The sequence below is a fragment of the Solanum dulcamara genome, chromosome 9 (genome assembly GCF_947179165.1).
Source record: "Solanum dulcamara chromosome 9, daSolDulc1.2, whole genome shotgun sequence".
Lineage (NCBI taxonomy): Eukaryota > Viridiplantae > Streptophyta > Magnoliopsida > Solanales > Solanaceae > Solanum > Solanum dulcamara.
Window position 1 is genome coordinate 73,365,636 of NC_077245.1, and position 53,324 is coordinate 73,418,959.

Consider the following 53,324-nt stretch of genomic DNA (forward strand, 5'->3'; position numbering starts at 1 on the left):
ACATCAATGGGGTCTAGGGAGATTAGGATGTATGAAGACCTTACCTTTATCTTTACGGAATAGAGACGTTGTTCCTGATAGACCCTTAGCTCAAAAGAAATGTAAGGGGCACGATGACAAGGATCGTATTTGTCTCTTTATTATCAAAAATAAGTTATATTTGCGGGATAAAAAAATTGTTTCTCATAGAACTTCAACTCAAAAGAAACGTAACAAGAAAAACTCTTCTTCAAAATTCACTCTATGTATGCTACTATTATGAACATTGATTTCAATATTTCGTTAAAATACTTTGTTTTCTTGATTAGTAGGGGGGCTTCAGATAGAAAGAAAGAATGCAGATCTCAAAGACAATGAAAAAGCAACATGTCAATATTTCTATACCCAAAGAAGTTGTTGTTGAGATATTACGAAGAGTACCTTGCCAAGATTTGTGTGAAACATTAAAGAAAGTATGTATGCAGTGGTGTTCGATTATCTATAGTGGGAGTTTTGCCTACTCACACGTTGAACGCGGAATATTAAAATCATCATCATCATTCTCACAATTGGAAGCAGTACTTATTGACAAGACAGATGATACACGTTCCGTCACAGTTTCTGCCTTGGAATGGCACAGGAGTTTTCCAAACTATCCTCACCGAGAACATGAAGAAGAATGGGAGATTACATACATGTATACATTAGATTATGAATTGTACTACATAACACATATGATGACGGTGAATTCTGTGAATGGTTTCGTCTGTTTCTGGAGTTCCAATGCTCGTGTTTATGTCTGCAATCCTATGACTGAAGAGTATTTCGCGACTCCACCATATACATATGAAACTAGTTATCTTCCACACCGTCTTGCTGCAGTTGGCTTCGGGTTTTGCCAGCTTTCATATGAATACAAGGTGATTGTTTTTCGTGATGATAGTGCAAGATTAATGGAATATGGTGAGATGAAACCATTAGTTTTTACTGTTGGAATTGACCGTTCGTGGAGGTCTCTGAATAAAATTCCTGATAGAAAATTTCTTTCTAGAATTGAGAAGGGTACACATGTGAAGGGGGTATTATATTGGTACACTCTTCAAGATAGTAAGAGATTTAAAAGCCTCTTATGTTTTGATGTGTCTAAAGAAGAAGTTTTTACGACTATGGTTCCAGCTGAACTTAATAGCCTAGAAGAAGGAGGACGGTCTATAACTAGGATAGCAGAAAAAGGAGGAAACCTTTGCTTGATAAACATAAGTTATGGTCCCATTTACTCCCTCTTGATCAAGGTATATATTGCGCATACTAGTACTGATTTGAGTAGCTTAAATTCATGGAAGAAAGAGTTCAATGTGACTGTTCCTAATATGGCTTACCAAATAAATATGACGTGGTGGTTCATCTCAATTTTTACTGATGACATGTTGGTGATTGATATTAAAGGTGAGAGTGAAATCGTTATTGATGTAGCAACGGGAATGTTGTTGAGTGAACTTTCTCTCCGTGGCTCTGGAATTGTTATCCATTATGTACCAAGTTTGGTTTCTCTTTCCCATCGCCCACCAATTTTGAACTCAAATTTTAGGTAGTAGGGTACATTGAAATTCATGTCTTTCTCTTTTCTTTTCTTTTTTTGATATCATTGTTATGTGACACATTTTTCCAATTAAATCTACTAACTCATATTGACTCTTTTAATCCGTTCGTCGGACACAAACAATAAAATTAGAAGTTTCATTGCTCATTCATAGTGATACTATTTCACCACTCAAATCTCATCCAAATTAAAACTCAACTTATATTATTGTGTCAGGCCAATAGGATAATCGTTGTTCCAACAAGAAATCATGCAAGCATACCTTTTACAAAAAGTTCATGTATAACGTTCTTTGTCTCAAGGGTTTAGAAATATACAAACAACAACACAACATACTTGATATAGATTTAAAATCTGAATAATTTTTCGATAAATTCGACTAATAAAATCAAAGATAGGATTTTTACCTCATGATTCATGATTTTTAAATTCTCTCTTCTTCCTATTATTGATTCTTGATTTTATTATTGAAATTATGATACTTTATAATGTTGATGATATATCATTGTTGTTTATGCTTAATGTACCACATGAACCCTTTTTAATTAAGAGCTATTGAAAGCTTTGTCATATTGATTTCTTATGCATTGTTTTCACGAGTAAAGTAAATTATAAGTCTTAAAGCAATATTTCAGAAAGAGTTTCAAGAGAGCATGAGTTGCTTCAAGTGCATTATTTTCAAACAGAAAAGCATAGTTAGCTTTAAAGAAAACGTATTTTAGTTTTGAGAAAGTACAATCAGTTTTAATAAAAGCATAGTCTTTTAAAACAAGTTCAGTACAGTTTAAGAAAAACATTTTTTAGTATTAACAAATGACAGAGATTATCAGTTTTTCCCTAAAGTGAGACCTTTTATCTAAACGGGTCATTATACAGTCATAGAGCATTGTTGCATTGTTTTGGAAGTAGTATTGAGCGCCAAGTTGGGTAAGGGTTCAGATAATCCATACCTCATAACTCTGCCGCCAACGTAGGATAAGATCGTGCCGTTGATTCGAGCGACTCCTCAGAAAGCCCTTGGTAAGGACTTAGATATTGGATCCATTAGTTATGTTCGTCTTACCCTGGTAAGAAATAGAATGGCCATGACAACGTGGGAAATACGGTGTATCATCATGAGCTCACGTGATGGTTGTCGATTAGCGAAACTCCCTAAGGAAAGTAAATTATATTATTTTCAGCATTTGCTACAATTACATACATTTTCAATTGTAAAGCTTGGTTGTTAAGGTACATGTGCTTGCTTTACTTTTTAGTTAGCGTTTAGCAAGTTGTTTCATTCAGCTATTTTACATGCCGTATATTTCATGTAATAACGTCATATAGCGCTGCGTATTTAAATAATCCAGATTTAGGTGTTTAGGATCAGCAACAGACGCTTCACTAGAATTTTTTTTCCATCAGCATTTGATGAGACCTCCTTACTTTCGAATGGCTCTAGTACTTTATTTATCTTATTCAATACTTAGTAGACATTTCTAGTAGAGTATCTAGGTAGCAGTGAGTCTTTTCCCGACACCTATCTTCAGTTCAGTAAAGACTTCAAAGACGAGTCAGTCAAGTTATTATTTCCAGATATTTTCAAACACTTATATTATTATTTAGACCTCCTTTTAGACTTTTACATAAAGTTGTTAGAGATAATTTATTTTGCTTAAATATTATGATGCTCATCTTTTATAAAGCTTTCGCATAAGTTGTTTAGTCTTCCACTTTAGCTGAAAGCTCTTCAAGTTTTCGAGCAAATTAAAATTGAAATCACCTAATTTTTTAACCTCCAGTTGATATTTCTAAAGAATTTTCCTTAATTGATTTTCTATGGTAATTTCCCCTCAATCTCTTGCATGCATTTTCAATTACTTTCCTTTAGGGCATGTTTGAAAATGAAAGGAAATTGAAATTGGGTGTGATTGGATATAATTATACAATTTAATATGTTTATTTGATCAAGTAAATTATCTATTATAAAACCAACTAACTTAAATTTATAAAATAAATTAACATAGCAAATTAACAAGAAAGTAAGAGAGAAATAGAAAGAGAGATAATTGTTTGTGTAGAGAGAATTGTATATTTTCCTTAACATTTGCATTGTCTTTTATGGACACAAATAAGGATAACATATTATGGACAACCACTTGGCTAATATTATTTATAACAGTCCTCCTTGGATTTCCATATATGCGAACACATCTAATAATACGCATTGAGAGCTGCCTCATTAATTTTTTTTTTTACTTTTTTGATTATTTTTTTAATTTTACATTATTTATCTTCCACGTCCTTTCCTCTCACAAATAATCATTGGCCTATGCATTTATTGAATCAAAAAGAGTAACATACACTATTTGAAAATAACGTAAAAATATTATAAGTCACAATAATTAAAAAAATTATAATATTTGAAAAAACATATTAAAAAAATTATCTAATAAAAAGATTTCCCGGTGCACTAAAGCTCCCGCTATGCGCGGGGTCCGGGGCCTGACCACAAGGGTCTATAGTACGCAGACTTACCAGTTACTCCAAGGCTCCCTTCAAAAATTATCTAATACTTAAAAAAAGGGCAGCCCGGTGCACTTAAGCTCCCGCTATGCGCAGGGTCCGGGGAAAGGCCCGACCACAAGGGTCTGTTGTACGCAGCCTTACTATAAATTAAAAAGAAAAAGTAACATATATTTTAATCCTAGCCGTCCATTGAATTTCTTTCATCAACGGCCACTATTATTTCTTGTACTTGGTATATAAAAGTTTGGTCTTGACATTTTATCAATAAAAAAAAATGTTGACACATTTTTTCTCTCGGATTGTCCGCCGTCTGTGGTGGCTGGGGTTGGCGACGTCTCCGGCGAGTTCACCAAATCTGTTATAACCGGTCTCCTAGCCCTCTCTGCTACTTTGTTTGACATCCGACCGGTGCTTGTCAAACGAAGTAGCAGAGAAGATGAGGAGCACAGTTTACCAGACTAAGTCTTTCCGGCGAGGCAGAGGCAGGTATGATATTAGTTAGTTAATAAATATTCTGATGTTTGCAATTGGGATTTATATTTGTTTTAGACTACATTTATTTGATTAAAATAAATAAATAGCTATAGCAGTAAGTTAGTGATGTGAGAATGGACGAATTCTGCTCTGACAGTACAGTACAATGCTGTTATTAACGTACAATGCCTAATCTGGTGATTAACATTTCTATTGGTCCTTGTACTGATAATACATATATACAATGCTGTGATTAAGTACAATGCCTAATCCGGTGATTAACATTTCTATTGGTCCTTGTACTGATAATACATATATACAATGCTGTGATTAAGTACAATTCCTAATCCGGTGATTAACATTTCTATTGGTCCTTGTACTGATAATACATATATACAATGCTGTGATTAAGTACAATGCCTAATCCGGTGATTAACATTTCTATTGGTCCTTGTACTGATAGTACATATATATAATGCTGTGAAAAATCTGATTGGAGGTGAAAACCCTATTACCCCCTATAAATAGACAGCATTTGTCACTCAAAACAAAGCATATTGTTGCTGTTTGAACCTCAGGTATTTCTCCTTTCCTCTTCATTTCTTCTTTTAATGACCTAGCTAGAATGGAGACAATTGGAGGTTAACAACCTACTATAGACAGTAGTTCTCACTCAAAAAAAAAAAAGATTTTGATTTATTGTTGTTTGAACATCAGGCCTTTTTCTTATATATGACCTAGCTTGAAGGGTGGTTGCATTCCATATTAGCTTACTTTGTTAATGTCTGAATTCCTTGAGTTCATTGGTTTGGCCCCTGTTGATTTTTGTTCAACCCTTTGTTTTTATTCCAACAACATTCTTGCAATTTATACTACTTTTACCTATATCATTAAATCTAACAACATTCTTGCCGTAAGTTTCTGGGAAGTTGTTTGTGATAGCTATTAATCACAACCCAAAAGAAAGCTGGTTCATAATCAGTATCTTGGCATATTCTTCCGAAATAAAATCTGCACAGTTTTAATTGGGTGCTTTTACCTCCTTTGAGGTGATTATGGTGGCTCAGGTGTTGTAATCCCCCTACCCCATGTGATAAAAATGTTTACAAGATCAACTAAGAAATTCAGCTTACCACACAACCTTAGTCAATTAGGATGTTGCTTGCTTTATGTTTCCGTAGCTTGGGCAAGAGTCAACAAATGTTCTTTCACATTCTGTGTTGAGCATGGGTTTTGAAATGGTTGTGTGCAAGTATGTCATTGCAATCAATGTTGTGTTTTCAATGAAAACCTATGTTAAATGTACCAGCATTTGTTTTATGTTGTTACTTTGTCTGCTAATATCCTGAAAAAGAAAAAAAAAATCAATTCCAGTCTCAGTTGTATGTGGACAGATGGAACCTGTCTTAGTGTCATCATTGTGTGTCCATATTGTTGGGGAATTTAGTTAGCAAGTTTTATTCGATGAAGTGGTATATAGAGCCTATTGAAGAACTAAGGGAGCTTTCAAATGCATATGATGCCTCCGGTCATTCATAAAAAGTTGGTGAAGTTTTCTTTTAATTTTTTTTTAAAAAATTCTTTAAACTTTGTGCTATGAGCAGAGTTGCACAGTTTGCATAATTTCAGTGGTTGCTCAGAAATTGGTGTTCTAGTTGTTTGTCCTTTCGGCTTATGTAGATACAACTGCTGTATTGAGACTTGAATTTTTTTGATGAAATCTTATTTTTAGCTTATCGTCTATAATTAGCCGTAAGTTTCTGGGAAGTTGTTTGTGATGACAATTAATCACAACCCAAAAGAAAGCTGGTTCATAATCAGTATCTTGGCATATTCTTCCGAGAGAAAATCTAGATATTGATTGTTAGCCAGCAGTTTTGGCTTTGACTTTTTGTAGCATTAACTGAAACATCTGCATATATCTGGTAATACTTTACCTCGACATGTTTAGCAGGAAAGGTGCGGAACTTTCCCTCATTGTGCTATTCTTTCAATTGTCTACTTATAACCAGACCTGTCAGATAGGTTAATTTCAGAGTAAAAGGCCAACAGCTCATGTAATTAGATTAACTTGTTAAAGTGAGGTGATGATACATTATAGGTTTAGCACAGAGCGTTGACAATTATTTACAAGTAATTGTCAGATAGTTTTTCGCTTGTGGCTGAAGCATACTTGTCAATTCTATTGGTTTTTAAGAATACAGTGTGGTTGTTGCCTTGTTGGTATTCTAACCTAAAGACAATTTGTACCTATGAAAGGGGTATTGGATTAATTGTTATTGGGACACCCAGAACTTCTTCATCAACATTAGACCTAAGTGTGTCAAAAATATGTAATCTGGAAAGTGATTCCGTAGCTCCATGCTGGTCAAGTTAGCCTCACTATTTATAAATACTGGTATTTTCTCTAAAGTACCAACAAAACAAATAGATATCTTTATGCATGTTATGTTACTTAGTAGTTTGCAATACTCCTATTCATCCAGATTAGCCAAAGAAGCAGGGTTGTTGTCCAAGTTGTCTATATTTCTTTGCTGATATTCATAGGTTTGAACTCTTGATGCCTTGACGGCACTCATGATTGCCTCAGTCACCCTGTTCAACATCCCTACGCCATTTTGAAAAGCGACAATGCAACGATCCAAATTGGCAAAACGAACTTGCAATGATATACTTAGTTAATTAGAAACTATGTTAATGTATCACAAGTGACTTTTATAAATAAAAATGTTTAAAAGAAGTGTTTTAGAAGATCATAGCTAATAAAGGCTCTTTCATTCCCCATATAGTAACAGTTCATATAAAATGCGATAGATGGAGTATTTACTATAGTGCTTTGTTCTCTTGTTCATTCTACACCATCATTTTATTACACGGATAAATTTGTGTAGCATTGGTTGTTTCTTTTGTATACGCTTTTATCTATATCTTCAATATTTGTGTGTAGTGTGAGGTTCATATAAATGACTTTAGGTACTACAGGTACCTTGCATACTGAAGGTATTGATGATATGCCAGAAACCACTAAAAATAATTTGTTTTATTTCTTTTTCAACAGAATTTTGCAACACTCTGATCCAGCATTCTGTAACTCAAAAGGTGTGTTATCACAACTACTCAAACAACCTGTCTGTCATCTGTACTTGTATTAAAGAATCATGTTATTTAATTAGTGATGAATAGTTGTGTAATTAGTGCTTAAGTGGCGTCTTCTGGTTGCTGCATTCCGCTGTAGCTTTACTTTGTTAAATTTTGAATTCCTCGAGTTCATTGTTTGCTACCTTATTTATACTGGTTGAATTTTGTTCAAAGCTTGGTTGGGGTATGTTTGAATTCTCTAAACTTGTTTCCTTTATATCCTGACGGTAGAAATTTCCCCCCAGTGTGCTTTTATGCATCTTATTTATCGCATGTTTTCGCTTTCCTCTGTGTTTTTTCTACGGTATTGTTGTAGTGATCATTTTTTATTTATTCCAGTCTAGAAAGATGTATGTATTAGGTTGTGCGGTTGGGACATGTTATCAGGTTGCTAACTTGCATATTCGATCAAGGGAATGATCATTTCTTCACAGGATGTTTCCTATTTATTATTTGAAATGTGTTGTGCTTTAGGATCCTCTGTTGTTGTTATGATGCATCTTTTTCATAGATTAGAGTTTGAAACGAAGGAAGATGGTTGTAATGAATGGGGTTCTCCCAAAGCAACAGCCTTAGAATTCATTGATGGTATTTTAAACTTGTATCTTGGATGAATTTGGAAACCATTATGGGATTCTGTAGATTGATTATGTAAAAGTCCCTCTACCCCATGTGATAAAAATGTTTACACACTTTACTAGATCAACTAAATAAATTCAGTTTACCACACAACCTTAGTCAATTAGGATGTTGCTTGCTTTAGGTTTCCATAGCTTGGGCTTGGGTCAACAAATGTTCTTTCACATTCTGACGTTCAGTTTATCACCCACTTTACATGATTTATCTTTTTTCCTTTCCTAGATTATCGATGGAGCAATTGAAGGTTCGGATTGATCAAATGGTAAATCAGCTGAAACAAAGGAGTCTTGGTCAATCTAATGTGGATCTGTTTGAAATGATTGGGAAATTGGAGCAAGCAAAGTCTTATTTGCTTGCTGAAGGTAAAAGATAGTTTTAAGTGTTTTAATTTGTCAAAACTAGTCTTTATTAATATTTTTTTATTGTTTTAACAGCTATGCGTACTTTTGATCCTCTTCCTTCGGGGTTTTTCGATGGCCTTCCTACTGATTTTCAACAAGCAGGCCCAGTAAATGCTCCTCAGTTTCAACAACCAGCCCCAAGGCTTCCCCAACCAACCCCAATGTATGCTCCTCGGCTTCAACAACCAACCCCAATGTATGATCCTCGCTTTCAACAACCAGCCCCAACATATGCTCCTCCGCTTCTACAAGCAGCGCCAAGACTTCAACAAGCAGCCCATGTAGCTGATGGTCAGCAGGTGTCAGTGTTTCCACAAGCAGCCCAGGTGGGTGATGATTACAGATGGATGTATTTATGGGACCCATCTGATGAGCACCGTTTTGTTCCGGTGACCCATCTTCCCATCCCTTGGTTTACCACAATGCTGACTAAATCTGCAAAAGATCACGGGCTAGAAATTAATGATGGAGATACTTCCACCTTAATGCAAAATAGTCCTCCTAAGAGCTTTTTAAACTCACCAAAGTTCTGTAGTGTAGGCATGCCAGTGACTTTGACGAGTTCAAAGTTGCTTGGACTTGGTAATATGACTACTTGCCCAGGTTTGTTGATTGGCGCTCGGCAAGGAATGGGATTATTCCTATATTGGCCAACATTGGGGCACAAATTTCCGACTAATGCAATTATTCGCCTATCTTTTCAATGGAAAGTGTTTGGCTCAAAGTACAAGCTTTTTATTACCATCAATGAGGAAGGTATGTATATATTTCTTTTTAGTTTATGAATGAACGTATTTTAATTTCATAATTTCACTCTAATTATTTTTTATCATTTTCTTGCAGTGTCTGAACCAGTGGGAACTTCTAATCGATCCGTTGGGAGAAAGAGGCGCTACTATACAGGTTCAGTATGAGAGGTGGAGAAGGATTAATTTCAATCGAAATCCGGACTACTCCACTCTTTTAAATGTGCTCCTTATATCCAACTAGCTAGCTTTTCCCCCCCCCTTTTATGTAAGTCTAAGATGCTTTATTTTGCTTGAAGGTACCGTAGAATGCATTTTTGCAAAGAAATAAAATGAACTTTGTTTGGTTCCTCCATGAATTTAGAAAGAATATTTATAGACTCAGTAATGTCAGGCCTTGTGTGTGCGAGATTGGAGATTTTGAGTATTAGGAAGATGGAAAATTTTAAAAACGCTTTGTTGTGTTAAATGAGTAATCATGAAGGCCCATGGTCTAGGTTGGTGACTTCTATTGTACTTTAGAGGGCTGTCTGCCTAAGGTTTGGTTGAATTTGGACGAGTTGAAAATGGATTGAATATATATTACTAGTACTGTTTTTATTGTTCTTTTATTCTTTCGAGTTTTCAGATACAGTTGAAATAAGACTTTGAGGCATGTAAATGCAGGTTGATGGAGCATGGTCTGTTATCCCCCGAGAGATCAAAGAAGGCATTCGAGAAAAAGCAGAGAAAGCAGAAGCAAATTCGCATGGGGACTCCTATTAAATCTCCTCCTCCGCGACCATTCATAAGCAAAGCCGAGAGCTCAAAAAAGCAACAGCAAGTATCAAAGAACGGCGATATAAAGGCGAAGAAACGACTAAAAAGTGATAGTAGTGATGACGATGATGATGATTTCATTCTGAGCCCAAAGAGAAGAAAAGGGTAAAACAAAAGCTCTGCATTTGCAAGAATGATAGACTGGAGGAGCCATTCTTGATTTTCTGTTATTATTGAAAATGAAAAAATAAAATAAATATTTATAGTTTACCAATTGTACAATGGAAGTACAGTTGTTATAGAAACACAGTTTTCTGTATAATGTAATACTCTTTGCTTAGTTTTTTCTCTTTCAAGGATTAGAAGATGAATACAAAAATTCTGTGTTTTTTCAAAGCCTTTTTGGTCGTTTTGATTAGTAAGGATGACTTAGACACAACTAATATTGTATTGGACACTTTTTTTGGGGGGGTTTTCCATTCGGTCTCTGGTACCCTTATTAGATATCGACTAAATTCAGATTTCGCGCAGGAAAGTCCCACATTTGAGGGTAAAGCGCTCCCTAACAAAGGCGATTCCGTATCCTGGGAATTCGAACTCGAGACTTCTGATTAAGGATGAAATTGCTACAACGTTTGAATATGTATTTTTGCTTGAAGCATTTGGTATTCGAAATTTATCAGTCTGATTAATTCAAATTCGTATCAAGTAGATTCACTAAGAACGGCAGGTAATTCAATATGGTATTTTAAATTTCCTTGAGAAAGAAATTAAATGCTAAATTATGTGCTAGTATGTATGGAGTTTAAAAGTAATCACTATTAATCATTTTAGTCCTATACACACATTTACAAGTGATAACAACTTTTTTTCATAGTTTATATTAAGGGATATTTCGATTACGTGATGTATATGATCGATTAAAATAGCATAATAGAAAAAAATGAAATGAACTAGTCAATTGGAAAAAAGAAAAATAAGCAAAGACTTAGTATAACAGGGTCTGTTAGCTTCATTTTCTCAACTGAGATCTCACTCACCTGCCTTTTAACTTCCATCAGATTGGTTTCTTCGATTACATAAAACTTGGATTAGAATTGCAGCATCGATGATTATGATTCTGGTGAGTTGATTCGTTTATTAGTATCCGTTGTTTCCTTTGCTTCAGTTAGCATATTAATTTGTTGTTGCTCCCTTTTTGTGCTGGTGTATCTTATCGTTTGACATGATAACATCAATGGGGTCTGGGGATAGTAGGATATATGCAGACCTTATCTGTATTTTTACGGGATAGAGAAGTTGTTTCTGATAGACCCTCAACTCAAAAGAAACTTAAGGGCACGATGACAAGGATTGTATTTGTCTATTTATTATCAAAAAAAGTTTAAGTTTTCAGCATGGCTTCTTGCTTTTGTATTTTCTTTACATGCCATCTTGATATTTTTATATGTTTATTTGAGCCTATGGTCTATTTGGAAACAATCTCTCTACCTTCTTAAGGTAGGGGTAAGGCTGATACGTACACACCACCATCTCCAGATCTCACTTGTGGGATTACACTATGTATGTTGTTGCCTTTTTACTTTGATACATGTTTTGAACATAGCATATCTTCAATTACAAAGAAAGATCAAAATGGCAGAACTATCCCTTTTTTACCAAAATTTATCTGATGGGGTGGTGTCTATAATGTCCTTTAATTTGTGGCTATCTAATCGTTTGGCATGATAATACACTACAACATCAATGTGGTTTGGGGAGATTAGGATGTATGAAGACCTTACCTCTATCTTCACGGGATAGAGACGTTGTTCCTGATAGACCCTCGGCTCAAAAGAAACGTAAAGGGCACGATGACAATGATCGTATTTGTCTCTTTATTATCAAAAATAAGTTATATTTGCGGGATAAAGAAATTGTTTCTCATGGACCTTCAACTCAAAAGAAACGTAACAAGAAAACTCTTCTTCAAAATTCACTCTATGTATGCTACTATTATGAACATTGATTTCAATATCTCGTTAAAATACTTTGTTTTCTTGATTAGTAGGGGAACTTTAGATAGAAAGAAAGAATGCAGATCTCAAAGACAATGAAAAAGCAACATGTCAATATTTCTATACCCAAAGAAGTTGTTGTTGAGATATTACGAAGAGTACCTTGCCAAGATTTGTGTGAAACTTTAAAGAAAGTATGTATGCAGTGGTGTTCGATTATCTATAGTGGGAGTTTTGCCTACTCACACGTTGAACGCGGAATATTAAAATCATCATCATCATTCTCACAATTGGAAGCAGTACTTATTGACAAGACAGACGATACAGCTCCGTCACAGTTTCTGCCTTGGAATGGCACAGGAGTTTTCCAAACTATCCTCACCGAGAACATGAAGAAGAATGGGAGATTACATACATGTATACATTAGATTATGAATTGAACTGCATAACACATATGATGACGGTGAATTCTGTGAATGGTTTCGTCTGTTTCTGGAGTTCCAATGCTCGTGTCTATGTCTGCAATCCTATGACTGGAGAGTATTTCCCGACCTCACCATATACATATGAAATTAGTTTTATTTCACCCTGTCTTGCTGCAGTTGGCTTCGGGTTTTGACAGCTTTCATATGAATACAAGGTGATTGTTTTCCGTGATGATAGTGCAGGATTAATGGAATATGGTGAGATGAAACCATTAGTTTTTACTGTTGGAATTGACCGTTCGTGGAGGTCTCTAAATAAAATTCCTGATAGAAAATTTCTTTCTAGAATTGAGAAGGGTACACATGTGAAGGGGGTATTATATTGGTACACTCTTCAAGATAGTAAGAGATTTAAAAGCCTCTTATGTTTTGATGTGTCTAAAGAAGAAGTTTTTACGACTATGGTTCCAGCTGAACTTAATAGCCTAGAAGAAGGAGGACGGTCTGTAACTAGGATAGCAGAAAAAGGAGGAAACCTTTGCTTGATAAACACAAGTTATGGTCCCATTTACTCCCTCTTGATCAAGGTATATATTGCGCATACTAGTACTGATTTGAGTAGCTTAAATTCATGGAAGAAAGAGTTCAATGTGACTGTTCCTAATATGGCTTACCAAATAAATATGACGTGGTGGTTCATCTCAATTCTTACTGATGACATGTTGGTGATTGATATTGAAGGTAAGAGTGAAATCGTTATTGATGTAGCAACAGGAATGTTGTTGAGTGAACTTCCTCGGCATGGCTCTGGAATTGTTATCCATTATGTACCAAGTTTGGTTTCTCTTTCCCATCGCCCACCACTTTTCAACTCTTATTTTAGGTGCTAGACTAGACTAGATTGTTCGGATTCTTTAAATTTGTCGTTGTGTGTGTCTGATCCTTCCAGATAGTGCATTTTTGAAGGATTCGAGGTAACCTTTTCTTTTTTTGATGATGAAAAGTGTTTGGCAATTCTTGTGAATTTCCAGTGTGCAAAGAAAAGAAAATGTGTAGAAAAACTTGGTCTGCATTTGTAAGAATGATAAATTTTTAATTTCTTTTCTTGTTACTCATGTGATCAGGTTTCCATTGTTTTATACACTTACATGCTACATTGGACATCATATTGTTCATGGGAACTTGCTACAAGCTTTTAGTGTGTGTATTTTGGACATTCGTATTCAAAATTTACTGATCTAATCAATTCAAATTCACACTGAATAGATCTACTAGAAGATGTTAAACGTTCGCTACAAAGTAGGTTTTACATTTTTAGAGTACGAACTCATTTGCCTTTAGTACTCAAAAGCAAGGATAGCGACTAGCTCCCAAGAGCGTGGCTTAATGGTCAATGAAATGGGAGGAAAGTCATCATGAGGTCTCTCAAGTTCAAATCTCAACGACAAAAATCTACTTATAATTTGTATTAATATTAGATTTGCTTAGCAAAGCTTTCATAAAGTTTTTGGTGGGGAAGAACCTTTTTCCCCCTAAAAGTTGGGCAAACACCTCAACTTTCTAAAATAATCGTCATTTTTTAAACTTTCCATATATAAGCTTGGCCAAACAAACTAAATCTTGGCTGGTAAATCAACTTATTACCTTGTACTTGTATTGATGAATAGAACAAGTATAGAAAGTGAAAAAATTGAGATGCATCTAAGCTGATCTAACAGTATCGCTACAATAAACAAAAAGGATAGCTACTGCCACATGCAGTTAAATACTCAATAACAAAGATATAGGTGATAACATGTAACACCATATTATGATCAAGTGGCCATTAAATAGCATGAGTATCTCAGTCTTAGCACTTTCCATACTAGAAGATGTAGCAGAACTTTGATTATAATGCAATATAACATAAGGTTCATGAACCTGATTTTATTTTTCACATGTGAATGGAGCAGAAGAAATGGAAGATTTAATCACATCATATTTTAGATTCCCCAAAATAAGAAGAAAAATATATTCTATAGAATTTGTGTCAGAAACTCCCTTATTGGGAATAAAACGTTTTCTATTAAAGACGACTTTATATGCAGAATTCAAACTCAAAATATTTTAATTAAAAATAAAAGAGTATTTATCACTCCGCTACCATCTTTATTGGTAAAGTAATTATGAAAATTTGGTAGGGCTAGCATTTAATGTGTAGGGGGACCAAGTCAGTACCAGTGCCATCTTGATTTGATAGACATATATATAGGATGAACAAATTTGGTAAAACGATCATATTTGTCTCTTTATTATCAAAAATAAGTTACTATATATTTTTCTTTTATTATACATTTTCAACAAATATATCTTTATCGTTATATTTTAATGGAAAAAGGGTCTGATATACTCCTCAACTTTGTCTTTTATAGATGATATATCCCTCAACTTTAAAAAATTTGCGTGTCGTTTTATTTGGCAATAAAGTAACTCGATCAGTGAAAATCAGGCTCGTGTCGTTTTATTTGACAACATAGTAACTTGATCAGTGAAAATCAGGATCTTAAGCAGCATTGTTTGTTGCCACTTATTTTCCTTAAGAGCATTATACGTTTTAAAGCTGAAAATGAAATTTTAATTGATAAGAGGTAAATATAACTTTAAGGTATAATTATTGGGGTATATTTGTTAAAAGAGTATAATCGAAGATAAATATAACTTATTTTCAATAATAAAAGAGCAAATATAATTATTTTCCGTATATTATATTAATGGGATCAATTGAGAACAAAGAAATCCAGAAACATAAGAATTGATCTAGTAAAATTATGAAACATATTCAATAAGTGGCAAAAAGTTTCATAATGATAAAAAAGTGAGTGTTGAATTTGGATAGTAGTGTTTAACTTATGGCAAAAAGTTTAGTGTCCTAAACATAGTCATTATTGAAGTTGCTTTTATTTTTGTTGCGTTTCAGAATCCTGAAATGCAAATTCAAGATTATCGGAGTTTTTGATGTGTATTATAGCTCATTAATTTTTAGAGAAATCGGCATTGAACTAATGTTTTTGCTCTGAAATTCGGTGGGTCTATCCTTAACAACGTAGGTTTCTCCATGACTGGCGTAGATTCTATTTTTTTAGCATTTCAGGATCCTGAATCGCGAGATCATGATTATCGAAGCTTTCATGTGTATTAGCACGTGAATTTATAGAGAAATCTACATTGAACTAATGTGTTTGCTTTGAAATTCGGAGGGTCTATCCTAAACAACATAGGTTTCTCCATGACCGGCGTAAATTCTATTTTTTTAGCATTTCAGGATCACGATAAGCTTTCATGTGTATTAACACATGAATTTTTCAAAAGTTTTATCCTCAGACTCCGTTTGCCTTGAAATTCGGAGGGAATGTCCCAAATGACCTATGTTTTGCCATGACTGGTGTGGACTTTAATTTGCGTTTCATGGTCTTGAAACGCAAAACCATGATTATCGAAGTTTTTCCATATGTATTAGCACATGTACTTTTGAAAAAAATTGTCACCGGAGTCCGTTTGCTCTGAAATATGGAGGGTCCATCCAAAAAAGCTTAGGCTTCTTCATGACTTACATAAGGATTTCGAAACGTGAATTCACGATTATCAGAACTTTTGATGTGTATTAGCCCACGGGTTCAAGCCTTGGAAACAGCCTTTGGCAGAAATGCAAGCAAGGCTGCGTACAATAGACCCTTGTGGTCAGGCCCTTCCCCGGACCCCGCGCATAGCGGGAGCTTTAGTGCACCGGGCTGCCCTTTTTTATGTTCGAACTATGTTTTTCCGGAAATTTGGTATGTCTATCCCAAATATCATAGACATCACCATTATTGAAGTTGTTGTTTTTGTCTTGCGTTTAAGGATCCTGAAACTAGAATTCACGATTATCAGAGGTTTCAGTGTGCATTAATTAGCACATGAAGTTTTAAATAATTATTGTTGAACTTCGTTTTCTCTGAAATCTAAAGGGTCCATCACAAACATCTTGGACATCGCCATGATTTAAGTGGCTTTTATTTTTCAGTGTTTCAAGGTTTTGAAATGTGCATTCATGATATCGAAGCTTTCAGTGTGAATTAACATATGGATTTTTCAAAATATATATTATCATCGAACTCCAATTTCTCTGAATTCCAGATGGTCCATTCCAAACATTCTGGACATCTCCATGATTGAAGTTGCTTCAATTTGTTTTTTGCGTTTTAGGGTCCCATAAGGCGAAATCATGAATATCGAAGCTTTCAATGTGTTTTAACACATGAATTTTTCGAAAAACAATTATCGCCAAACTTCATTTTTTCCCTAGAACTCAGAGGGTCCAATATCCTAAAACATCCTAGACATCGCCATCATTGAAATTTCTTTTCATTTTCATTTGCGTTTCAGGACCAATCATGATATTCATAGCTTTTGATATGTATTAACATATGAATTTTTTGAGATATTGTTGCTTCGAATTCAAAGGGTCCTTCTGAAGGACCTATGCTTCGCCATAATTACTAGCGTAACTTAATATTTTTGGCGTTCCAAGATCTCAAACGCTAGTTCACATATATTCTATCTTGTTAAAATAAAATAAAATTATATATCTAAGACCTATTTAGAATTTCTCTAAACACAAACTTTTAATAATTTTTAATAAATAAACAGTCATAATCAAAGGGAGAACAATGTTTTCCCTCAAATAGAAAATGTCTTTTTTCAAACTAAAAGAGCATTTATTGTGTCTATTTTATGATTGTTACGTATGAGGACAAGACTTTTAAAGGGTCCTTTGATTTAAGTCATCCTTGATGGCTCGATCTTATATTTTCTTAGTAGATTTTATCAAACATGGATTGTGGTGCAGTCGTGAGATTGTTTCATCCTTAATCAGAGGTTTCGGATTTGAACCTTGAGTATGAAGAAAATTTTATTGCGAGCGTCATCTCACTATGGACCCTATAATGCGCGATACGAATTTAATCGGGACTTCAATACGGACTCTAGACATCAAGTGGGAAATAAAAAAAATGTTCAAATTATTTTTAAAAAATATATTGTGCTCCGAATAGACATATTTACCTCTATAGCATTAAATCTCTATATTTCACCTTAATTTTCCTATGTGAGACATTTATTTTTCAACTAAATAAGAATGAAATACGAAATCAAACAAGTATAACTTTTGTGTGCAATGAATCTAGATCACATTTTTTTTAAAAAAAATTCTAGCACAGTTGGTGGTGAAATGAACAGTAAAACGTTGATGAAATTAGGAACCAAAAAACATATAGTGCCAAGTTGATCGAAATTGTAGAAATTAATGAGGTTTACTAGAATCACCAAATTTAATTCTATCATGGGTCCCCTTGTAAGATCCACTCCATGAGTGTATGGAAGATTTTTATCTTTCTTTGATAAAAATTATTATGCCTTGGAAATGTGGTCAATCGGCCAAAATATTTGTTCATACTTTATTGAAATGGAAATCATCTAAAAGATATCTTCACACATCTTTGTTGAAATTGACAATCGTCCAAAAAGATATCTTCACACATTTTTGTTGAACAGGTCAAAAAGATCTGTTTACATTAAAATATTGAAATTTGTACATTTGTTTATGCCATCAGTGACATAATGAGGTTTTTTCTCTTCCTATAAATTGATTGATTTTGCTCATTTGTAAATATACCCAAGATAAGAGAGAAAACATATTAGAGAGCAAAGTGAGGTATTTCATAGGTTATAAGAAAATAGTCTGTGAAGAAAAATAGAGTGTGAGCGATATTTTTAGTAGGTGGAAGATCATGTTATTCCTTTTTTTTTGAGTGTGTGGTAGTCATTATTGAGTATTGTAGTTGATACTACCCAGTGTAAAAAAATTTTACTATAGTGATATTAGTTACTTCTCTTGGCCCATAGTTTTTCCCTTATTTAAAGGGTTTCACGTAAAATTCTTGGTGTCATTATTTTTTCACTATTTTGATCATATATATTTTTGTGTTAGTCTGCATTTTCCTAACACCCCTTCCTACCCCCCCCAAAAAAAAAAAAATTAAAAAATTCCATTATAAGTAGAAGTGTTATATATATACATATAACTTGTTTCTTCAGTGAATTGCAAAAAAATATGGAAGGAAAGAAGAAGAACAGAAATAGAGAGGAAGTATTATATAGAGGTGTACGTATGAGGAATCGGGGAAAATTGGTGTCTGAAATTCGTGAGCCTCGTAAAAAATCTCGTATTTGGCTTGGTACTTATTCTTCACCTGAAATGGCAGCTCGAGCTCATGATGTTGCGGCTTTATCCATCAAAGGTAACACGTTTTCTGTTCCAATTTATGTGACGTTATTTTCTTCGTATAGTTTGTTTCATCATACAAATGGTATAATACGTTTAAGATGATGAGACCATAAGTTTCAAATCAAAATCTTCAGTTTACGTCAAATTATGTTATTTCATATAAATTTAAATAGAGGAAATATTATAATTACCTCGTTATTAAGGATGAGTGTTATTTTAATCCTTAATCCTAAGTTCAAATTTAAGGATGCATGATTTTAAATTATAGTTAAAAGTTGCTGGGTAAATTCAGGTTATTATTTTTCTCAAATTTTTTTGGACGTGTGAAATGTTAACATTTCGAGATGGACCATCGTAGGTGACAGGGATAAGACGAGATAATTTGCCAACAATAAAGGTATGAAATTATGAAATCGACTAAAATATAGCGAAGGTCAAAATAATATATATAGTGGCAAATTTGAACTCTTTTCTTTACTTATTTATGAATTTCGACATGTCATTCACGCTCAAGTTCGATTTTATTCCATAAATCAAACAGGTGAAAATTATATTTTGATAATGATAGCGATGAATGTGAACTTATAACATATTGAAATATGCGATTATCTCATCTGAAAGTAGGTGATGCAGCAATCCTCAACTTTCCGGAACTTGCAATTTATCTTCCAAGACCCGCCCTCGCGACATTCAAGCAGCAGCAACAAAAGCGGCTTCTATGAAAAATGTTGGTTCTTTATCATCATCATCTTCTTCTTCTTCCAGTTCATTATCAGCAACAACGATCAATTTGGGGACAACGTCAAAAGAATTGTCCCAAACCATCGAGCTACCACCACTCGAAACTTGTATTGATGACTCGTTTGATGAACTAAAAGATGAGTTATTGTATGTTGATGACTTTTGAATATGGATGGGTGGTTATATCCTGACAATGGAGAAAAAATTTCAAGTTGTATTGAGCTGTCTCATTTATTGTGGAATTACTAAATGTAATTAATAAGCATATGCAAAAATATCATTAATGTTGATAATTGTTATTATGGCCGTATAAGATCTCGTCAAGAAGAACGAACACAGAGTTTCAAGTTTTTCAATCAAACTTTCTTCAAGAACTTTTGTTCTCCCTTGTATGTAAGGTTATCATAGTAAGGATTTAAGTTCTTACTCACGCCCTACATCAATAAATTCAACTAATAAAATCAAAGATAGAATTTTTACCCCATGATTCATGATTTTTAAATTCCCTCTTCTCGAAATTATGATACTTTATATCGTTGATGATATATCATTGTTGTTTATGCTTAATGTACCACATGAACCCTTTTTAATTAAGAGCTATTGGAAGCTTTGTCATAGTGATTTCTTATGCATTGTTTTCATGAGTAAAGTAAATTATAAGTCCTAAAGCAATATTTCAGAAAGAGTTTCAAGAGAGCATGAGTTGCTTCAAGTGAATTATTTTCAAACAGAAAAGCATAGTTAGCTTTAAAGAAAACGATTTTAGTTTTGAGAAAGTACAATCAGTTTTAATAAAAGCATAGTCTTTTAAAACAAGTTCAGTACAGTTTAAGAAAAACATTTTTTAGTATTAACAAATGACAGAGATTATCAGTTTTTCTCTAAAGTGAGACCTTTTATCTAAACGGGTCATTATACAGTCATAGAGCATTGTTACATTGTTTTGGAAGTAGTATTGAACGTCAAGTTGGGTAAGGGTTCAGATAATCCATACCTCATAACTTTGCCGTCAACGTAGGATAAGATCGTGTCGTTGATTCGAGCGACTCCTGAGAAAGCCCTTGGTAAGGACTTAGATATTGGATCCATTAGTTATGTTCGTCTTACCCTGGTAAGAAATAGAATGGCCATGACAACGTGGGAAATACAGTGTATCATCATGAGCTCACGTGATGGTTGTCGATTAGCGAAACTCCCTAAGGAAAGTAAATTATATTATTTTCAGCATTTGCTACAATTACATACATTTTCAATTGTAAAGCTTGGTTGTTAAGGTACATGTGCTTGCTTTACTTTTCAGTTAGCTATCTTACAGTATACCTTCATATTTACTCTTTCAGTTTAGCAAGTTGTTTCATTAAACTATTTTACATACCGTATATTTCATGTACTAACGTCATATAGTGTTACGTTTTAAATAATGCAGATTTAGGTGTTTAGGATTGGCAGCAGACGCTCCACTAGAAATATTTTTTCACCAACATTTGATGAGACCTCCTTACTTTCGGATGGCTCTAGTACTTTGTTTATCTTATTCAATACTTAGTAAACATTTGTAGTAGAGTATCTAGGTAGCAGTGAGTCTTTTCCCTACACCTATCTTCAGTTCAGTAAAGACTTCATAGACGAGTCGGTCAAGTTATTATTTTCAGATATTTTCAAACACTTATATTATTATTCAGACCTCCTTTTAGACTTTTACATAAAGTTGTTAGAGATAATTTATTTTGCTTAAATATTATGATGCTCATCTTTTATAAAGTTTCTGCATAAGTTGTTTAGTCTTCCACTTTATAAGTAGTAAGTTAGGACAAAAATTCGCTTGAAACCAAAAATAATTCTTAGTTTCGACCACATCTAGGATATAGACTCGAGACGGGACATATTCAACCATCTGGTCGAATCCAATTCTATCCCATACACCAACAGTTTTAAAGTCCCCATTACGAAATCATGTCCAAGGATATGTAAGGGCGATCAAACTTCTTGAAACACGCTTTTAATGGAAATTGAAATTGGGTGTGATTGGATCTAATTATACAATTTAATATATTTATTTAATCAGGTAAATTATCTATTATAAAGCGAACTAACTTAAATTTATAAAATAAACTAACTTAGTAAATTAACAAGAAAGTAAGAGAGATAATTGTTTGCGTAGAGAGAATTGTATAGTTTCCTTACATTTGCATTGTCTTTTATAGACACAAATAAGGATAACATATTCCTTGGACAAGGGAATATTGCTACAATGGACATCCACTTGACTTATATTATTTATAACAGTGCTCCTTAGATGTCCATGTATGCAAACAAATCCAGTAATACGTATTGAGAGCTGCATCATTAAATTTCTTTTTTATTTTTACTTTTTTGATTATTTTTTTAATTTTACATTATTTATCTTCCACGTCGTTTCTTCTCACAAATAATCATTGGCCTATGCATTTATTGAATCAAAAAGAGTTACATACACTATTTGAAAATAATGTAAAAATATTATAAGTCACAATAATTAAAAAAATTATAATATTTGGAAAAACATATTAAAAAGATTATCTAATACTTACTATAAATTAAAAAGAAAAAGTAACATATATTAGGTATCTTTTTAATCCTAGCCGTCCATTGAATTTCTTTCATCAACGGCCACTATTATTTCTTGTACTTGGTATATAAAAGTTTGGTCTTTACATTTTATCAATAAAAACAATGTTGACACATTTTTTCTCTCCGATTGTCCGCCGTCTGTGGTGGCTGAGGTTGGCGACGTCTCCAGCGAGTTCAGCAAAACTGTTATAACCGGTCTCCTAGCCCTCTCTGCTACTTTGTTTGACATCCGACCGGTGCTTGTCAAACGAAGTAGCAGAGAAGATGAGGAGCACGGTTTACCAGATTAAGTCTTTCCGGCGAGGCAGAGGCAGGTATGATATTAGTTAGTTAATAAATATTCTGATGTTTGCAATTGGGATTTATATTTGTTTTAGACTACATTTATTTGATTAAAATAAATAAATAAATAGCTATAGCAGTAAGTTAGTGATGTGAGAATGAACGAATTCTGCTCTGACAGTACAGTACAATGCAGTTATTAACGTACAATGCCTAATCTGGTGATTAACATTTCTATTGGTCCTTGTACTGATAATACATATATATAATGCTGTGATTAAGTACAATGCCTAATCCGGTGATTAACATTTCTATTGGTCCTTGTACTGATAATACATATATACAATGCTGTGATTAAGTATAATGCCTAATCCGGTGATTAACATTTCTATTGGTCCTTGTACTGATAGTACATATATATAATGCTGTGAAAAATCTGATTGGAGGTGAAAACCCTATTACCCCCTATAAATAGACAGCATTTGTCACTCAAAACAAAGCATATTGTTGCTGTTTGAACCTCAGGTATTTCTCCTTTCCTCTTCATTTCTTCTTTTAATGACCTAGCTAGAATGGAGACAATTGGAGGTTAACAACCTACTATAGACAGTAGTTCTCACTCAAAAAAAAAAAAGATTTTGATTTATTGTTGTTTGAACATCAGGCCTTTTTCTTATATATGACCTAGCTTGAAGGGTGGTTGCATTCCATATTAGCTTACTTTGTTAATGTCTGAATTCCTTGAGTTCATTGGTTTGGCCCCTGTTGATTTTTGTTCAACCCTTTGTTTTTATTCCAACAACATTCTTGCAATTTATACTACTTTTACCTATATCATTAAATCTAACAACATTCTTGCCGTAAGTTTCTGGGAAGTTGTTTGTGATAGCTATTAATCACAACCCAAAAGAAAGCTGGTTCATAATCAGTATCTTGGCATATTCTTCTGAAATAAAATCTGCACAGTTTTAATTGGGTGCTTTTACCTCCTTTGAGGTGATTATGGTGGCTCAGGTGTTGTAATCCCCCTACCCCATGTGATAAAAATGTTTACAAGATCAACTAAGAAATTCAGCTTACCACACAACCTTAGTCAATTAGGATGTTGCTTGCTTTATGTTTCCGTAGCTTGGGCAAGAGTCAACAAATGTTCTTTCACATTCTGTGTTGAGCATGGGTTTTGAAATGGTTGTGTGCAAGTATGTCATTGCAATCAATGTTGTGTTTTCAATGAAAACCTATGTTAAATGTACCAGCATTTGTTTTATGTTGTTACTTTGTCTGCTAATATCCTGAAAAAGAAAAAAAAAATCAATTCCAGTCTCAGTTGTATGTGGACAGATGGAACCTGTCTTAGTGTCATCATTGTGTGTCCATATTGTTGGGGAATTTAGTTAGCAAGTTTTATTCGATGAAGTGGTATATCGAGCCTATTGAAGAACTAAGGGAGCTTTCAAATGCATATGATGCCTCCGGTCATTCATAAAAAGTTGGTGAAGTTTTCTTTTAATTTTTTTTTTTTTAAAAAATCTTTAAACTTTGTGCTATGAGCAGAGTTGCACAGTTTGCATAATTTCAGTGGTTGCTCAGAAATTGGTGTACTAGTTGTTTGTCCTTTCGGCTTATGTTGATACATCTGCTGTATTGAGACTTGAAATTTTTTGATGAAATCTTATTTTTAGCGTATCGTCTATAATTAGCCGTAAGTTTCTGGGAAGTTGTTTGTGATGACAATTAATCACAACCCAAAAGAAAGCTGGTTCATAATCAGTATCTTGGCATATTCTTCCGAGAGAAAATCTAGATATTGATTGTTAGCCAGCAGTTTTGTCTTTGACTTTTTGTAGCATTAACTGAAACATCTGCATATATCTGGTAATACTTTACCTCGACATGTTTAGCAGGGAAGGTGCGGAACTTTCCCTCATTGTGCTATTCTTTCAATTGTCTACTTATAACCAGACCTGTCAGATAGGTTAATTTCAGAGTAAAAGGCCAACAGCTCATGTAATTAGATTAACTTGTTAAAGTGAGATGATGATACATTATAGGTTTAGCACAGAGCGTTGACAATTATTTACAAGTAATTGTCAGATAGGTTATCGCTTGTGGCTGAAGCATACTTGTCAATTCTATTGGTTTTTAAGAATACAGTGTGGTTGTTGCCTTGTTGGTATTCTAACCTAAAGACAATTTGTACCTATGAAAGGGGTATTAGATTAATTATTTTTGGGACACCCAGAACTTCGTCATCAACATTAGACCTAAGTGTGTCAAAAATATGTAATCTAGAAAGTGATTCCATAGCTCCACGCCGGTCAAGTTAGCCTCAGTATTTATAAATACTGGTATTTTCTCTAAAGTACCAACAAAACAAATAGATATCTTTATGCATGTTATGTTACTTAGTAGTTTGCAATACTCCTATTCATCCAGATTAGCCAAAGAAGCAGGGTTGTTGTCCAAGTTGTCTATATTTCTTTGCTGATATTCATAGGTTTGAACTCTTGATGCCTTGACGGCACTCATGATTGCCTCAGTCACCCTGTTCAACATCCCTACGCCATTTTGAAAAGCGACAATGCAACGATCCAAATTGGCAAAACGAACTTGCAATGATATACTTAGTTAATTAGAAACTATGTTAATGTATCACAAGTGACTTTTATAAATAAAAATGTTTAAAAGAAGTGTTTTAGAAGATCATAGCTAATAAAGGCTCTTTCATTCCCCATATAGTAACAGTTCATATAAAATGCAATAGATGGAGTATTTACTATAGTGCTTTGTTCTCTTGTTCATTCTACACCACCATTTTATTACACGGATAAATTTGTGTAGCATTGGTTGTTTCTTTTCTATACGCTTTTATCTATTTCTTCAATATTTGTGTGTAGTGTGAGGTTCATATAAATGACTTTAGGTACTACAGGTACCTTGCATACTGAAGGTATTTGATGATATGCCAGAAACCACTAAAAATAATTTGTTGTATTTCTTTTTCAACAGATTTTTGCAACACTCTGATCCAGCATTCTGTATCTCAAAAGGTGTGTTATCACAACTACTCAAACAACCTGTCTGTCATCTGTACGTGTATTAAAGAATCATGTTATTTAATTAGTGATGAATAGTTGTGTAATTAGTGCTTAAGTGGCGTCTTCTGGTTGCTGCATTCCGCTGTAGCTTTACTTTGTTAAATTCTGAATTCCTCGAGTTCATTGTTTGCTACCTTATTTATACTGGTTGAATTTTGTTCAAAGCTTGGTTGGGGTATGTTTGAATTCTCTAAACTTGTTTCCTTTATATCCTGATGGTATAAATTTCCCCCCAGTGTGCTTTTATGCATCTTATTTATCGCATGTTCTCTCTTTCCTCTGTGGTTTTGCTACGGTATTGTTGTAGTGATCATTTTTTATTTATCCAGTCTAGAAAGATGTATGTATTAGGTTGTGCGGTTGGGATGTGTTATCAGGTTGCTAACTTGCATATTCGATCAAGGGAATGATCATTTCTTCACAGGATGTTTCCTATTTATTATTTGAAATGTGTTGTGCTTTAGGATCCTCTGTTGTTGTTATGATGCATCTTTTTTCATAGATTAGAGTTTGAAACGAAGGAAGATGATTGTAATGAATGGGGTTCTCCCAAAGCAACAGCCTTAGAATTCATTGATGGTATTTTAAACTTGTATCTTGGATGAATTTGGAAACCATTATGGGATTCTGTAGATTGATTATGTAAAAGTCCCTCTACCCCATGTGATAAAAATGTTTACCCACTTTACTAGATCAACTAAATAAATTCAGTTTGCCACACAACCTTAGTCAATTAGGATGTTGCTTGCTTTAGGTTTCCATAGCTTGGGCATGGGTCAACATATGTTCTTTCACATTCTGACGTTCAGTTTATCACCCACTTTACATGATTTATCTTTTTTCCTTTCCTAGATTATCGATGGAGCAATTGAAGGTTCGGATTGATCAAATGGTAAATCAGCTGAAACAAAGGAGTCTTGGTCAATCTAATGTGGATCTGTTTGAAATGATTGGGAAATTGGAGCAAGCAAAGTCTTATTTGCTTGCTGAAGGTAAAAGATAGTTTTAAGTGTTTTAATTTGTCAAAACTAGTCTTTATTAATATTTTTTTTTATTGTTTTAACAGCTATGCGTACTTTTGATCCTCTTCCTTCGGGGTTTTTCGATGGCCTTCCTACTGATTTTCATTGCTTCCTGCGTCCTTACTAGTAAAAAAGGGGCTCTTCGCCTCTGAAAGCGTCCTTCCTTCTCAATGCCCGGGCAGCCTCTTTATCCGTATGAGAAAAATGCTCATGATGCGAAGTTTTCTGGATAGAAGGTCATCCTCAAGGTCAGGCAAGGCAGTCTAAGAGGCTATGGAATAGGCTTGGGTCTTTCATTTGGGCCCTATTGGGTGGGCCAATGCGTAAATGCCCGCCCACAGAGTCCTCTCCCTTCACAAGGCGTTTACGCTCTTTCCTCCTCTTTCGATAAGCTTTTCATAGCCGTAGTCGTACTCAAGTACCCTTGCAGGGGAATCCACTTCTGAGATGGAGAGAATCCCGGGAGCTCGGGTCAGTTTCCCCCGCCAACGCTTGTTGCAGGTGCCGCTGAGGAGCTCGGTTCGGTTACCCCATTTCTTAGGTCTCCGACCGGTGCGACGGTCAGCTCAGTCAGAGCGGAAGACGTTCCTCGATCTTCAAAAAAAACTGACTCCTCCTGCCAATCTAATTTCGAGGGGCATGTAGGCGTCATGCCTTGAAGGCTTGCCCCCGACCCCCAACCTCCCCGACATTGTTCTCCGACGATGTCCCCTAGGCAAAGGGAGCTGAAAGCCATCCTATGAGCCCTGCGAACTCATGACTCGTCAGTCACTCGGAGGAGAGATGCTTTCTATCAGTCAAAAGCAGATATCGATCAATAGTCGACTCAGGGTGGATAGCAGTGGAGTCAAGAAGCCTGTCAAGAACATGAATCAGATGGGTGAAATAGTGGCTGAAATGGGTGATCATATGGATCACCCATCCCATCTTTTAGGTAAGCAGGCCCAGTATATGCTCCTCAGTTTCAACAACCAGCCCCAAGGCTTCAACAACCAACCCCAATGTATGCTCCTCGGCTTCAACAACCAACCCCAATGTATGCTCCTCGCTTTCAACAACCAGCCCCAACATATGCTCCTCCGCTTCAACAAGCAGTGCCAAGACTTCAACAAGCAGCCCATGTAGCTGATGGTTAGCAGGTGTCAGTGTTTCCACAAGCAGCCCAGGTGGGTGATTATTACAGATGGATGTATTTATGGGACCCATCTGATGAGCACCGTTTTGTTCCGGTGACCCATCTTCCCATCCCTTGGTTTACCACAATGCTGACTAAATCCACAAAAGATCACGGGCTAGAAATTAATGGTGGAGATACTTCCACCTTAATGCAAAATAGTCCTCCTAAGAGCTTTTTAAACTCACCAAAGTTCTATAGTGTAGGCATGCCAGTGACTTTGAGGAGTTCAAAGTTGCTTGGACTTGGTAATATGACTACTTGCCCAGGTTTGTTGATTGGCACTCTGCAAGGAATGGGATTATTCCTATATTGGCCAACATTGGGGTGCAAATTTCTGACTAATGCAATTATTGGCCTATCTTTTCAATGGAAAGTGTTTGGCTCGAAGTACAAGCTTTTTATTACCATCAATGAGGAAGGTATGTATATATTTCTTTTTAGTTTATGAATGAACATATTTAATTTCATGATTTCACTCTAATTATTTTTTATCTCCTTCTTGCAGTGTCTGAACCAGTGGGTCCTTCTAATCGATCCGTTGGGAGAAAGAGGCGCTACTATACAGGTTCAGAATGAGAGGTGGAGAAGGAAAACATCTTCAAAATTCACTCTATTATGAATATTGATTTCAATGTTTCGTTTCTTGATTAGTTGGGGACAAAGGAAGAAAGAATGCACTTCTCAAAGACAACATATCAATATTTCTATACCAAAAAAGTAGTTGTTGAGATATTAGGAAGAGTACCTTGCCAAGATTTATGTAAACACTTTAAAAAAAATTGGCATGCAGTGGTGTTCGATTATTTGCCTAACGTTGAACGTGGAATATTAAAATTATCTTTCTTGTAATTGTTATTGACACAACTAATGATAGACCTCAAATAGTCCTAAACCTATAAGGAAAAGGTTTTTCCAATCCTACAAGAACAATATATTCCTTTCTCAAATTTATTAGGACAAAGGGTCTCCTAAACCAATACGGATTATGAGTTCCCTAAAATATACAAGGGAAAAATTCAAGACATAATTAACCGTACTAATTAATTTGACAACATACACTTTTGCCATCATTAGAGCAATAATTTGTGCTTAACAAAATTTTCAAAAAGTCTTTTGACGGAGAAACACTTTCTGTTTTCTGAAAAGCTTGGCTAAACATCTTAACTCTCTAAAATAAACATCTTTTGTTTGTTTGAAAAAACACTCCTAACTAGTAGATGGGCGAATCTGGTTGAATTTAGACGAGTTGAAAATGGATTGAATAAAAATTACTAGCACTGTTTTCCTAAAAATTTGATCTGCATATGCAAGAATGATAGAATGAGGAGCCATTGTTTATTTTCTGTTATCATTGAAAATGAAAAACCAAATACTAAATAATTGCTATAGAAACACAGTTTTCTATATAATGTAATACTATTTTTTTTTCAAGGATTAGAAGATGAATACAAATAACGGTAAAGCGCTTCCTACAAAGAAGTTCTTCATTCTTTGCGTTCACATTCACGTGCATTTAATACTTAAAAAGCAAGGATGCAGTGCGGAACTAGAGATATCATTCAAATTTCTTTCGTCGAAATAACTGCACTGCATATATATGATCAAAATTATTATTTTTATGTATAAACGTATATATTGTGTTTGTTCATAGAAGAGGAACTTGGAGATGTTTGCTATGCTGGTGAATATTTTAGATTTTCTCGAGAAAGAAATTAAAACTAAATGATTATTTATTTTTATTGTTTCATTTTAGTCCTACGTCTGAGAATGACAAAAAAAATTCATATGTTAAGGACAATTTTACTTATGCGGTATAAGTGAAAATCACACAAAAATTATCTTCAATTTTATATCACATAAAAAGTCATCTAATTTTGCTTCAAATTAATTAAAAGGTAAATTTCATTATTGTACTAAAAATATAATGACACTCTAAAAAAAATTATATTTTTGGTCCTTAATGTGTATCTAATTTTGTGTCATACATTAAGGATTATTTCGATTATGCGATATATACAATAACTAAACCATTTTGATCATTTTCTCCACTCTCCAAATATACACTTAAAATGTGGAGTATATATTTTAAACCCCAATTAAAACAGAAAAAATTGAAATGAACTAGTCAATTGAAAAAACAAAATAAAAGAGATTCTAGCTTAATTTTCTCTAATGAGATCTCACTCACCTGTTTCTTAACCTCCATCAAATCAGTTTCTTGATTATACTAATCTTGGATTACAAACTTTGGGGAGTTGCTTCCTTTACTGCAATCTCCTTGGAGGTCGAGGATTAGGATACAAGGTAATTAGTAGGTATGTAGTCGAGCGTTCTCTAGTTCACTTATCAATATGTGTTTCCTTTGCTTCAGTTAGCATATTTATTTGTTATTGCTACTTGTTCTCTTATTAGTTGTTTTCAGCATGGCTTCTTGCTTTTATATTTTCTTTACATGCCATCTTGATCTTTTTATATGTTTATTTGAGCCGATGGTGTAATTTGAAACAATCTCTCTACCTTTCATAAAATAGGAGTAAGACTGAACAGGGCTAAACTAAGATGCATGTGTGGCTTAGTAACCATATTATGTTTAGGCCGTGATATTTAATGTTTTCTTAACACCAATTACCTTTAAATTGATAATTTAGAGCATAACAATGTATCTATATCTCAATTTGTTTCTTTGAGTTTTCTCATCCAACCCCACCTACTCTTACAACTATTTAGTTGTATAGAAATTGATGACCTAAAGCTTGTTCTGCTTCAATGCTTATGACCTTAATTAGTTCTTTGAATCCCTATTGTCCAAGTAAAGGTGAAAGGAAAAACAACCTCAACTTCATCCAAGACCGTCACAAAAACGCAAACCAAAACTAGAGTGAAGAAAGTGTATTCCTTGGCTGGCCAGAAGTTTGATGTTCCCTGTACGAGACTCCACGACAGGAGTGGGTCCTGCTTGGTGGCTTTAAGTTCTCACACTACAAGCAAAATCTTTCTTTTTCTTTTTGATAAACATGGTGTCCGTGCACGTCACACTAATTCTACGAGGTATCTGCTACTTTCACCAGCATAGGTGAGGGGTAACTTTGTCCACTAAGGTTTGGCGGGAGTGAAATATTTGTCTTGTTATGAAACTATTACCAATTACCTCTTTCATATCAGAATATCATGTAGAAGACATAGAATTGGAATGAGGTTTGTTTTGAAATGAAAGAAGATTAATATTTTATTTGTGATCTTCCATAGACGCTTGAATTTCTTGCACTCCTCCAAAATGACTGCCTTTTTGAAATGAAAGAAGATTAATATTTTACTTCACGAGTTGATTTCCATAGCTGAATTGTTCTCTCGTTTGGTTCAACTGAGGAAATGTAACAGTCTTTTGTTTCCTCGCACACCTAAAGACAACATTTTTTCCAAGATACAAAGTATAGCTAAATGTGCTCCTTATATCCAACTAGCTAGCTTTTTCCCCCCCTTTTATGTAAGTCTAAGATGCTTTATTTTACTTGAAGGTACAGTAGAATGCATTTTTGCAAAGAAATAAAATGAACTTTGTTTGGTTCCTCCATGAACTTAGAAAGAATATTTATAGACTCAGTAATGTCAGGCCTTGTGTGTGTGAGATTGGAGATTTTGAGTATTAGGAAGCTGTAAAATTTTAACAACGCTTTGTTGTGTTAATGAGTAATCATGAAGGCCCATGGTCTAGGTTGGTGACTTCTATTGTACTTTAGAGGGCTGTCTGCCTCAGGTTTGGTTGAATTTGGACGAGTTGATAATGGATTGAATATATATTACTAGTATTGTTTTTATTGTTCTTTTATTCTTTCGAGTTTTCAGATACAGTTGAAATAAGACTTTGAGGCATGTAAATGCAGGTTGATGGAGCATGGTCTGTTATCCCCCGAGAGATCAAAGAAGGCATTTGAGAAAAAGCAGAGAAAGCAAAAGCAAATTCGCATGGAGACTCCTATTAAATCTCCTCCTCCGCGACCATTCATAAGCAAAGCCGAGAACTCAAAAGAGCAACAGAAAGTATCAAAGAACGACTATAAAAAGGCGAAGAAACGACTAAAAAGTGATAGTAGTGATGACGACGATGATGATTTCATTCTGAGCCCAAAGAGAAGAAAAGGGTAAAACAAAAGCTCTGCATTTGCAAGAATGATAGACTGGAGGAGCCATTCTTGATTTTCTGTTATTATTGAAAATGAAAAAAGAAAATAAATATTTATAGTTTACCGATTGTACAATGGAACTATAGTTGTTATAGAAACACAGTTTTCTCTTTCAAGGATTAGAAGATGAATACAAAAATTATGTGTTTTTTCAAACCCTTTTTGGTCATTTTGATTAGTAAAGATGACTTAGACACAACTAATATTGTATTGGACACTTTTTTTTTTGGATTTTCCATGCGGTCTCTGGTACCCGTATTAGATCTCGACTAAATTCGGATTCGCGCCGGAAAGTCTCACATTTGAGGGTAAAGTGCTCTCCAACAAAGGCGACTCCGTATCCTGGGAATTCGAACTCGAGACTTCTGATTAAGGATGAAATTGCTACAACGTTTGAATATGTATGTTTGCTTGAAGCATTTGGTATTCGAAATTTATCAGTCTGATTAATTCAAATTCGTATTGAGTAGATTCACCAAGAACGGCAGGTAATTCAATATGGTATTTTAAATTTCCTTGAGAAAGAAATTAAAAGCTAAATTATGTGCTAGTATGTATGGAGTTTAAAAGTAATCACTTTTAATCATTTTAGTCCTATACACACATTTACAAGTGATAACAACTTTCTTTCATAGTTTATATTAAGGGATATTTCGATTACGTGATGTATATGATCGATTAAAATAGTATAATAGAAAAAAAATGAAATGAACTAGTCAATTGGAAAAAAAAGAAAAATAAGCAAAGACTTAGTAAAACAGGGTCTGTTAGCTTCATTTTCTCAACTGAGATCTCACTCACCTGCTTTTTAACTACCATCAGATCAGTTTCTTCGATTACATAAAACTTGGATTAGAATTGCAGCACCGATGATTATGATTCTGGTGAGTTGATTCGTTTATTAGTATCTGTTGTTTCCTTTGCTTTAGTTAGCATATTAATTTGTTGTTGCTACCTGTTCTCTTATTAGGTGTTTTTTTCCATAACTTCTTGCTTTTGTGTTTTCTTTACATGTTTGATTTTTTTATATGCTTACTTGAACCGAGGATTTATCGAAAACAGTCTCTCTATCTTTATAAGGTAGGGGTAAGACTGCGTACAAACCACCCTCCCTAGACCCCACTTGTGGATAGAACTACGCATGTTGTTGTTGTCTCATGGTTTCATTGCCTTTTTACTTTGATACATCTTTTTAAACATAGCATATCTTCAATTATAAAGAAAGAAAAATGGCAGAATTATCCAATTTTAACAAAATTAATCGGATAGGGTGGTGGCTATTATGTCCTATTTGTGCTGGTGTATCTAATCGTTTGACATGATAACATCAATGGGGTCTGGGGATAGTAGGATATATGCAGACCCTACCTGTATCTTTACGGAATAGAGAAGTTGTTTCTGATAGACCCTCAACTCAAAAGAAACTTAAGGGCACGATGACAAGGATCATATTTGTCTATTTATTATCAAAAATAAGTTACGTTTTCATCATGGCTTCTTGCTTTTGTATTTTCTTTACATGCCATCTTGATATTTTTATATGTTTATTTGAGCCGATGGTCTATTTGGAAACAATTTCTCTACCTTCATAAGGTAGGGGCAAGGCTGATACGTACACACCACCATCCCCAGATCTCACTTGTGGGATTACACTACGTATGTTGTTTCCTTTTTACTTTGATACATGTTTTGAACATAGCATGTCTTCAATTAGAAAGAAATGTCAAAATGGCATAATTATACCTTTTTGACCAAAATTTATCTGATGGGGTGGTGTCTATAATGTCCTTTAATTTGTGGCTATCTAATCGTTTGGCATGATAATACACTACAACATCAATGGGATCTGGGGAGATTAGGATGTATGAAGACCTTACCTCTATCTTTACGGGATAGGTATGTTGTTTCTGATAGACCCTCATCTCAAAAGAAACGAAAAGGGGCACGATGACAAGGATCGCATTTGTCTCTTTATTATCAAAAATAAGTTATATTTGCGGGATAAAGAAATTGTTTCTCATAGACGTTCAACTCCGAAGAAATGTAACAAGAAAAACTCTTCTTCAAAATTCACTCTATGTATGCTACTATTATGAACATTGATTTCAATATCTCGTTAAAATACTTTGTTTTCTTGATTAGTAGGGGGACTTTAGATAGAAAGAAAGAAAGAATGCAGATCTCAAAGACAATGAAAAAGCAACGTGTCAATATTTCTATACCCAAAGAAGTTGTTGTTGAGATATTACGAAGAGTACCTTGCCAAGATTTGTGTGAAACTTTAAAGAAAGTATGTATGCAGTGGTGTTCGATTATCTATAGTGGGAGTTTTGCCTACTCACACGTTGAACGCGGAATATTAAAATCATCATCATCATTCTCACAATTGGAAGCAGTACTTATTGACAAGACATATGATACACGTTCCGTCACAGTTTCTGCCTTGGAATGGCACAGTAGTTTTCCAAACTATCCTCACCAAGAACATGAAGAAGAATGGGAGATTACATACATGTATAGATTATATTATGAATTGAACCACATAACACATATGATGACGGTGAATTCTGTGAATGGTTTGGTGTGTTTCTGGAGTTCCAATGCTCGTGTCTATGTCTTCAATCCTATGACTAAAGAGTATTTCGCGACCTCACCATATACATATGAAATTAGTTTTCTTTCACCCTGTATTGCTGCAGTTGGCTTCGGGTTTTGCCAGCTTTCATATGAATACAAGGTGATTGTTTTTCGTGATGATAGTGCAGGATTAATGGAATATGGTGAGATGAAACCATTAGTTTTTACTGTTGGAATTGACCGTTCGTGGAGGTCTCTGAATAAAATTCCTGATAGAAAATTTCTTTCTAGAATTGAGAAGGGTACACATGTGAAGGGGGTATTATATTGGTACACTCTTCAAGATAGTAAGAGAATTAAAAGCCTCTTATGTTTTGATGTGTCTAAAGAAGAAGTTTTTACGACTATGGTTCCAGCTGAACTTAATAGCCTAGAAGAAGGAGGACGGTCTATAACTAGGATAGCAGAAAAAGGAGGAAACCTTTGCTTGATAAACATAAGTTATGGTCCCATTTACTCCCTCTTGATCAAGGTATATATTGCGCATACTAGTACTGATTTGAGTAGCTTAAATTCATGGAAGAAAGAGTTCAATGTGACTGTTCCTAATATGGCTTACCAAATAAATATGACGTGGTGGTTCATCTCAATTTTTACTGATGACATGTTGGTGATTGATATTAAAGGTGAGAGTGAAATCGTTATTGATGTAGCAACTGGAATGTTGTTGAGTGAACTTCCTCGGTATGGCTCTGGAATTGTTATCCATTATGTACCAAGTTTGGTTTCACTTTACAATCGCCCACCACTTCTGAACTCTTGAAACGGGAATGATATATCATTGTTGTTTATGTTTAATGTACCACATGAACCCTTTTTAATTAAGAGCTATTAAAAGCTTTGTCATATTGATTTCTTATGCATTGTTTCCATGGGTAAAGTAAATTATAAGTCTTAAAGCAATATTTCAGAAAGAGTTTCAAGAGAGCATGAGTTGCTTCAAGTGCATTATTTTCAAACAAAAAAGCATAGTTAGCTTGAAAGAAAACGTATTTTAGGTTTGAGAAAGTACAATCAGTTTTAATAAAAGTCTTTTAAAACAAGTTCGGTACAATTTAAGAAAAATATTTTTTAAGTATTAACAAATGACAGAGATTATCTGTTTTTCCCTAAAGTGAGACCTTTTATGGGTCATTATACAGTTATAAAGCATTATTGCATTGTTTTGGAAGTAGTATTGAGCGTCAAGTTGGGTAAGGGTTGAGATAATCCATACCTCATAACTGTACCGCCAATGTAGGATAAGATCGTGTCGTTGATTCGAGCGACTCCTCAGAAAGCCCTTGGTAAGGACTTAGATATTGGATCCATTAGTTATGTTCGTCTTACCCTGGTAAGAAATAGAATGGCCATGACAACGTGGAAAATACGGTGTATCATCATGAGATCACGTGATGGTTGTCAATTAAAAAAACTCCCTAAGGAAAGTAAACTATATTATTTTCAGCATTTGCTACTATTGCATACATTTTCAATTGTAAAGCTTGGTTGTTAAAGTACATGTGCATGCTTTACTTTTCAGTTAGCGTTTAGCAAGTTGTTTCATTCAGCTATTTTACATGCCGTATATTTCATGTTCTAACGTCATATAGCGCTGCATCTTTAAATAATCCAAATTTAGGTGTTTAGGATCGACAGCAAACGCTTCACTAGAATTTTTTTCCATCAGCATTTGATGAGACCTCCTTACTTTCGGATGGCTCTAGTACTTTATTTATCTTATTCAATACTTAGTAGACATTTCTAGTACAGTATCTAGGTAGCAGTAAGTCTTTTTCCGACACCTATCTTCAGTTCAGTAAAGACTTCATAGACGAGTTAGTCAAGTTATTATTTCCAGATATTTTCAAACACTTATATCATTATTCAGACCTCCTTTTAGACATTTACATAAAGTTGTTAGAGAATTTATTTTTCTTAAATCATTATGATGCTCATCTTTTATAAAGCTTCCACATAAGTTGTTTAGTCTTCCACTTTATAAGTAGTAAGTTAGGACAAAAATTCGCTTGAAACCAAAAATAATTCTTAGTTTCAACCACATCTAGGATATAGACTCGAGACGTGACATATTCAACCATCTGGTCGAATCCAATTTTATCCCATACACCAACAACAAAGTTTTAAAGTCCCCATTACGAAATCATGTCCAAGGATATGTAAGGGCGATCAAACTTCTTGAAACATGCTTTAATGGAATATTGATCTGTCAAAATTAGCTACTTCTTTACCTGAAAGCTCTTCAAGTTTTCCAGAAAATTAAAGTTATAATCACCTAATTTTTTTAAACTCCAATTGATATTTCTAAAGAATTTTCCTTGATTGATTTTCTATGGTAATTTCCCCTCAATCTCTTGCATGCATTTTCAATTACTTTCCTTTAGGGCATGTTTGAAAATGAAAGGAAATTGAAATTGGGTGTGATTGGATGTAATTATATAATTTAATATGTTTATTTGATCAAGTAAATTATCTATTATAAAACGAAATGACTTAAATTTATAAAATAAACTAACTTAGCAAATTAACAAGAGAGAAATAAAAAGAGAGATAATTATTTATGTAGAGAGAATTGTATATTTTCCTTAACATTTGCATTGTCTTTAAAAGACACAAATAAGGATAACATATTCCGTGGACAAGGGAATATTGCTACAATGGACATCCACTTGACTTATATTATTTATAACGCTCCTACTTGGATGTCCATGTATGCGAACAAATCTAGTAATACGCATTGAGAGTTGCCTCATTAATTTTTTTTTGTATTTTTACTTTTTTGATTATTTTTTTTAATTTTACATTTTTGTCTTCCACGTCCTTTCTTCTCACAAATAATCATTGGCCTATGCATTTATTGAATCAAAAAGAGTAACATACACTATTTGAAAATAACATAAAAATGTTATAAGTCACAATAATTAAAAAAAAAAATTAATAATATTTGGAAAAACATATTAAAAAATTATCTAATAAAAAGGGCTCCCGGTGCACTAAAGCTCCCGCTATGCGCGGGCTCCGGGGCTTGACCAAAAAGGTCTATAGTACGCAGCCTTACCAGTTACTCCAAGGCTCCCCTTCAAAAATTATCTAATACTTACTATAAATTAAAAAGAAAAAGTAACATATATTTTAATCCTAGCCGTCCATTGAATTTCTTTCATCAACGGCCACTATTATTTCTTGTACTTGGTATATAAAAGTTTGGTCTTGACATTTTATCAATAAAAAAAAAATGTTGAGACATATTTTTTCTCTCCGATTGTCTGCCGTCTGTGGTGGCTGGGGTTGGCGACGTCTCCGGCGAGTTCAGCAAAACTGTTATAACCGGTCTCCTAGCCCTCTCTGCTACTTTGTTTGACATCCGACCGGTGCTTGTCAAACGAAGTAGCAGAGAAGATGAAAATCAGTAGGAAAACCATCAAAAAACCTTACTAATTAATTTGACAACGTACACTTTTGCCATCATTGGAGCAATAATTTGTGCTTAACAAAATTTTCAAAAAGTCTTTTGATGGAGAAACACTTTTTGTTTTCTGAAAAGCTTAGCTAAACACCTTAACTCTCTAAAATAACCATCTGTTTTTTTTTTGAAAAAACACTCCTAACTCTCCATAAGCTTGCCCAAACAAACTAAATCTTGGCTGGTAAATGGGCGAATCTGGTTGAATTTAGACGAGTTGAAAATGGATTGAATAAAAATTACTAGCACTATTTTCCTAAAAATTTGATCTGCATATGCAAGAATGATAGAATGAGGAGCCATTGTTTATTTTCTGTTATCATTGAAAATGAAAAACCAAATACTAAATAATTGCTATAGAAACACAGTTTTCTATATAATGTAATACTATTTGTTTGTTTTTTTAAAACAGGGCTAAACTAAGATGCATGTGTGGCTTAGTAACCATATTATGTTTAGGCCATGATATTTAATGTTTTCTTAACACCAATTACTTTTAAATTGATAATTTAGAGCTCCGATGTATCGGAGAAGACGAAGGAAACAAAGCCACCATTAAAAGACTTTATTGCAGAGAAAAGGAAATGTAATAAAGTACTATGAAGACATTTGATTTCCTCCAAGGACACATGGCCACAAATAAAGCAAAATGATCACATGCTATGCATTAAGTGTAAATATAGTTTGTTATGGCAAAAACCAATAGTATAGGGACAGGTGTATAGTTAGTGGCTCTCAATTATTCCCTTTCATTGCTATATAAACATGTATTGTGCAGATGAAAAGAGAACAGAAAATCCACTTCAATTTGTTTCTTTGTCATTTTTTATTTCTATCACGGTATCATTCGATCTAAATCTGCTCTCATTTCATTCCTTTTGTTTTTTTTTCTTGACTTTTATAAATCTGTTACAATGGCAGATGATAGTAGTGTTGCTTCTGGGACCCAAGTTCCCATTACAGTGACCAATACTAATCATAATGAGTTTAACAATACCTCTCATCCTTACTTCATCTCACCATCAGACTCTCCTGGCACACTGCTAACCAATGCAGTGTTTGATGGGAGAAGTTTTGGTGGATGGAAGAGAGGTATGTGGATAGCCTTGACAGCAAAAAATAAATCTGGCTTTGTTGATGGTTCATCCCCAAAATCAAGTGCAGGAACTGATAAACACAGAGCTTGGTCTAGGGCCAACAACATGGTTATTTCTTGGCTTTTAAATTCTCTATCTAGAGAAATTTCAGAAAGTGTTCTCTATTACTCTACTGCTAAAGATATATGGACAGAGCTGGAAGCCAGATTTGGCCAAAGCTCAGGTGATAGGCTCTTTCAACTCCAAAAGGAGCTTAGTGACTTAATCCAAGGTGCTTCTGATATTGCTTCCTATTTCACCAAGAAGAAACGACTCTGGGATGAGTTGGATACCTTGGACTCTTTTTCACCATGCCTTTGTGTTTGTTCCTGTGGAGCAAAACAAAAAAATATCAAGTTCAAACAAGATGAAAGATTGCTTAAGTTTTTGATGGGTTTGAATGATACTTATTGTGGTGCAAGAGGAAATATTCTCATGATTTCACCTCTGCCCACTGTATCAAATGCCTATGCACTACTAATTCAAGAGGAAAAACAAAGAGAGGTCAAAAACACACCTAAATTTCCAGGGGAATCATCCTCTTTTGTTGCTGCAAATGCAAATAATGGAAACAAGACCTTTACCACTGATTTTAGGACACAAAGGCAAACTTATGAGAATAAGAAATCTGGGATGGTTTGTAAATATTGCAAGAAAACAGGACATCTGATTGATAAGTGCTATAAACTACATGGTTTTCCCACTAACTTCAAGTTTACTAAGCAAAGTAATTTTCAGAATAATGTACAAGGAAATGTTGTCTCATCAAATGATTATTCTTGGGAAATTTTTGCTAACAACACAGATGAAGGTGTGAGAGGCTGGCCATGGATGGTTACAGAAGAGGTAGGGGTAGGCCGAAGAAGTATTGGGGAGAGGTGATTAGACAGGACATGGCGCAGTTACAGCTTACGGAGGACATGACCTTAGATAGGAGGGTGTGGAGGGCCCACATTAGGGTAGAATGCTAGTTCATAATCTCGTTATTCTTCTCTATTCATAGGCGTAGTAGTGCATTACGATCTCTTGCGCTGTGAATTCTGATTTCTGTTATTTCTGTTATTATTTATTACTTTCTATGCTTTGATTACTCTATTGAACCTGTGACGCTATCATTATTTATTTAATCGTTATTTGTTATTTGTATTTATTTATTTGTATTTATTTGTTATCTATTCGTTATTTGTTTGTTGTTTTTCTCATAAAGCTTTTAATTTTCTATTCTTATCTAACATTTTTTATGCATTTACTTCTGATTTTTGTTATTTTTGTTATTATTTATTACTTTCTATGCTTTGATTACTCAATTTTACCTGTGATGCTTTCATTATTTATTTAATCGTTATTTGTTATTTGTATTTATTTATTTGTATTTATTTGTTATCTATTCGTTATTTGTTTGTTGTTTTTCTCATAAAGCTTTTAATTTTCTATTTTTATCTAACATTTTTTATGCATTTATGCTTTTACTGAGCCGAGGGTCTCCAGGAAACAGCCGTCCTACCTTGGTAGGAGTAAGGTCTGCGTACATTCTACCCTCCCCAGACCCCATGTTGTGGGATTTCACTGGGTTGTTGTTGTTGTTGTTGTAACACAGATGAAGGAGTTCAGGGAAAACCCTTATCTACTAAACAACTTGCTCAGGTTATGCAGATGCTGCAAGACATGAACAAAGATGATCAAGGTCCTACCTCTGAAGTCACTGCATCTGCTAACTGCACTGGTATAAAATTCACTCCTAGTCCATTTTCCTTAAATTCCAAAATGTATTCCAAGGTCAATCATAGATTATTCACAAAACATAGTTGGATAATAGACTCGGGTGCAACAGAACACATGAGCTATAACAAAGAATTTTTCTTTAATCTTATGCCTCTGCCCAGGTCCATTAATGTTAGTTTACCCAATTCTCAAAAGGTTAAGGTTTCTTCCTCAGGATCCATCAAGTTTTTCTCTAATTTTATCATACACAATGTTCTATTTGTCCCTAGTTTTCATTTTAATCTTCTATCTGTCCATAAGCTGTGCAAACAGTTTTCCAGATTTTTATTATTCACCACTTCTCATTGTTTTATGCAGGGCCTTTCAATGAAGAGCCCAATAATGCAGCTTGGGGAAGAACAGAATGGCCTCTATGTCCTCAAAGATACAATTCTAACTGTTCCATCTTCTAACAGTCTTATTTCTAGTCTTTCCAGTTTTAAATTTTATTCAAAGAAGGATATATCATCCATTTTATCTTGTAGTTCGATTTCTGATGTTCAAAGCCAATTGTGGCATGTAAGGTTGGGTCATATGCCCCTTTTAAATATGAAAAATATCAGTAATGTTACTTTTAATGTGTGTTCAAAATTTTCTGTTCCATGTCCTGTTTGTCCATTAGCAAAACAACACAAGCTTCCTTTTCCTAACAACAATATTTCCACTAAACAACCTTTTGATCTAATACATATTGATACATGGGGACCTTATCAAACTCCCACCTATGATGGTTATAAATATTTTCTTACTATAGTTGATGATTTTACTAGGGGAACCTGGACTACCTTATTGACAACTAAAAGTAATGCTTTCCCAATCCTCAAAAGTTTCTTAGCCATGACACAAAGACAATTCAACAAAAAGGTTAAGGTTATCAGATCTGATAATGCTTGGGAGTTAGGATCAAGTTCAGAAAATTCCAGTTTCTTGTCTTCTCAAGGCATTTTACACCAAACATCTTGTGTGGCAACACCACAACAAAATAGTGTTGTTGAAAGAAAGCATAAACACATTTTGGAAATTTGTAGGGCCCTACTTTTTCAATCTAACCTTCCACATAAAGTTTTGGGGGGATGCACTCATGACTGCAACCTACATCATTAATAGATCTCCTACAAAATTGTTATCTTTTAAAACACCTTATGAAAAGTTATATGGGACTAATCCCTCATATTCTCATTTAAGGAGTTTTGGATGTTTTGCTTTCACCTCTACACTGTCACAAGGTAGATCAAAATTGGACCCTAGAGCTGAGCCATGTGTTTTTCTTGGATACCCATTTGGAAAAAAAGGATATAAGTTGTTTAGTCTCAAAACCAACAAGGTTCTTGTTTCTAGAAATGTTATCTTTTATGAAAATGTTTTTCCATTTGCTTCCGCTACTTCTACTATGCCTCTGTTTCCTTTGGTTTCTTATATTCCTCCTATAGATTATGCAAATGATACTCCTCTCACTATTCAAGAAAATGTCAATGTCCTACCTTCTGCTAGTCATCCTTCTATAACTACTTCTCCCTCAGTTTCTCCTAGTTGTTCATCTTCTCCTATCTCTACTCTCCCCACTGATGTTTTAGAATCTGATAACCCTGCTATTTCTACCATTCCCAATGCTCTCAGAAGATCCATTAGGTCAGTCTATACTCCTGCTTACTTGGAAGATTATGTTTGCAACAGTATCCAACTCTCTAATGTATCAAATTTCTGTTTTACTCCACCTGAAAAATCTCCTATTGCTTTTGCTGCCCTATCTAATCCTAACCAATGTTACATAAATTCTTTATCACACATTCAAGAACCCACAACCTTTTCCCAAGCAATTTTATATCCAGGATGGAAGGATGCTATGACTAAAGAGTTAGAAGCTTTAATCACTAATGACACTTGGGAAGTGGTCACTTTACCTCCTGGCAAGAAAGCATTGCCTACAAAATGGGTCTACAAGGTGAAATTAAACTCCAATGGCAGTGTGGAGAGACTCAAGGCTCATTTAGTTGTTAGGGGAGATATACAGATAGAGGGTATTGATTTTACAGAGACTTTTAGCCCTGTTGTTAAAATAACCACTATCAGATGTGTTTTAGCATTGGCAATAAAGAAAGGTTGGGGTTTATATCAATTAGACGTAAACAATGCATTTTTACATGGAGAGTTAGAAGAAGAAGTTTATATGCAGTTTCCTGCTAGTTTACAAGTTACTGATCCAACTCAGGTGTGTCGACTTAAGAAATCATTATACGGTTTAAACCAAGCATCGCGACAGTGGTATTCGAGATTAACGGCTGCTTTAAAGTTCAAAGGGTTTACTCATTCGTTGAATGATTATTCATTACTTTACAAGACTCATGATTCTTCTATTTCTATTTTAGCCGTTTATGTCGACGACATACTTCTTACAGGGAACAACAAGGAGGAATTGGATGCCTTGAAATCATTTTTAGACTCAGAATTCAAAATCAAGGACCTGGGGGACTTACATTATTTTTTGCGAATTGAGATTATTCGTGAGCCTCAGGGATTGATTCTAAGTCAGCGCAAGTTTCTTCTTGAGCTGTTTTCTGAGTATGATTCACTTAATTTGAAACCAGCTTCTTCACCTTTAGACCCTTATCACAAACTCCAGGCCGACATGGGTGATCAGCTCTCTGATGCTACTGCTTACCGGAGGCTCATCGGTCAACTAAACTTTCTTACCCACACACGCCCCGATATCTCTTTCTCTGTTCAACACTTAAGCCAATATATGCAATCACCCCACAAAGCACATCTTGCAGCAGCACATCATGTACTCCGTTATCTTCTCAATGATCCCGGTCTTGGTATTTTCCTTAATTCCTCTCCTTCTCTTTCTTTACTTGCTTTTTGTGACTCCGACTGGGCCACTTGCTCGGATTCCCGACGATCCATCAGCGGTTTCTACATAACCCTTGGCGGCAGTCCTATTTCTTGGAAATCTAAAAAACAAGCATCTCTCTCCCTTTCCTCCGCCGAGGCCGAGTACCGCTCCATGAGACGTGTTGTCGCTGGCTCGTTCGCCTCTTTTCCGATATAGATTTACCCATTTCCCTTCCTATTCCACTGTTTTCCGACAGTCAGGCGGCGATTCACATTGCTAAAAATCCAGTCTTTCATGAACGGACGAAGCATGTTGACTTGGATTGTCACTTAGTCCGTCAACAGTACTTAGATGGCCTTATTTCCCTCTCTTTTCTTCCTTCCTCTTCACAACCAGCCGATCTCTTTACTAAACCTCTTCCAGCATCTTCTCATCGGTTTTTGTTAAGCAAATTGGGTGTCCGTTCCTCCCCCTCCAATTTGAGGGGGGGTGTTGGAATTAATTACATCTCCGATGTATCGGAGAAGACGAAGGAAACAAAGCCACCATTAAAAGACTTTATTGCAGAGAAAAGGAAATGTAATAAAGTACTATGAAGACATTTGATTTCCTCCAAAGACACATGGCCACAAATAAAGCAAAATGATCACATGCTATGCATTAAGTGTAAATATAGTTTGTTATGGCAAAAACCAATAGTATAGGGACAGGTGTATAGTTAGTGGCTCTCAATTATTCCCTTTCATTGCTATATAAACATGTATTGTGCAGATGAAAAGAGAACAGAAAATCCACTTCAATTTGTTTCTTTGTCATTTTTTATTTCTATCAATCTGCATATGCAAGAATGATAGAATGAGGAGCCATTGTTTATTTTCTGTTATCATTGAAAATGAAAAACCAAATACTAAATAATTGCTATAGAAACACAGTTTTCTATATAATGTAATACTATTTGTTTATTTTTTTTTTTCAAACAGGGCTAAACTAAGATGCATGTGTGGCTTAGTAACCATATTATGTTTAGGCCATGATATTTAATGTTTTCTTAACACCAATTACTTTTAAATTGATAATTTAGAGCATAACAATGTATCTATATCTCAATTTGTTTGTTTGAGTTTTCTCATCCAACCCCACCTACTCTTACAAATTACAATTATTTAGTTGTATAGAAATTGATGACCTGAAGCTTATTCTGCTTCAATGCATATGACCTGAATTAGTTCTTTGAATCCCTATTGTCCAAGTAAAGGTGAAAGGAAAAACAACCTCAACTTCATCCAAGACCGTCACAAAAACGCAAACCTTGGCTGGCCAGAAGTTTGATGTTCCCGAAGAGGTAATATAACCCTTTTGTTCTTCATGATCTGTTTAATGATTAATTTCAATGGAAATCCGGACTACACTCTTTTAATATTGTTAACTGCTCTTATATCTGCCTTAGCCACTTTCCCTGTACAATTAAACAAACTAGTTTTGTTGGTATTCCTAGTTTAGCTAACTATTTTGGAATGGAGTTAATAAAATAGAAATTTCTATTCCTTAAGGTGGGATTACTCAGCAAGGAAAATAAAATTGATACAGAGCATCTAGTTTTCATGTATTGTTGTCTGGTGTTTGACCACTTTCCTTAGTAAGAGTTTTCCTGAATTTTTGTCCAATTCTTTTGAAGATCTTCACAATCCTGAATGTGAAGAAGTAGCAGTGTGGTTCTTCATTTCTCAATATTGTTAACTGCTCTTATATCTGCCTTAGCCATTTTCCCTGTACGAGACTCCACGACAGAAGTGGGTCCTGCTTGGTGGCTTTAACTTCTCACACTACAAGCCAAATCTTTCTTTTTCTTTTTGATAAACATGGTGTCCGTGCACGTCACACTAATTCTAAGAGGTACCTGCTACTTTCACCAGCATAGGTGAGGGGTAACTTTGTCCACCAAGGTTTGACAGGAGTGAAATATTTGTCTTGTTATGAAAATATTACCAATTACCTCTTTCATATCAGAATATCATGTAGAAGACAGAGAATTGGAATGAGGTTTGTTTTGAAATGAAAGGAGATTAATATTTTATTTGTGATCTTCCATAGACGCTTGAATTTCTTGCACTCCTCCAAAATGACTGCCTTTTTGAAATGAAAGAAGATTAATATTTTACTTCACGAGTTGATTTCCATAGCTGAATTGTTCTCTCGTTTGGTTCAACTGAGGAAATGTAACAGTCTTTTGTTTCCTCGCACACCTAAAGACAACATTTTTTCCAAGATACAAAATATAGCTAAATGTGCTCCTTATATCCAACTAGCTAGCCTTTTTTCCCCCTTTTATGTAAGTCTAAGATGCTTTATTTTACTTGAAGGTACCGTAGAATGCATTTTTGCAAAGAAATAAAATGAACTTTGTTTGGTTCCTCCATGAATTTAGAAAGAATATTTATAGACTCAGTAATGTCAGGCCTTGTGTGTGTGAGATTGGAGATTTTGAGTATTAGGAAGCTGGAAAATTTTAACAACGCTTTGTTGTGTTAATGAGTAATCATGAAGGCCCATGGTCTAGGTTGGTGACTTCTATTGTACTTTAGAGGGCTGTCTGCCTCAGGTTTGGTTGAATTTGGACGAGTTGATAATGGATTGAATATATATTACTAGTACTGTTTTTATTGTTCTTTTATTCTTTCGAGTTTTCAGATACAGTTGAAATAAGACTTTGAGGCATGTAAATGCAGGTTGATGGAGCATGGTCTGTTATCCCCCGAGAGATCAAAGAAGGCATTTGAGAAAAAGCAGAGAAAGCAAAAGCAAATTCGCATGGAGACTCCTATTAAATCTCCTCCTCCGCGACCATTCATAAGCAAAGCCGAGAACTCAAAAGAGCAACAGAAAGTATCAAAGAACGACTATAAAAAGGCGAAGAAACGACTAAAAAGTGATAGTGGTGATGACGACAATGATGATTTCATTCTGAGCCCAAAGAGAAGAAAAGGGTAAAACAAAAGCTCTGCATTTGCAAGAATGATAGACTGGAGGAGCCTTTCTTGATTTTCTGTTATTATTGAAAATGAAAAAAGAAAATAAATATTTATAGTTTACCGATTGTACAATGGAACTATAGTTGTTATAGAAACACAGTTTTCTCTTTCAAGGATTAGAAGATGAATACAAAAATTATGTGTTTTTTCAAACCCTTTTTGGTCATTTTGATTAGTAAGGATGACTTAGACACAACTAATATTGTATTGGACACCTTTTTTTTTTGGATTTTCCATGCGGTCTCTGGTACCCGTATAAGATCTCGACTAAATTCGGATTCGCGCCGGAAAGTCTCACATTTGAGGGTAAAGTGCTCTCCAACAAAGGCGACTCCGTATCCTGGGAATTCGAACTCGAGACTTCTGATTAAGGATGAAATTGCTACAACGTTTGAATATGTATGTTTGCTTGAAGCATTTGGTATTCGAAATTTATCAGTCTGATTAATTCAAATTCGTATTGAGTAGATTCACCAAGAACGGCAGGTAATTCAATATGGTATTTTAAATTTCCTTGAGAAAGAAATTAAAAGCTAAATTATGTGCTAGTATGTATGGAGTTTAAAAGTAATCACTTTTAATCATTTTAGTCCTATACACACATTTACAAGTGATAACAACTTTCTTTCATAGTTTATATTAAGGGATATTTCGATTACGTGATGTATATGATCGATTAAAATAGTATAATAGAAAAAAAATGAAATGAACTAGTCAATTGGAAAAAAAAGAAAAATAAGCAAAGACTTAGTAAAACAGGGTCTGTTAGCTTCATTTTCTCAACTGAGATCTCACTCACCTGCTTTTTAACTACCATCAGATCAGTTTCTTCGATTACATAAAACTTGGATTAGAATTGCAGCACCGATGATTATGATTCTGGTGAGTTGATTCGTTTATTAGTATCTGTTGTTTCCTTTGCTTTAGTTAGCATATTAATTTGTTGTTGCTACCTGTTCTCTTATTAGGTGTTTTTTTCCATAACTTCTTGCTTTTGTGTTTTCTTTACATGTTTGATTTTTTTATATGCTTACTTGAACCGAGGATTTATCGAAAACAGTCTCTCTATCTTTATAAGGTAGGGGTAAGACTGCGTACAAACCACCCTCCCTAGACCCCACTTGTGGATAGAACTACGCATGTTGTTGTTGTCTCATGGTTTCATTGCCTTTTTACTTTGATACATCTTTTTAAACATAGCATATCTTCAATTATAAAGAAAGAAAAATGGCAGAATTATCCAATTTTAACAAAATTAATCGGATAGGGTGGTGGCTATTATGTCCTATTTGTGCTGGTGTATCTAATCGTTTGACATGATAACATCAATGGGGTCTGGGGATAGTAGGATATATGCAGACCCTACCTGTATCTTTACGGAATAGAGAAGTTGTTTCTGATAGACCCTCAACTCAAAAGAAACTTAAGGGCACGATGACAAGGATCATATTTGTCTATTTATTATCAAAAATAAGTTACGTTTTCATCATGGCTTCTTGCTTTTGTATTTTCTTTACATGCCATCTTGATATTTTTATATGTTTATTTGAGCCGATGGTCTATTTGGAAACAATTTCTCTACCTTCATAAGGTAGGGGCAAGGCTGATACGTACACACCACCATCCCCAGATCTCACTTGTGGGATTACACTACGTATGTTGTTTCCTTTTTACTTTGATACATGTTTTGAACATAGCATATCTTCAATTAGAAAGAAATATCAAAATGGCATAATTATACCTTTTTGACCAAAATTTATCTGATGGGGTGGTGTCTATAATGTCCTTTAATTTGTGGCTATCTAATCGTTTGGCATGATAATACACTACAACATCAATGGGGTCTGGGGAGATTAGGATGTATGAAGACCTTACCACTATCTTTACGGGATAGGTATGTTGTTTCTGATAAACCCTCATCTCAAAAGAAACGTAAGGGGCACGATGACAAGGATCGCATTTGTCTCTTTATTATCAAAAATAAGTTATATTTGCGGGATAAAGAAATTGTTTCTCATAGACGTTCAACTCCGAAGAAATGTAACAAGAAAAACTCTTCTTCAAAATTCACTCTATGTATGCTACTATTATGAACATTGATTTCAATATCTCGTTAAAATACTTTGTTTTCTTGATTAGTAGGGGGACTTTAGATAGAAAGAAAGAAAGAATGCAGATCTCAAAGACAATAAAAAAGCAACGTGTCAATATTTCTATACCCAAAGAAGTTGTTGTTGAGATATTACGAAGAGTACCTTGCCAAGATTTGTGTGAAACTTTAAAGAAAGTATGTATGCAGTGATGTTCGATTATCTATAGTGGGAGTTTTGCCTACTCACACGTTGAACGCGGAATATTAAAATCATCATCATCATTCTCACAATTGGAAGCAGTACTTATTGACAAGACATATGATACACGTTCCGTCACAGTTTCTGCCTTGGAATGGCACAGTAGTTTTCCAAACTATCCTCACCAAGAACATGAAGAAGAATGGGAGATTACATACATGTATAGATTATATTATGAATTGAACCACATAACACATATGATGACGGTGAATTCTGTGAATGGTTTGGTGTGTTTCTGGAGTTCCAATGCTCGTGTCTATGTCTTCAATCCTATGACTAAAGAGTATTTCGCGACCTCACCATATACATATGAAATTAGTTTTCTTTCACCCTGTATTGCTGCAGTTGGCTTCGGGTTTTGCCAGCTTTCATATGAATACAAGGTGATTGTTTTTCGTGATGATAGTGCAGGATTAATGGAATATGGTGAGATGAAACCATTAGTTTTTACTGTTGGAATTGACCGTTCGTGGAGGTCTCTGAATAAAATTCCTGATAGAAAATTTCTTTCTAGAATTGAGAAGGGTACACATGTGAAGGGGGTATTATATTGGTACACTCTTCAAGATAGTAAGAGAATTAAAAGCCTCTTATGTTTTGATGTGTCTAAAGAAGAAGTTTTTACGACTATGGTTCCAGCTGAACTTAATAGCCTAGAAGAAGGAGGACGGTCTATAACTAGGATAGCAGAAAAAGGAGGAAACCTTTGCTTGATAAACATAAGTTATGGTCCCATTTACTCCCTCTTGATCAAGGTATATATTGCGCATACTAGTACTGATTTGAGTAGCTTAAATTCATGGAAGAAAGAGTTCAATGTGACTGTTCCTAATATGGCTTACCAAATAAATATGACGTGGTGGTTCATCTCAATTTTTACTGATGACATGTTGGTGATTGATATTAAAGGTGAGAGTGAAATCGTTATTGATGTAGCAACTGGAATGTTGTTGAGTGAACTTCCTCGGTATGGCTCTGGAATTGTTATCCATTATGTACCAAGTTTGGTTTCACTTTACAATCGCCCACCACTTCTGAACTCTTGAAACGGGAATGATATATCATTGTTGTTTATGTTTAATGTACCACATGAACCCTTTTTAATTAAGAGCTATTAAAAGCTTTGTCATATTGATTTCTTATGCATTGTTTCCATGGGTAAAGTAAATTATAAGTCTTAAAGCAATATTTCAGAAAGAGTTTCAAGAGAGCATGAGTTGCTTCAAGTGCATTATTTTCAAACAGAAAAGCATAGTTAGCTTGAAAGAAAACGTATTTTAGGTTTGAGAAAGTACAATCAGTTTTAATAAAAGTCTTTTAAAACAAGTTCAGTACAATTTAAGAAAAATATTTTTTAAGTATTAACAAATGACAGAGATTATCTGTTTTTCCCTAAAGTGAGACCTTTTATGGGTCATTATACAGTTATAAAGCATTATTGCATTGTTTTGGAAGTAGTATTGAGCGTCAAGTTGGGTAAGGGTTCAGATAATCCATACCTCATAACTGTACCGCCAATGTAGGATAAGATCGTGTCGTTGATTCGAGCGACTCCTCAGAAAGCCCTTGGTAAGGACTTAGATATTGGATCCATTAGTTATGTTCGTCTTACCCTGGTAAGAAATAGAATGGCCATGACAACGTGGAAAATACGGTGTATCATCATGAGATCACGTGATGGTTGTCAATTAAAAAAACTCCCTAAGGAAAGTAAACTATATTATTTTCAGCATTTGCTACTATTGCATACATTTTCAATTGTAAAGCTTGGTTGTTAAAGTACATGTGCATGCTTTACTTTTCAGTTAGCGTTTAGCAAGTTGTTTCATTCAGCTATTTTACATGCCGTATATTTCATGTTCTAACGTCATATAGCGCTGCATCTTTAAATAATCCAAATTTAGGTGTTTAGGATCGACAGCAAACGCTTCACTAGAATTTTTTTCCATCAGCATTTGATGAGACCTCCTTACTTTCGGATGGCTCTAGTACTTTATTTATCTTATTCAATACTTAGTAGACATTTCTAGTACAGTATCTAGGTAGCAGTAAGTCTTTTTCCGACACCTATCTTCAGTTCAGTAAAGACTTCATAGACGAGTTAGTCAAGTTATTATTTCCAGATATTTTCAAACACTTATATCATTATTCAGACCTCCTTTTAGACATTTACATAAAGTTGTTAGAGAATTTATTTTTCTTAAATCATTATGATGCTCATCTTTTATAAAGCTTCCACATAAGTTGTTTAGTCTTCCACTTTATAAGTAGTAAGTTAGGACAAAAATTCGCTTGAAACCAAAAATAATTCTTAGTTTCAACCACATCTAGGATATAGACTCGAGACGTGACATATTCAACCATCTGGTCGAATCCAATTTTATCCCATACACCAACAACAAAGTTTTAAAGTCCCCATTACGAAATCATGTCCAAGGATATGTAAGGGCGATCAAACTTCTTGAAACATGCTTTAATGGAATATTGATCTGTCAAAATTAGCTACTTCTTTACCTGAAAGCTCTTCAAGTTTTCCAGAAAATTAAAGTTATAATCACCTAATTTTTTTAAACTCCAATTGATATTTCTAAAGAATTTTCCTTGATTGATTTTCTATGGTAATTTCCCCTCAATCTCTTGCATGCATTTTCAATTACTTTCCTTTAGGGCATGTTTGAAAATGAAAGGAAATTGAAATTGGGTGTGATTGGATGTAATTATATAATTTAATATGTTTATTTGATCAAGTAAATTATCTATTATAAAACGAACTGACTTAAATTTATAAAATAAACTAACTTAGCAAATTAACAAGAGAGAAATAAAAAGAGAGATAATTATTTATGTAGAGAGAATTGTATATTTTCCTTAACATTTGCATTGTCTTTAAAAGACACAAATAAGGATAACATATTCCGTGGACAAGGGAATATTGCTACAATGGGCATCCACTTGGCTTATATTATTTATAACAGTCCTCCTTGGATGTCCATATATGCGAACAAATCTAATAATACGCATTGAGAGCTGCCTCATTAAATTTCTTTTTTATTTTTACTTTTTTGATTATTTTCTTAATTTTACATTATTTATCTTCCACGTCCTTTCGTCTCACAAATAATCATTGGCCTATGCATTTATTGAATCAAAAAGAGTAACATACACTATTTGAAAATAACGTAAAAATATTATAAGTCACAATAATTAAAAAAATATATAATATTTGAAAAACCATATTAAAAAATTATCTAATAAAAAGGGCTCCCGGTGCACTAAAGCTCCCGCTATGCGCGGGCTCCGGGGCCTGACCAAAAAGGTCTATAGTACGCAGCCTTACCAGTTACTCCAAGGCTCCCCTTCAAAAATTATCTAATACTTACTATAAATTAAAAAGAAAAAGTAACATATATTTTAATCCTAGCCGTCCAATGAATTTCTTTCATCAACGGCCACTATTATTTCTTGTACTTGGTATATAAAAGTTTGGTCTTGACATTTTATCAATAAAAAAAAAATGTTGAGACATATTTTTTCTCTCCGATTGTCTGCCGTCTGTGGTGGCTGGGGTTGGCGACGTCTCCGGCGAGTTCAGCAAAACTGTTATAACCGGTCTCCTAGCCCTCTCTGCTACTTTGTTTGACATCCGATCGGTGCTTGTCAAACGAAGTAGCAGAGAAGATGAAAATCAGTAGGAAGGCCATCAAAAAACCTTACTAATTAATTTGACAACGTACACTTTTGCCATCATTGGAGCAATAATTTGTGCTTAACAAAATTTTCAAAAAGTCTTTTGATGGAGAAACACTTTTTGTTTTCTGAAAAGCTTAGCTAAACACCTTAACTCTCTAAAATAACCATTTTTTTTTTTGAAAAAACACTCCTAACTCTCCATAAGCTTGCCCAAACAAACTAAATCTTGGCTGGTAAATGGGCGAATCTGGTTGAATTTAGACAAGTTGAAAATGGATTGAATAAAAATTACTAGCACTATTTTCCTAAAAATTTGATCTGCATATGCAAGAATGATAGAATGAGG

The 53,324-nt window shown here is 34.5% G+C and overlaps 5 protein-coding genes and 1 pseudogene across 7 annotated transcripts; all 6 read left to right on the top strand.

The window, feature by feature from the left end:
• Window positions 1-353: 353 nt before the first annotated feature.
• LOC129903786 (F-box protein At1g47340-like) lies at window positions 354-1,571 on the top strand. The gene has a single exon (XM_055979309.1). The coding sequence runs from the start codon at window positions 354-356 to the stop codon at window positions 1,569-1,571; it is 1,218 nt and encodes a 405-aa protein (XP_055835284.1).
• Window positions 1,572-7,616: 6,045 nt separating this feature from the next.
• LOC129902573 (uncharacterized) lies at window positions 7,617-10,640 on the top strand. Of its 3 annotated transcripts, none has more exons than XM_055977892.1 (5): window positions 7,617-7,660; window positions 8,561-8,700; window positions 8,773-9,495; window positions 9,583-9,656; window positions 10,152-10,640. In XM_055977892.1, exons 2-4 carry the CDS (start codon window positions 8,568-8,570, stop codon window positions 9,651-9,653), a joined length of 927 nt encoding a protein of 308 aa, XP_055833867.1. In that variant the 5' UTR covers window positions 7,617-7,660; window positions 8,561-8,567; the 3' UTR covers window positions 9,654-9,656; window positions 10,152-10,640. The 3 variants fall into 3 exon arrangements, with proteins under 3 accessions (XP_055833867.1, XP_055833868.1, XP_055833869.1); XM_055977893.1 differs by having other exon boundaries at window positions 9,583-9,642; XM_055977894.1 differs by having other exon boundaries at window positions 8,842-9,495.
• Window positions 10,641-18,786: 8,146 nt separating this feature from the next.
• LOC129903787 (dehydration-responsive element-binding protein 3-like) lies at window positions 18,787-22,608 on the top strand (annotated as a pseudogene).
• Window positions 22,609-34,269: 11,661 nt separating this feature from the next.
• On the top strand, window positions 34,270-35,478 carry LOC129903788 (putative F-box protein At1g32420). Its single transcript, XM_055979311.1, has one exon. The coding sequence runs from the start codon at window positions 34,270-34,272 to the stop codon at window positions 35,476-35,478; it is 1,209 nt and encodes a 402-aa protein (XP_055835286.1).
• A 3,614-nt stretch (window positions 35,479-39,092) lies between these two features.
• Window positions 39,093-41,488, top strand: LOC129903789 (uncharacterized). Its single transcript, XM_055979312.1, has 3 exons — window positions 39,093-40,125; window positions 40,912-41,037; window positions 41,394-41,488. Exons 1-3 carry the CDS (start codon window positions 39,093-39,095, stop codon window positions 41,486-41,488), a joined length of 1,254 nt encoding a protein of 417 aa, XP_055835287.1.
• Window positions 41,489-49,488: 8,000 nt separating this feature from the next.
• Window positions 49,489-50,334, top strand: LOC129903791 (putative F-box protein At3g21120). Its single transcript, XM_055979313.1, has one exon. The coding sequence runs from the start codon at window positions 49,489-49,491 to the stop codon at window positions 50,332-50,334; it is 846 nt and encodes a 281-aa protein (XP_055835288.1).
• The last annotated feature ends 2,990 nt before the right edge of the window (window positions 50,335-53,324 follow it).

Excerpts from the sequence above, each read along its gene's own strand:
- LOC129902573 (XM_055977892.1), top strand. The coding sequence starts at position 8,568 with ATGGAGCAATTGAAGGTTCGGATTGATCAAATGGTAAATCAGCTGAAA. Across the intron at positions 8,701-8,772 it reads GTCTTATTTGCTTGCTGAAG|CTATGCGTACTTTTGATCCT; the intron begins GTAAAAGATAGT and ends TTGTTTTAACAG. Across the intron at positions 9,496-9,582 it reads TATTACCATCAATGAGGAAG|TGTCTGAACCAGTGGGAACT; the intron begins GTATGTATATAT and ends ATTTTCTTGCAG.
- LOC129903789 (XM_055979312.1), top strand. The coding sequence starts at position 39,093 with ATGGCAGATGATAGTAGTGTTGCTTCTGGGACCCAAGTTCCCATTACA. Across the intron at positions 40,126-40,911 it reads TGCTAACAACACAGATGAAG|ATGAAGGAGTTCAGGGAAAA; the intron begins GTGTGAGAGGCT and ends GTTGTAACACAG. Across the intron at positions 41,038-41,393 it reads TGCATCTGCTAACTGCACTG|GGCCTTTCAATGAAGAGCCC; the intron begins GTATAAAATTCA and ends TGTTTTATGCAG.
- LOC129903786 (XM_055979309.1), top strand. The coding sequence starts at position 354 with ATGAAAAAGCAACATGTCAATATTTCTATACCCAAAGAAGTTGTTGTT.
- LOC129903788 (XM_055979311.1), top strand. The coding sequence starts at position 34,270 with ATGAAAAAGCAACGTGTCAATATTTCTATACCCAAAGAAGTTGTTGTT.
- LOC129903791 (XM_055979313.1), top strand. The coding sequence starts at position 49,489 with ATGACGGTGAATTCTGTGAATGGTTTGGTGTGTTTCTGGAGTTCCAAT.